At 39.0% G+C, this 72,089-nt stretch overlaps 1 long non-coding RNA gene across 1 annotated transcript; it reads right to left on the bottom strand.

Moving 5' to 3' along the window:
- Positions 1-26,196: 26,196 nt before the first annotated feature.
- Positions 26,197-48,290, bottom strand: LOC309843076. Its single transcript, XR_014299933.1, has 2 exons — positions 48,076-48,290; positions 26,197-26,813 (listed from the first exon to the last, which is right to left on the bottom strand). It is a non-coding gene; the product is annotated as an uncharacterized lncRNA (long non-coding RNA).
- Positions 48,291-72,089: the final 23,799 nt, after the last annotated feature.

Here is a 72,089-nt window from a genome sequence, read left to right as displayed (position 1 = left end):
TACTCTGAGCTTCTGTTACTTCATCTATTAAACAAGACTGATGGTCACCCCTAATTTGCAAGGTGATAGGGAAAAGTAAAAATAATGGATATGAGTACTGAGTACTGGTACCTAGTTGTAGATATTATCAGTACATGGTCATCCTTGGGGTAGAGGAAAGTAGATGGGCAAAGTGAATTGGTCACAAACACAGTGAAGTAACTTGGCCAAATGGCAGTGAGTTGCCATAGGACAATATTCCAAATAAGAGCCAGCTCAGACTGAAGAGAATTTCTTGTTTCTCTTATAAATACTATGGAAATACTTCTGTCACTGAAACTGTCAGGAAGGCTAACAGGAGGGGAACCGTTGTGTTTTCATCTTGTTCTTGAAGCCTCCTGGACCCCTGTTTATTTGCTCTTCTTTCCTCTATTAGGCCTTTACCATTCTTCTCTCTAGAGGACTGTGAAGATATTAATCCTGTCTGCAGAAATCCCTCTTTAGTCTACAGATCATAAAAAGTGTGAGATCGTCTGTGACTGGATACGCATTGAGACTATGTGTTGTAGAAGAGTATTGGGCTGGGAATTAGAGTTATTTGGATTTCTGTTAACAGCAAGCCATGTGACATTATATAGGGCCATCAGTCTCTCTTGGGCTCCATTTCTTTGTGTTGAAATGGAGAGGCAGAATCAATGATTTGTAAGGTCTCTTTAGCATATAACATTCTAAAATGGTATGATTAGTTAAGTAATCCAGATCTCTAACTTACAAAAAGTATTTCCTAGGTCATTGAACTTTCTTGTGCAGATGCTTATTCTACAATACCTGTTGGGTGGTCAAAACTGGGGTTTGGCGAGACTTGCCAGACTTTTCTCTCACTACAACTGGGACTGTCAGCTTTCGTTTCCATAGGGACAGCTTCTTTGATTTCTTTGACTTTGACTTTAGTGGCAGTCCAGGTTTTACCTTTTTCTAGATCATTATAAAACATTACAAGAAGCCTTACAGACAAATGCATCTGAATTCTGTATGTATGCCTCAACTCAATTCAAATTTTTTTTTCTTTTTTCCTCACCTATTCATTCATCTGTTCATTCACTTACTCTTTAAAAAAAAATGTATTAGATGCCTACCATATAATTATATTCAAGGTGCTGCATGAGCACTGGTCTTTCTGTCTTTGTGGGGTTTATAGACTGGTAAAGAGCAGATACGGCATTCATTTAATGATCTAAATGGATCTTGTGGGTCCCAGAAGGCAGTGTAGCCATATGATCAATAAACTAGATTTGGAGTCAAATCAAGGGTATGTGACTCTGGACAAATTACTTAACCTTTCTGAGCCTCAATGTCTTTATCTGTTAAATAGAGAGGAATCATAGTTCCTTTCCTGCTGGCTGTTGTGAGTGTTAAATGGAATAACAAAGAGTTGGCATAGTCCCTAGCACATGGTCATGTTCACTTCTTATTATAATCTAGTAATTTGTAAACATATATTTGAATTTTGTGCTGAGTAAGGTAGATGTATGTGAGCCACAGAGGGGGTGATCCCAGTAATTTCATCCCAATGAGATAATGGTTTTTTTTCTACCATTAACAAGTACATTAAATAGCTACTGTATATTACTTTGTGCTTGGATTTTTCAAAGAAATTGATTCCAAATTTAACAAGTTGATTCCAAATTTAACACAGAAGTGCAAAGGCCTTGAAGTGGACCAAACAACTCTGAAAATGAAGAATAAACTTGAGGGGCTGATACTTTCTGATTTCGAGTTATTTTAAAACTGCGATAATAAAAAAAAAGTGTGGTATTGGCATCAACAGAGACAAAAAGATCAATGAAAAATAATAAGGACTCCAGAAATAAACCCATACGTATATGGATACCTTTTTTTTTTTTTTTGGCAGTGAGTAGTTAGTTATTTTTCAAAACAAAAAAAAATGTATATTTGAAGACATTAAGAACTTTTAACCATATAGCTCAAAATAAACAATGGCATTTACACACATGTAAATATGCACACATACAAATTCCCAAGCCAGTATATTCATTCCTATAACAGCTAAATAAAGCACACCATTCACTGACTATTCACACAAACAGACACAAATAACAGATATAATTTGCTTTTCTTTAATGGTTTTCTTATAGGTATTCTTAAATGTCCAGCTCTAGGGCACTAAACTGAAAGTCTTCCTGGCTGTGCTACCCAAATATTGTATTTTCATTGCAAGTTGTCAGTAGAGGAAAAACCAAAGCTACAGAGAAAACTAATAGACATCTTTAAAATATCTGAATGCTAATTATTCTTCTTATCTCTCTAATTACACTGTAACATTATTTGGGACCACGTAGAGCTATAGAGTCAAGCTATAGAGCAGTTAGGTTCTAGTCAATTCAACTATAGTGGGATTCCTCTGTTTATAATTTCCTGTATTCCATTGTATCCAGTGAGATGCCTTTAATGTGGTATTGAACCACTTATTTTTGACAAAGTTTTATATAAAGGCAGTTCATTAGAGAAAGAGTAATATTTTTAACTGTTGATGAAGGAACAACTGGATATCCAAATGCAAAAATCCACAGCTTGCAATATATTCAACAATTAATTAAGGATGAATCACAGATTTAAGTGGAAAATCTGAAACTTGAAAGGTCTAGGAGAAAACATGAGAACATCTTTGTGATCTTGGGTTAGGCAAAGCTTTCTGAGATATAACACCAAAGACATAATCCTTAAAAGGAAAAAAACAGTGAACTTCATCAAAATTAAGTAGTTCTTTAAGAAGCATTAAGAGAATTAAAAGATAAGCAAAGACTAGCATAAAATATTTGCCCATCATGCATCTGATAAAGGAATTATACTCAGTTTATATTTATATTTACACAGAAACTTTCAAAATATAGTAATGTTTAAAATAAAATTTAATAAGACACAAAGATTTAAAGATTTTTTACCAAAAATAAATGAACATCAAATAAGCATATGAAAAGATTCTGAACATCGTTAATCATTATGGAAATTAAAACCAGAAACAAGATGGGATTGGGAGGGAGATAAACCATAAGCGACTCTTAATCTCACAGAACAAACTGAGGGTTGCTGGGGGAAAGGGGATTGAGAAAAGGGGGGTGGGTTTTGGACATTGGGGAGGGTATGTGCTATGGTAGTGCTGTGAAGTGTGTAAATCTGGCGATTCACAGACCTGTACCCCTGGGGATAAAAATATATTATATGTGTATAAAAAATAAAAAATTAGGGGGTGGGATTATGGACATTGGGGAGGGTATGTGCTTTGGTGAGTGCTGTGAAGTGTGTAAACCTGGTGATTCACAGACCTGTACCCCTGGGGATAAAAATATATGTTTATAAAAAATAAAAAATTATATAAAAAAAATAAAAAAATTAAAAATTAAAAATTAAAAAAAAAAAAAAACCAATGCTCGCTTACTAGAAAGGCTGAAATAAAAAAGACTGGAAATAACCAAGTTTTGGCAAAGATGTGGAGGAAGTGGAATTCTTACACATTGCCGGTGGGGATATAAAACAGTAAAACTACTTTAGGAAAGCAGTTTGGCAATTTTTTAAAAAGTTAAACATTACCAGCCATAGGAACTAGCCATTCTACTTATGGGTCCATACCCAAGATAAATGAAAGCATGTATTCTTACAAAGACTTGTTCACAAATGTTGATGACAGCTTTATTTATGATAGTCCACAACTGTAAATAGTGTAAAGGTCCATCAACAGATGAATGTATAAATGGATTGTAGCATACCCATACAACAAAATACTACTCAGCAATAAAAAAGAGTGGACCTTGGATACATAAAACAACATACATAAATCTCAAAATAATTAGGCTGAGTGAAAGGAGCCAGACCCTATGACTCAATTTACTTCCAAAAAATGCAAACAAAACTCTAACAACCAAGAGCAGTATAGTGATGGGCTGGGTCTGGAGTGGTTATGGGAGGGAGCTGAAAGAACAATTATAAAACTGCTCCAGGAGACTTGGGGAGGTGCTGGATGTGCTTAGCTTAACTGTGGTGATAGTTTCATAGGAATATGTACATGTCAAAACTTATCAAATCAAATACTTTTAGTATGTGCAGTATATTGTACGTCTGTTGTACCTCAGTAAAGCTGTATTCTAATTTGGTTGGTTTTCCATCACAAATGGATACTAGAAAGCTGCCAAATGCATTCTGCTACATCTTCTGAGGTGATCATATGCTTTCTCTCCTCTATTTTGTTTTTATGGTGGATGACAAAGAAATGCCCCCTCTTTTGGATTGATTCTTTTTTATTATAACATTTTACCTCATCTGTGAATAAGGTGATACATACTCTTGGTAACAGTTTCTTCAGTGGTATCCTACAGATCACAACATTTTTTTTTAGTTTATCAGTGTCTAATGTGAATTAAGACTTTCACCTCTTCCTGCAAAATGCAAGAAACTAAAAACTTTTCCTTTCCCTCTCAACTTGTATATTATGGCTTCATGTATTAAAATTCTCTATGGTTTTAAAAGCCTAGATGCATTATTCATATGTTTAGCCAATAAAAAATTGCCCACATATCTAACACTTTTTTGTTCCTTTCTTTTAGTATTTCCTTTTATCGCAAATATAATGTTGAAAATGCTCTTGGTTTTTACTTCTCTGAAAATGTTTTTATTTCCCTTTTCACTTGCTATGTAAATCTTGCTTGGCAATTATATTTTTTAGAAATTTGAAGGTTTTTTAAATTTCTGTTGAGAAGTCAGCCATTATTATTATGAGATTTTGAAAGTATTTTGTTTCTCTAGCTGCTTTTAGGAATTTGTCTTCATCTTAATTTTTGATGGTTTTTAAAATACTGTAAATAGGTATAATTTTCTTTTTACTTATTCTGTTTACTCTTGATGGTGCTTATGGCATCTATAGTTTAATATTTCTCATTAGTTTTACATAATTCCCAGCCATTATTGCTTCAAATATTATTTTGCCTGTTCTCTCTTCTCTTTTCCTTCTAGGATTTTAATTACACTTAATTAATGGTTTCTGTCTCTGTTTCCTTTATTTTGCATAATCTTTTCTATATGTCCCATCCTCTTCCTTTTCCATCATTCAGGCTGTTTTCTTCTGACTTGTGTCTGGTACATTAATTCTCTAATCAGCTGTATCAAATTTGCTATTAAACCTATCCATCAATTTTTCTAATTTCTATTTTTTTTTTATTTTAGAGTTTCCCTTTGACTATTTTTTAAAAAATTCCTCTTTCCTCTAAAAATTTGTGATATTTTATTTTTTACCTTGAAGACAATAAATAGTTAAATTCTATATATGTTATCTTCACTCTCTGGATCCCATTGGGTTGGTTTTTGTTGCCTATTGCTCTTGCTTTTCAGTCCTATTGTCTTATCTCATCATGTGTCAGGGTGTTTTGATCACCTGCCAGTAGGTGAAAAGGCATGACATTGTGTATAAATCTTTTCAAATTAAAAATATGAGAAAATGAGTAATTAAAGACCTAAAGTTATGTTATCTTCCTCCAAAGAATATTGTTTGCTTCTGCCAGACAAAAGAGATACCAGCCATTTGAGATCTCCTTACTGAAGTTTCCAGAATGAGGTGATTTGAAGTTGAAGACCTGGTGAGGCCAGGTCTATATGTGATTTACTCCTTCTTTCTGCTGCCTGACCCTTTTTATGTTACTAGTGCAAAGTCTAGTGGTTTTATCTAGCTTCTCAGAGAAGGTTCTGATTCTCAAGTGCTGTGTCCCTTGAGGGCTTCTGGGCCTTTTAGCTAATTCTTTCAGAATTGGCAGATACAGTGGTCCTAAGTGTCTGCTTTGTTTTTATCCATTTCCATCTGCTTCTTGATTGTGGCCTCATAACTCTTTATTGTTTTGTTAGCTCTTGATAGTTTCAAAGTGATGGTTTTAATGTTTTGTCCAGTTTTTTTTTTTAACTGTTATTTTCCTTGGAGTGTTGCATCTCAATTACTTAGACCATTTTACCAGAAATAGAAGTTTTTATTTCACTTTTTTTTTCTTTTTTTCTCTTAGAGTGAATCTGAATCTCAGTTTCTCAGACTTTTCCCCAGAATAAGTCTTTACTTCTTAGAAGTATTTTTTAAGAGAGAATATGGGAAATCCAAGGAGCTAAATATGGCAACTCATGGTTTTCTACCCAATGGATATCTTTCCTTCTTTATAAATAAAACCTCAATTTTGTTCTTGAAACTGTACTCACCCCAGGAGATGAGATTTTGATTAATTTAAGCAAAATAGAACTATTCTATTTCCTCTGATGACTCTATTTCCTAGATGACTCATAACATATTTGGGATGTAAGGGATATAAGTGGGATATAAGAAGTCTTCTGGTGGGGGGGGCACCTGGGTGGCTCAGTGGGTTAAAGCCTCTGCCTTCGGCTCAGGTCATGTTCCCAGGATCCTGGGATGGAGCCCCACATTGGGCTCTCGGCTCAGCAGGGAGCCTGCTTCCTCCTCTTTCTCTCTCTGCCTGCCTCTCTGCCTACTTGTGATCTCTGTCAAATAAATAAATAAAATCTTTAAAAAAAAAAAAAAAGAAGAAGTCTTCTGGGAAATTGCTATTATTCCCACTAGACGACCACCACTAACAGAGCCACGCCTTTTATGTTCCAGTCCACTTTCTTATTTTTTAGATACTGTTTTGTGAGAATAGGATGCTAGAGTTGTTTTGTCTAATTTGTGATAATGACAGGAATTGTAAACGCATGAACAGTTATGTAGAGCAGAAAATCAGCATTAAACTGAAGTTATTTTGTTAACATTGTTAAGCTGCCACACCAACTTTTGAATCCTACTAACCCTGTATTTCTTATTATTTGAGATAATGGATCCTTATTATCAGTTTCATTCAGGAATTGTTACTTGCTTCAAAATTTATCCCATTGGAAAGGTATACTTCCCTGATTTGCATCTTAATGTTTCCAAGGTATGCATATCACCTCTTGGGTTCAATCACCCATATTCTATGCAGACATTTTATGGCATAGCTCTGATGGCCTCTCTTCTCAAGGAACAAGTATACCTTTGTTCCTTCAGTACTCACTAAACTTTCTTTTCTCTTCTGTCCGTTCCATTTCTGTCTCCAGTGCTAAAACTGTCAACTTAGTTCACCCCTGGGTTGAGACCCATTATGGTTCTGTCAAATCCTGGGCAAGATCTTCTTTCTAAGTCAAGGAGCTTTTATTTTTTCCCTCCAGGTGAATATACTCTCTCTCCTCAAATATTTCAAAGAGGCATCCAATCTCTTGCCTGAAATTCAGCCTCACTTTGGTGATGAGGCTGCCTGACCTCTTCCAACATGGAGGCTGGAGAAAGGTCAGAATTTCTGTATGTAGGAACATTCTCCTCAAAGTTAGCACTGCTTCTGCTCTATGAGAAATGCTGAGGAGATGCATGAGAATGAACCACTTGGCAGGACAAGGTGAAATTAGGTGTGTGGATTCTTTTGTTCGTACATACGAAGTGGGGCTTTGCTTTTGCTTAGAAATGCTTGCCTAAAATCAAGCATGAGCCAAGCAAAGTTACATTCTACTCTGAGTTTTTGCCTAGGGGCCTATTGCCTGACTGTGAAAGTCTGGGCTGTAAAGACTCTGCTGTAATGTTGGGATGCTTTCCCTTTTAGAGCCAGCCACCCCTGCCTTCTTTTCAAAGTAAGCTTTGTGCACTGATTGTTAAGCAGTGTGAGGGGACTCCTCAGATGACCCCGTGAAGCAGCCTGGGGGAGAATTCAAGATGTGGACAGTAACTGCTGGCACTAGCCCAGATACAGAAGGGACAATTTAGTTCAATATGTTTAGGGAATGTTCCTCAAATTATCTTGTTAAAAATCTGTCATTCCCCCTTCCGGGCTGACAGTTGATAAAGAGTTTAATGAATATGCATTTTGATAGGCAGACAGCCTCTTCTTCATTTACTGGGTTTGTCCTTCATCGGATGAAGTCTGGACAAAGGACCCTTGTCATCATTCTGTGTTTATTTGGCCAGAAAAGCGATCTGAATTAATGTTCCAGCTGACCCATCTGTAGAGGCCGCCAGGCTGGACTCTGGAGAGGGGAGGGGAGGATGCTGGCTACTAAGCAACTAAGCAATTGCAGTTTCCTGATACACTGCTGGGCCGCGGGGCTGGCTTGAGGCAAGTCTCTTAAGTAGGTAGCTTGCCATCATTAACATATTACTAAGTATCTACTTAACATTCTGAAGCCTAACTCCGGATCTGCCCCCAAATCCTCATCTCTTCGAGTTCCCATTTCAGTCTGTGGCAACAATCCCTTTCTTTCTGTAGCTCAGGCCAAAAACTTTGCTGCAGCGCTTGACTCCATTGTTTCTCTCACAGACCACCTCCAAGCACCAGCAGGCCCTATTGGCTTTATTTCCAAAGCTTTTCCAGAATTTAGTGGCCATCATTCTAGTCTGAGCAATTGTCACCGCCTGGGTTACATTATAGGCACCCTGAATCATCGTCATCCTATTTCCATTCCACTTTTGCAGATTATTTCGGATTATTCCCACAGCTGCAGATTTAGCTCTAAAAATTCAAGTTGGTACAGATTATTCCTCCGTGCCCTCCTCCAGCTAAATGGCAAGCAAGCTCATCTCTTACCGTCCTCTCCCTCCTTCACTCTGTTTCGCCTCCCTTACCTCCCTCCAGCTTCTCAAACCTGCCAGGAATGCTGTCAGCCTAGCCTGTTTCCTTTGCCTGGAAGGCTCTTCTCAATATTAACACTTCCTTCAGGTCTTTTCTCTAGGTCACCTTCTCTATTGTTGAGAATTGTTTATAGTAATATGTCTAGTAATGGTTGCCTTCTCTTAATGCAGAATTTTACTTCCCTCAGTGTTGTGGATTTCCTGCCTTATTTTCCCCCATAGCACTTACTATCATTTGGCAAGCCATCTTTTACTTATTTTGTTTGCTGATGTCTTCTTCTAGTAGAGTGTATGGTGGTTATTTCATCCGTTTTATTTACGGAAGTATCACCAGTATCCAGAACAGTCTGTGACACATAAATAAGATATGTTCCATTGTTCTCAAGTAGAGGCCAGCACCTGTTTTTATGAATAAAGTTTTATTGGAATATAGTCACATCCATTTTTCTACATATTGTCTCTGGCTCCTTTTGAGGTATAATGGCCAAAACGTTGTGATCTACAAGCCTGAAACATTTATTGTATGGCACTTTAAGAAAATATTTGCCAAATCCTGTTCTCAAGGATTTTTCAGTGTAGTTGGGAAAATAGGAGTAGTAACTTTTGGAAGACAGTTCTCCATGGGTCTCTCATGTTTTTGTCTATCTTTCAGGTAGACACAGGCAATTGCCTTTTTGTCAGCTGTGTCTTTTCAAGGAAGGTTGGTTGTATAGCAAGAAGCCTTGGAAGATATAGATATTATCTTCCTCCAGAGGAAAGAACAGGTATGCTTACTGACTAATATAGAAGATTCATGTTCCTAAAGCTCAGGGTTTCTTTTCTATAATGTAACACCAGCGAGCGTTCTAGTGTCACATGACCTTCTGCATCATCCAGTAGGAACTGGGGCTCAGGGAACCAGCACTAGGAAAGTGGATATTCTGGCTGTTCCTTTTACTTTGAGTAATAACACTTTGTCTTTGACTAGGCATCTCATGTCTTCTGCCAATATAGATGAAACCATAGGACACTTAACAAGCTAGCTTGCAAGTAAGGTAAAATCTTTACAATTCTTGACATTACCTAAAAAATATACCGAGAATGCAAAGTGGTAGATGCTCAACCCCCATGGTAGACTGGAAGAGACTTGATGAAGGAGGTTTTCAAGGAGATAAAGGAATGCAGAAAACAGAGAGTTAAAAGAATATGGGGAAGGTGATGGAATGTGTTCCCAGGGGATGTGGGAGGAAAAGGCCAAGAGATGCTTGTGGAGGAATAGCTCCAGATAAAAGAGAGGGCCATCTCTTCCACCTGCTGAGGCAGGTTTGAAGGGCAAAGGAAGGGTGGACCAGATATTTCGGGTAAGATTTAAGTAAATAGGCAGGAAGGGAAAGGATATTTCAGGTAAGGGATAAGGGGACAGGGAGAATTCTAGGTTCTTGGGAACTTTGGATGGCGTGCAAAGAGTATGGGGTTTATCATCCGTGCCTTAGAGAAGAGTTGGAGACTTGCAGATAGAAGATGAAGCAAAGCGGTGTGTTGGGAAGGTTAGTTTTCCCAATGTGCAGAATACTTTGTCATGGCAAGAGTCTAGAATAGAGAAATTAGTTAGTAGATACTTAAACATATTATCTGTTTAAGTATCTGACTGACTAAAGTCGTCAAGAGTGAAAGATAAACAAAAAACAACGCTGTGTATCCATAGTCCACCTTAAGAAGTAAAAGATAAATAGAGTTGAACTCCTCTGTATACCCCTGTCTGGGTACTTTCCCTTTCTCACTCCCATTCCCTGTCCCCTGTGGATAACCATGACGATAATTTTGGTATTTATTAATTCCATGCTTTTAAAACATACTTTTACTATGGGTGCCTAGGTGGTTCAGTTGGTTAAGCATCTGACTCTTGATTTTGGATCAGATCATGATCTCAGCATCATGGGATTGGGTCATGGGTCAGGCTCTGTGCCCATCAGGAAGTCTACTTGGGTTTCTCTCTTTCTCTGCCAACCCCTAACTCTACTCTTGCTCTTTCTCTCTAGATAAATAAATAAATCTTTAAAAAAATATTTTATTAAATTATTTTACAAAACAATGATATTATTTATATGGTTTGAAATATTTATCAAAAGGATATCATGTTGAATATATATATATATATTTTTAAGATTCTATTTTTATTTATTTCTCAGAGAGAGCGAGCGCACACAGGCAGGCAGAATGGCAGGCAGAGGCAGAAGGAATAGCAGGCTCCCTGCCGAGGAAGGAGCCCGATGTGGGACTCGATCCCAGGACACTGGGATCATGACCTGAGCCGAAGGCAGCCACTTAACTGACTGAGCCACCCAGGTGTCCCTGTTGAATATATTCTTGTGATGTTGTTACTTTAACACATATTTTATTGTAAAAATCATCCATGTTAAGATACGTAGCTTTAGTTTATTTATTTCACTGTTGTATATTATTCTGCTCTATGAATATGCCAGTACTGATCAATTATCATGTTGATGGGCATGAGCATGGTTTTCCAGTGTTTTATTATTCCAATCTATACTGAAGTGAAAACTCTTTTTTTTTTTTTTAGAGATTTTATTTATTCATTTGGCAGACAGAAATCACAAGTAGGCAGAGAGGCAGGCAGAGAGAGGAGGAAGCAGGCTCCCTGCTGAGCAGAGAGCCTGATGAGGGGCTCAATCCCAGGACCCCGGGACCATGACCTGAGCCGAAGGCAGAGGCTTTAACCCACTGAGCCACCCAGGTGCCCCTGAAGTGAAAACTCTTGAAATCCTCTGTGAATGTGAGAATTCTTAAGGGCAACTTTATGAGATACAATATCAAGAAAGGTTTAGAAATTGTCTAGGTGAGAAGTTTCTGGATCAGACTAGATTTAGGTAATGAGAAAGAACAGAATATTAGTGAAAGTTATTGGGTAGCACTTGAGGACTCAGAAGATGTGGGGGAGTGAAAAATAAGTAAGATTTAAGAATGCCATTGATGTTATAAGGCACAGGATGGACCAGGAAAATAATGCTGGTTCAGACAGAAAGAGGAATGTACCAAAGAGTACCTACCTGACAGAATATGTTTAAGGCATGTCTAGGAATTTGGCCATGGGAATTGAAGTGTAAACCATATGGGTTTCCAACAGGTAATTAACAATTTTAAATTGCACCTTTAGAGAAAATAGTAATATCAGAAATGTAACCTATATGCTATTTTTATAGATGTTGTAGTTAAAGCCACATGAGAAGAGGGACCGTATTATGAAAAGGTGAGAGCCAGCTGCTTCCTCATATGCAGATCCTCATCCACTGACACATGACCTTTTGTGCCTCCTGTGGGAGTGTACATCTCAGCCTCATTGGCTTTGTGCTTTGCCTAATAGCAGGTGAACCTAATGGCAGTGAACACATGTGAAGAATGTCATGTCTAAGCCGAAGCATGAGTGTCGATCCCAGAACTGCCGCCAACCTGTAGTCTGTACAGGACATAAGAAAGAAAGAAAGATTTATTATTGTAAATGACTGGGATTTGGGGGGCTTGGTGGGAGATTATTACTTCACCCAAACTGACTAATTCAACTTAGCAGCACAGAAGCAATTGGTGAGGAGTTAAGGATTGAGTGTTTGTGAAAAACTTAACATTGATTTTGGTCTAATTTCTTGAGAATTCTGGTGGTAAAACAAAGGAGAGAAATGCTTTGGCAACATCAAATACCCATATCCAATTCTGTCTCCTCCAACCAAAATCCTTGAAGTTAGCCATGACCATGGCTAACTTGCTTCGGCAAGTAAAATGTCTGCAAAAGTGACATATACCAGTACTGAGGCAGGAGCATTTAAGGAGCCGGTGTGCAGTTCTCCATTCTTTTGTGTCCCACTGCTGCTAACCACAGAAGCTGCACATGCTACAATTACGGTATGCTGTACAGTTACAGTACGGTGGAATATTCTTTATTTGGGACACTGAGTTGTCAACGTGGAAGATAATTTGTTCTAGAGAGTCACCCTGCTTTGTAGTGCACTTATTATGAGCAATAAATAAGCCTTTGTTATTTGCTGAGATGTCAATGTTGTTTCTTCTTGCAGTATACCCAGACCAGATGACATAGTATGCTTAGGCAGCAACAAAGAAGGTATTTTTAGACTAGATGAAGCCAAAATTGTTTGAGGATAGAGATGAAAACACTTAAAGGAAGGGAAGGGATAGCAGATGGGGTAAATTGATGAAGTGAGCCAGCAGAAGAAAGGAGAGAGGATCACAAAAGAGATTAATAGGAAAGGACAAGGTCGTCTCTTGCTCAGGGTTGTGAGTGGATTCTCATAGCATAAACCAGCCTATTTATTTATTTATTTATTTATTAAATATTTTATTTATTTATTTGACAGATAGAAATCATAAGTAGGCAGAGAGGCAGGCAGAGAGAGAGAGAGGAGGAAGCAGGCTCCCTGCTGTGCAGAGAGCCCAATGCGGGACTCGATCCCAGGACCCTGGGATCATGACCTGAGCTGAAGGCAGAGGCTTTAACCCACTGAGCCACCCAGGTGCCCCGAGTCCATTTATTTTGATGGAGGTTCTGTTTCTTCTTCATGAGCTGGGGCCAGTTAATGGAAGTTTCATTACTAAGAACTTTTTTACTTAAAATTACATGATTCTCATTTAAGGTAAGGAAGAATTTATTGCTCAGGGAACACATCACAGAAAAGGGGGCATCAGCCTCAAGAACTGCCCTGTGATGCTGTCAGGATTCTCTCTATTTCAGGTCAGTTTCTCTCATAGGTAGGCCTCATCTTTTCCAAATACAGACAAGTTTTCTCCATATGGCAAAGAACATGGACACTTTCATCCCTGAACTCTCTTCCCAGAGGCTCTGTTACCACAGAGGAAAGATATGATTTCTGCTTCTTCAAACCAGAAATTTCTTGGAGCAGGTCTCTGCCTGGGTCACATGTCTATGCCAAGCCAGTCTCAGTGGCCGGACAGCTGGGCAATATTATTGATTCACCATGGTTCACGTGCCCCCTCCTGTGGTGGAGAGCACAGAATCTGTTGCCAGAAGAGATAGAGTAGGTTCTGGATAGAGAAATAAAGTGATTGTTGCAGGAGTAGCAAAGAAATCAGTGTAGTAGAGTCCTTCTCTACATTGGGGAATGCAGCTTGATTGTCCAATGATATAATGTCTTCAATTGCGCAGCAAGTCCGAAATTCTAAATTTTGAAATATTTATTGCAAATATATAATCAGAAACATAAACTTTAGGAAGAGAAACTGCAAAAACTTACTTGTTCAACAATGACAGGAAATGATAGGAATGATAAGAAAGAGTGGTCAGGGAGGGTCTTAACAGCAGAGCTGTCCTCATTTAATAACTTGAATAAGGTGTTACCTAATGTCAGAAACATTGGCAAGGACTTGGTCCAAAATTAGACCTCCAACAGAATCCTTCTGAACCTTTGTGGAATCATCCTATTGAGGAAGACACTGTATCCCCCTAAAATAGCACAAATACCCTGGAGAAGAAAGTTGGGACATAACATTTGTTGAATATCTGCTACGTGAAACATTGATGTATTGCTATTGCTGCTGAGAGATGAGAAGCAAGTATGTTCATTTCATGTGATGGGTCTGAAGACAGTGAAGTTCCCTAACTTGCCCAAGTTTAAACAAATGGAGAGTAGCTGAACCAAAACTAGAAGCCAGGTCTATATGAATATAAAGTTCTGACCAGCCTTAGCATTTTATCATGAACTAGTCTATCAGATATTTAAAAAAGATTTTACTTATTTATTTGACAGAGAGAGATTATAAGTAGGCAGAGAGGCAGGTAGAGTGGGGGGGGGGGGAGCAGGCTCACTGCTGAGCAGAGAGCCCGATGTGGGGCTGAATCCCAGGACCCTGGGATCATGACCTGAGCTGAAGGCAGAGGCTTTAATCCACAGAGCCACCCAGGTACCCGATATCCATACTTTTTTAAAGTTAGGGTACCTGGCTGGCTCAGTTGGTTAAACATCAGACTCTTGATTTCAGCTCAGGTCATGATCTCAGCATTATGTAGTCCACCCTGCCTCAGCCCCACACTCAGCAGGGAGTCTGCTTGAGATTCTCTCTGTCTCTCTCTCTCTCCCTTCCCCTGCTCTCTGCCTGTCTGTCTGTCTGTCTGTCTCTCTCTCTCTCACACACACACACTTTCTCAAATAAATAAATAAATAAATAAATATTAAAAACAAAACAAAACAAAAAAACTTTCCCAAGGTCATTTGGCTTCCTCTGGACTTTGGAGCAGCTGAGACAAAATGTAATTGTGGAATCCGAAATGGTAAATGTTGCCAGGGAAAGGCACTACTGGGAGGGTGAGTGTGTGTAGATGTAATTGGACTTTACTATGCTCATGCTTGTGCAGTTCTGAACTAAGTGGTATCCAGGTGGGCTACTGATGCTGGCTGGGCTATTGAGAAGGAACAGTGGGAGTCGGAGAGACCCTGGGGCTACCTAGAGAAAAGTGAACCTCTGAGAGGTCAATTAAGATGAGAGGACTTTGCTAGCTAGTCTCATGGAGGGGGCATTTAGTGAAAGGACTACTGGGGGAGATGTCATCATGGAGAAGGGAAACTCAGAGATGGGAGCCTGAGCTTAGTTGTGCTTTGTAGCATGCTGCATCTCAGGAAAAAGGAAAAACACGTTCAAAAATTTGGGGAGTAGATTCTGAGAAGGACCAGCTAAATAGAGGAATTTAGGAACCTGTAAATACTTTTAATCTTAAGCAGAAAAATAGATCTGGTGACTCAGAGAGGAAGGACAATTGCTTCCCTTGATTCAAAAGGGAGCTGAAGGAAACAGCTTGACTTTGAGCACAAAGGCTTTAGAAAGTATAGTGTCCTTGAGTGGGAGCTTTCTGCCTGGAAGAAAATGATATGGAATAGAGAGGCTGGTTCATGTTTAAATGAATGCCAAGATGAATTAGAAACATAAGACTATCTACCTGATATCTATAATCTCAATATAGTTAACACAGAGATTCTAACTCAATGCAGTAAACACAGTTTATGCACCTGAGCTGATTATACTGTGGAACACTGCTGGAGGGCAAAGAAGTTGTAAATCTCATGGCGTTGTCTTCAGAGGAGTAATCTACACACCATGACTTCAGTATTTCCCTTATTCCAAATGCTAATAGAACCATGCCGAGGGAGACTTCAGTTGACTTTGTTACCTAACAAATACAGGAAGGGTAGAGAGGAAAGGGAGAGATTTATCTAGATTTATTTCCATGGGAGGGAATGCAAACTTACCTGAAGCCTTACGGAGAGGGACTCCAGTCAGTCCAAGGCAACAGGAGGTTTTTGTGTTGCATGGACAGAAAGGGAGATGCAAAGAGGGAAGGAAGGTGAAAGAACATAATTTTCTTTGGAGATGGACTGGGTAAGAGGTTCCATGGAGCTAGCATAATCAGGCAGCCATTAGTACTTTCTTGGCCATGACTCTAAAATAACTCTTCAATTATTATGGTTTATGTAAGGCCAATTAGGGTAAAGACAAGACTATTAAAATGAAGGGAGAGAAGGGCAGAAGTAAGGAAGGAATGAAAAGGAAAGACCAGAGACAGCACTACCAAGGGCCTGACTAGCTTCTCAGAGCAGACAAAGAAACTTATGCAAAATTTATGATGGACAAAGATGTAGGACAGTGCATGCTTTGAAACTCCAATCTATCTAAATGATGATAAATGTCACAGCTGTCCTCCTTTATAGAGTGATTTGCCCAATGGAAGAGAAAGATCTTAAACTGTCTTTTCCAAAAAGGGGATAAAAATCACTTAAAATTGGTCATTCAGACTTTCTTCTAAGTCTCTTGAGTGACAGAAAGTTATATCCCTTTAAAAAGAACCTACAAATGAATGATCATATAAGAGTAAACTAATGTTCCATCTAGTCCTGGGTTTGGTTATGACCAAGGAGATTATTCTCTCATGATGTCAACCGCAACAAGTTTAGAAGAAAACTCTCTAACATTTTTTCAGTAACCCATCATCGAATTGTTCTTTGTTAATTTAATGAAATGGCTTGGAACCCAGTAGCCATAGCTTACTCTATTCCATAAGAGACTGACATCCACAGCTTACTTGTATAAAGAAATTTGTTGCTTCAAACTTTAAACTCTTGAGAAACAAGGTTCACACTTAGGATCTGGTAAGCTAGACATTTACCGTTATTTCCAGATTTCAATATTGTATTTTTACCATTTGAGCTTCCTCCTCTAGGTGAACTGCCATTGGTGCTATTAAATTAATTAAACAAGGAGCCCATCAGATTGAGATGGCTCTAATGTCTTGAAAGCCTAGGAAGCAAACCAAAACAAGCCTGAAATTTCTTAAGGTGTAAAAAAGCAAAACCAAGGACGGCCAATTACAAGCAGCCAAGTATGCATTCTCAAATAAGACAACCACTTCCGCTGTAGCCAATCAAATGATTTCCTTGTTTTACTTTCGTATCTTCTCTCTTAAAAAGTCTTTCTTCTAGCTCCTGTAAGTAGAGTGTTCTTTACCACTTCTTGTTCAATGCTGCCCAATTCAAATCCAAGTTTGCTTAAAAAAAATAAAAATAAAAAACCTCTTAAAATTTTTAATATGTCTCCGTTTATAACAGTGCTAAGGGAAAACATAGAGCATGTCTAACAGAGACCTCGGAAAGTATTTACCTCTGTTGCTCTGTGACTATGTGAATTACTCCCAAGCATCTGACCAGAGGATTCAGTTCTTCAGATAGCATATGCCTCATTCCAAGCAGTGAGAACAGACATAATGGTTATATGAAAAAGCAAAGAACAAAATAGTATGTGTTGTCATACTAGCATTTATACAAAACTGTATATGTGCATGTATGTATTTATAAATACACCAAATATCTCTGGAAACACACTCAAGAAACTGATAAGGGCTGTTGCCATTAGGGAGGACCACTGTTGGCCAGGGGATGGGACAGGGGTAAAAGGAGATCTGCTTTTCACCATAAGCACTTTGGTAACCTTTCAAGGTTGTGCCATGCAGATGTATGCTCATTAAAATGACAATTAACCAATTAAGCAATGAGAATATAACAAAATGGTGGGATTGACCTTTCTGGGACCTTGGTGTTTCTACAGTAAGCTAACATAGAATTTGATTACTGAAGCTTTTGAAGTATTAATGCTTCTTCCCTGCCCGTTGGTGAGTGGGTGACCTGTCATGTGTTTAGTTGCTGCTATTTGTGGGTCTTTCATATCTGAGGGCCCTTGGGGGAATGGGTGCAGATTGAAATCTTTGTGGTCATACCCAAAGTCTGTAGATAAAGAATTCTCTGTCAAACTAGAAAAGTGCCCATACCACAAAATCCCTATTTAGCATCTAGACATAAGTATGGGGTAGGGTTGATGCATGATGCACAGTGGCAGAGAATTTAATTTTTCCTCAATCAGCAGGATTTGGGATAATACCAGGGAAAGGAGGGTAAGGAAGCCTAAAGATCTGAGACAAGAGTACAGATCTGAGGGGAAAAGAAAAAGATAAAATTAAAAAACGAAAAACAAAAACAACAAAACAACTCTTGTAGTTACAGGACTATATTTTTCAGATCTGTTTAGGTCACAAGTAGCAAAACTATTTGAATTAGCCTGGGCAAAAAGAGAGTTTATTAGAAAGACACCGAGGGCATCCCTCCCCACCATCTGACAAAGATAGGGTGCAGCAAGAGGGTCCTGAAGCACAACTACAAATTTTAATAAGGCTGTCCCCCAACTTTATTTCTTTTCTCAACTTTTCACTGCATGTTGGCCCTATTCCCTCTGACCTGCCTCGTGCACATGGTAGGGCACATGGCTGGAGACAGGGAGCTCATTTTACATTTGCCTACCAGAGAAAGCACTTATTCTTCTTCCCTGAATTTTGGTTTGAAATATCCTAGGGAAGAACTCTGATTAGCCTGTCTTTAGTCACACGTCCAACCTTGAACTGATCAGCTATGGTTAGGGATTTAAGTTTACTCTCATTAGTAACTTCTACTGGAACCTTGATTTGCTGTGGGGGTAAGACCTCAAAATAAATGCTCTTCTGGAAGAAGGGATCTAAATAACAGGTAAACGTATAAAGGGGGAGCAGGTAGCAAGCAGCTAGGGTGGTATACTTTGAGGAGGTCCTCTAATGTTCATTGGACTACCTCCAGTAGTTAAGAAATCTTCAAATAAAAAAAAAATTTCTGAGAAAGCTAACTCATTGTTAAAGTCACTTCAGGTTTGGATGACTGATATGCATTTTCTTTCCTGCGATAAGAACCTTTGGTTTGGGGAGTGAGGAAGAAATAGGATGGAGGAGGCAGGCTTAGAGTTCCTGAGGGGAGTAGGAATTCTATTCCACTGCAGGCCTTTTTCAGAATCTTCCTTTCCTTCCTTCACACCAGTTTCTACTTTCAGGCTGTTAGTGTTGCGGTACCACCAGTTGGGCCCTAGATGCTTTACATGCCTCCCACTGACATTACACTGTAGAGAATTCCAGAGTGTCCTATAACGTCATTGTGAAAGGTGGCCCCTAGAGTTGTGGAATGCGGCAGTGTATATGGATATGCATACTTGTTTCTTTTCAAAAGTTTCGTGCTTTCTTACCATGTATAATATATAAATATATGGAGATCAATAATAAAAATAATTACATTAAATCATGTATAATCTATTTCCCATACTCTAGTTGACAAACAAAGCCCTGTGAACAAAATCCGGCCTGCTACCTGTTTTTGTAAATAAACTTTTACTGGAACATAGCCCCGTTCCTTTTTTTACATATTGCCTATGGCTGTTTTCACGTAGCAGAATTGAGTAGTTTATATAATAGAGTCCGTATAACCCACAGTGCCTAAAATAGTTACTGTTTGGCTCTGCATAGGAAAAGTTTGCCTGTCACTAGACTAGAATATGCACTAGAAATTGTAATGTTCTGTTCATCTGATAAACACAACCCTCCACATTTTTAGTCACTTTACTACAAATAACATTCTCTGCAAGTTAGTGAAGGATAATCAGAGTTCAATTGGGATCATGAAGAATTAGAGCTAGAAAAGAGGATTGAAGTTCATGGAGCCCAATTCCTGTGTTTATGGGAAACTAAGTCCCAAAGAAAGTAAACAAGTTGCTCAAAGTCACATTATCAACTTAATTTGAAGGCTTGAACTCTGTTCTCCCATTATATACCATTGGAAACAACTTCACGCTCCCTTCTGCCTAAACTCCTTCCTTTTTAAAACTACTCTCCTGAGGCACCTGGGTGGTTCAGTGGGTTAAAGCCTCTGCCTTTGGCTCAGGTCATGATCCCAGGGTCCTGGGATCGAGTCCCGCGTCGGGCTTTCTGCTCAGCAGGGAGCCTGCTTCCTCCTCTCTCTCTGTCTGCCTCTCTACCTATTTGTGATCTCTGTCTGTCAAATAAATAAATAAAATCTTAAAAAAAAAGTTTAAAAAAACAAACAACAACAACAAAAAAACTATTCTCCCTACATTTTCAAGTTTTTAGCTTGCCTGAGTCCTTCAATCAGTAGTATTGGTGTGTTCACCTTGATTTTAAGCACATCACTATTTTTTCTGTACTGCATAATCCACAATAAGTTAGTATTAATTATTCTCAACTTACATAATCTTTCTGTCCTTTTCCTTTTTCCTTTTAAGATTTATTTATTTGACAGAGAGAGACACAGCTAGAGAGGGAACACAGCAGGGAGCGTGGGAGAGGGAAAAGCAGGCTTCCTGCCTAGCAGGGAGCCGGAGGTAGGGCTCAATCCCAGGACCTTGGGATCATGACCTGAGCTGAAGGCAGATACTTAAGGACTGAGCTACCCAGACCCCCTCTGTCTTTTGTCTTAATAACTCATATGCACTTTCCTTATGTGATAAGTTCTTTATAAAAAGCACTTTCAGATAGGGTGCTAGATATTCCCTGTACTTTTTCATATTGAGCCATCCGCTACCAGATGTTCTCACATTCCTCTTTTATCCTGGAAAGTCACCTTGGATGATGTTGACACCAGGAAGCATGGGGTTTTGAGATACAGAGTTTAGAAGATAGTGATTCAGAAGCATCACCTAGTATGTCTCTTCTATACCATCAGCCTTAATGAAGGCACTCACTGTCTCCTCCCCAGTCTTGCCCAAAAATATAGGCTTAGTTTGTCTCAGGTACTTTTTCATATATAACATCAGAAACTCCTTATAATTTGGAGGTAGAAAGACTGTATTGTTGTGGTAGTGCAGTGTCTCCTATCCCAGGAAAAGATTCTCTAGTATGAGTGGGATATCCATTTAGCTACAAACGGAAGGTTTTTAGAGGGCTATGTTAAGTTATAGCATAAAATAATAAAAAATCACAATAAATTAGGAGTCAGGAGACTAGTTTTAAATCCTGGTCTTAAAATTAATTTCCTCTGTGACTTAAGGTGACCTGATTAGCTTCTGTGGATCTCAGTTTCTCCATCTGTAAAATAAGAAGATCAAGCAAAATAAATCAAATATACCTTCTAGCTAGTGACCATGTTTTCTGAGCCCCATATTAGGACATATGCTCAGACAGGTACAATTACCCTTATGGGGGAGATTTGAAATATGGATTATCCTAGAAGATCTGGAACATATAGCTGCTGTACTTCCAGTTATAAAATTCTTTGAGATTTAAGACCTTCTTGCTTTCACATATTTAAGAGCTTCCTAAAACTTATGGTTTGTTAATGATCATAGCCACAAATTCTGTTAATTTTTATGCCTCATAGTTTTTCAGTCTTTACATTGCCACTGTATTCCTCACACTCCAAAACAATTCCTTTATGTTCTATTCACTTATTCAAAAATATTTGGAGAGTTCTCTTACATGCTGTTATAGGGTTCTGGATACAGTTGTCCAAGTTGTGGCCTATACCAGGTGTACTGGCTATAAGGGTAGGGGAACTAAAATATAGTCCACAGTCTCCTTGTGAAGCACAGGCCACATCCACTGGGAGGAAGTTGTATTAAGGCACCATATGAACTAGTGGTTTCCCTATGTTAGGCACTGGATATATAGGGCTATAAGATAAATACAATTCCTGCCTTCTTAAAAATGATAATTGAGTGGGAAAGATATATATATTTAAAAATAATTATAGAAAATATGCATACTATCAGAGAAGGATGAACAGGTTACTAAAGGAACTTAGATGAAAGAAGGAGCAATTCATACATCCAGGGCAGTTGGGGGTATAAAGAGGGAAGAAATTTCAAGGGAAGTTTCTCTTGGTATGTTCTTGGCATATCACTTCATCCTCAGGAGAAGGAGAGCTGCTATAGATTTGTCTTGTTCAGGGATATTTGTTGGATTAGCTTTCCTATAGGATGAAGTCTTAGTGTGTCAAGTATAAAACATGAACCTCTATTAGGGTTAAAACCCTATATTGTCCTGTGAGACTGTGAGGATAAGTAAGGGCTCATGACCTTACTGCTTTAGAAAAGAGAACTCCCACCCTTCCCTTTCTCTCAGACTCTTAGAAAGGCAGCTAGAAACGAGAGTGAAATCCTACCAAAAAAGTCAGTTATGCTGTCCAAGTGAAATAATTGAGTTCAAAACAGCCTTGTTCAGGGTAGCCAACCCAGGGGGTTCCCTTAGGGTTTAGGCCAAAGCCAAGTTATAAACTGTCCTTTTGCTTGACCTTAACTTACACGGTAGTTTCCTTAAGAACCTCTCAAAGATTGGCTAAGTGAGGATGGAACTGTAGTATTCTGGAACTATCATCAATCTCTATTACTAATAGTTAGATTTAAGCTTGGTTTTATCTATTTTTTTAAAAATATTTGTTTATTTATTAATTTTTTAAAGATTTTATTTATTTATTTGATAGAGAAAAAGAGAGAGAGCAAGCACAAGCAGAGGGAGAGGAAGAAGCAGGCTCCCCACTGAACAGGGAGCCCAATGTCGGGCTCGATCCCAGGACCTTGGGATCATGGGTTGAGCTGAAGGCAGACGCTTAACTGACTGAGCCATTTAGGCACCCCTGGATTTATTTATTTATTATAGAGAGAGAGGGAGAGAGAGAGACCATGCTTGTGCATGTACATGAGTGAGTAGGGGGAGGGGTAGAGGGAGAGAATCTTCAAGCGGACTTCCCACTGAGCATGGAGCTCCATGCAGGGCTGGTTCCCAAAACCTGAGATCATGGCCTGAACAAGAACCAAGGGTTAGATGTTTAATCAATTGAGCCACTCAGGTGCCTCTTAAACTGGGTTTTAAAGGATGAGTAGGAGTTTGTATATCAAACAAGTTGTGAAAAGGTGTTACATGTGAGGGGAATACGTGCAGTGACTTGAGTTAGTAAATACTATTACGTATTTGGGAAACTGGAGCAAATGATAGACTGGAAAGCTAGGTTGGGAATATAAAGGGCCATCAAGCTCAACTAAAATGTATAGATTTTATCCTCTGGGCAATGCACAGAGCTAATGGAAGTTAGCAAGTGACAGAATGACATAATTAGATCTCCTTTGTAGTGTGAAGGGCAGACTGGAATAGAGAACAGACTGTAGCCTAGTACTTAGTTCAAAGTAACAATGATCTTGAACAGGGTAGCAGAATGGGAGTGGGACACAGGAACTAATTCAAGAGAACCCTTTAAAGGGGCCATGAGAAAGAGAGGGTGCCATGAATGTTAGGATGCTGTGAGCTGATTTCAAGAATATGGGGAGGGTCCATGGAGTACATTCGGTTGGCGAAGGCGGGGGTTGGAAGTACAGATGATGGATAATGTAAGGACTCAAGAAATTTTTCTATGGGAATTTGATTTGACTTTCTGAGGTAGAGCAGAGTGAAGATTGCTGAACGATTGTTACTTAATTTGAAAACAAAGAATGATTCTGCTCTGGCTCAGTTCACTCTCCTCATCTTCTCCTCTAATGAAACTGCATAACAATGCATTTGTAGTACAGAATTATTGCCAGGTGGACAGGGTCAGGGACTAGCAGTGTAGAGGACGTATTATCATCAGATCAACAAAGCTCTGTTACTAGACACTATTTGTTAGGATGTGCAAATAGTTCACTCATATAGAAACTTGGTGACAGAACTTGACTCAAAGCAGGGAAAGAAGTGTTAGACTAACAAATTAAAAAAATATATATATATGATAATAGCTGTCATTTACTGTTCTAGGCATTATATACACATTAATTTTAATCCTCGCAATAACACAATGAGTAAATGTAATTTTCTTTGTTTTGTAGAGAAGGAAACTGAGACTTAGTTATTAAGTAACTTGCCCAAGGAATATTACTAGTAAGTGGCAGAGTAATTAAAAAACTAGGTCCCCCTGGTTGCTTGCCTTCTTAGGCAGGAGAGGCCTCCTCTTTAGCCTACTTGAGTGAAGACAATTAGCAGCGTCATTTGCATTTAAATAATACATTTGCTAAGCACAACTGATTCTTACCTATTTGTTAATGAATTGCTGCATTCTTTAAACCCTTTGGGCCTCCTAGGGTCTTTTTTCTCTTCTTTCCCTATTTAGTTTTATCTTTCACAGCCTCTGGAACACATTGAGATGGTTTCCTTTCTGGTGGAATCAACTTGCTCAAAGTAGGTATTTGTCAATTTTTCCTGCTCGCTTTTTCAGCCATTGACGTTTTATCAACAACATCCTACTTTCTAGGGCCAATACTTCATCTCTCTGGCAAATAATAGGGGCTCAGTAAATATTTGCTGAATGAAGGTATGGATTTTCAGCTTCTGAGCATATATAATTTTGTCCCCAAAATGTGTGCAGGTGGTCTAATCCTCTTCTCTGCTTTCTTCTATTGCCTCTTTATCCACCAAAACCCCAAATTCAGTAGGAATGAAACCAAATCCATCAGCGTCTCTCCTAAAAACTCCTGCTCCTGTCCTCCCTTTCATAGTTACTGGCATCATCACCATTCCAGCCAATTTCATTTAACTTTTGATTCTTCCTCCCCTTTCTCTTGAAGAGATGCTATCATAGATACATTGCTTAAATCAAGTCCCTCTATCCACTACGATCATACTTAATAGATGGGTTCTTATTATCACTTGCTGAGTTACTGTAGCAACCTTCTGATTGGCCTCTCTTCATCTAATATTTCTCCTTTCCCATAGAATTGGCACAAATTTGGTTCTGTCCTCTTCGGCTCAAAAATCATATATGTTAAGTCTTTATACATGGCGTTTGGTGTCCTCCACGATGTGGCACCTGCCTTCCTAGTGTCACCTCCACTGCCTCCCTTCACAGTCTCTCCAACAGCCACGTTGGGTCATTCCCTTTCCCCCCTTACAGTCCGAGCCACTTTCCTACGTCTGAACCTTGCTTGTGCATTGCTGTCTCTCTAGTGCACTAAGTCACATGCAGGCACATATGACTCTACTTCCCCTGCTTGAGTCCAAAGGGAAGACTGCTAACTCATCAGAGTATAACAGCTCACGTACTATCTCAGCAAGTCTAGACTCAGACTCAGAATCCTCCCTCAACCAAGGGTTCCCGCAGTCTCACAGCGAACGAAAGTTGCCATGAAGACAAACCCGGTTTTCCATGTGGTTCTTGCATTGCTTTGATCTCTGTGCCAACTTTCAAAGGCTAAGCAGCCTTTCAAGACCCAGATACAATGGTGTCCTTGTTTGACAGGGTCCCTACCTTCCTGCTTACATGGATCTCTTTCTTCAGGAACAGCTTATTATCCTAAATCTTTAGGGTTTTGTTTGTTTGTTTGTTTGCTTTGCAGGGTCATCATTTAACTGTAAATTGATCCTCCACAGAGTCTAAGTGCTGTAAGGGCAAAGATCATATGGATTCTCTTTCCAGTTTTCCACAGCTCTGACCTCAGTGTAGGGGTTAATATTTGTCAAATGAATCAGCTTCTCACACATTCTGCCTTTATTACAGTCACATACAAGCTTGTTGTATTTTCTGTAGAGTATTTTAAACTCCCCGAGGGCAGGGGGCAAGCCTTGCTCACCTCTGAACCACCCACAGCCCTGGGAACTCAGCAAATTGTTATTGGTGGTTCTGTGAATGGCTTTCTTGATTCTTTGTCAACACTTGTATTGTATCCACTTAATATCCTTCAACCATTTGTAAAATATTCCGTTAAGGGCTTATTATTTCCGATTGACCTTCTCTCCAAATTAGGGCAAACTATCAAGGATTTACTGAACTTCATAACCTTGAAAGTAGCAACTCAGCAGAGAGGGAAGCAGTGGCATGGCAGAATTTGGAGAGACAGCCAAAGGGTGACTCTGTCCTAGAGGGAAGGGACAGAAAAAGAACAGAGTGATAGAAGGAAGGAAAGACAATGGAGAAGGACACATGCCTGCAGGAGGGACAGCCAAGGAGTGGGAGAGTGGAGAGGCAGAAATGATGGAAGAAGGGGGGAATGCAGGCAAGAAGAGGCAGCACTGGAATTTTATGACATATGCCCCTATTAAAAACAAATTAGGCTGATGAAAATAAGAGCATGTCTGAGGTTTAAAAAAAAAAAACTGATTTTTTTTTTCTTTCAAATATAAGAAGGATGAGAAGGGAGGTAAAAGCCATTTTATTGTTTTAAACGACAATAGAATATGAGCTGGAGAAAGATTCTTAAAGGCAAATGAGAATAAAAAGGTCATAAAAAGGGAGGAGAAAGAAAGTGTCAATAGCGGGAGGGTGCACAGGAGTGAATGCATATAGTGAGAAATGGTGGGAGGGAGAAGGGGAAGGTAACTGCAGGCGAGAAGAGGTAAATTAACATGTTTGTTTGAATACAGGGGCTTCTTTGTGAAGATGAGAGCTCAGATCTGCCTTTGATCAGCCACATGGCAGCCCGGGATCAGATCAGAAAGCAAATGAGATGATAAAGTGGATGAAACCCCAGTATAAGTTTAATATCCAGGAGGGAGCAAAGGAGGGAACGAACAAGGGAAGGAGGGAGGTTGCCCCACTGAAGCAGAGCCCAGGTTTCCATGCCAAAGAGGGCGGGCCTGGCGGTGGTCTTGACACCGGCTGCTGAGGTCTCCTGCAGAAGCAAAGCAGCCTTCCAGGGACTTTTGGGCTCCAGGTCCCTGTGGGCCGACCTGGCTTTGCTGACACAGCCCAGGAGCTGATGGTGGAGAAATTTGCTTAGCTCCAGGGACTTTCCGAATTGGCTTTTCTTTACCCTGAGATAGGCCAGAACAAAAGATGAAATCGTTATTTTAAAGGGATTTTTTTTTTTTCTTTTCATACCGTACCCCGACCCCCTTTAGAGCATTTTTATTGCTGAATTGCCAGAAAGGCTGCTTACTACGTAAACTTGACCATATTCTACTCATGAGTTTCATTGTGGATTTCTAGATTGTTTGTGATAAAATCTCTATAATGATAAAGTTACTGTTTGGAATACTTCTTAACTACCTTTAAGGACTTGGAGAGTGGCAAAAAGACCCATAAATTCGAGGATCCACGAATTGTAAATATCTCTGACATTTTGGGGACACCTAATATGGGTCATAAACTCACATGATCTTATTTAGATCTGAAGGAGCATCCTTATTATTCACATTTTACAGATGGGGGAACTGAGGCCCTGAGATGTTAAATAATCTGCTTCAGGGTGTAGGGCTGGGAAGTGACTAAGACAGGACTAGATCCTACCATCTGGGTCTGTGAGCATGCTTTTAATGACTAGAAGAGGGATATTTCCAAAGTAGGTGGCAGTGTTAAGTCACTTAAATCTGAGAGGACCCATAGTCCAGATCATCCTTCCTTCCAAACGGGGTCCTTGTCCTTTGAGCATCCCCATTCTTTTCACTTGTGTGCCTTGTCTGGAAGCCCAGCTCACCATTCCTCTGGATATTTAAAGTTGCCCAGACAAAGGAAGTCAGGAGAGCTCAGCATGAGAGCCACAGCCTGAGAAGTGGAGGAAAGAAGCCCCAACTGGAATCACAGATGCTGTCCCTATCCTCGATGATTATATAATTTAATGGGAGTATTTAGAGTGCACATGAATAAAAGATGTAAAAGCAAAAAGGAACCAAGATATAAAGACACTCAAATGAATATCAAAGGAAACTTCTCAGTTCTCTGCATTTCAAAGAGATTAGGTGTGGAGAGGGAGAATTCTTTCCACACTCTCCCCACACCCACACCAGGGGAGAAGGTGTGTGTGCACCTGTGCATGTAATCGTAAGTACGAATGTACATACACACGCACCATGAGGGGAGATGGAAGAAGAGACTCTGAAAACTGTAATCTAACTAAGAGAACAAAGATAAGAAAAGAGGGGAAGGGAAAAGTCCTTCGGTGCCAGTGGTCTCAGTGTGAGAGCCACAAGTTGCTCATCTGAAAGGAAGCTCTGACTTCGGTTTTAAATCGGAAAGTCACGGAGTGGCAAGAAGGTGGGGGCCAGGCATGGCAGGGGAGAAAGCCCTATAGCAGTCCATGCCTGAAGGCTCCAAAGACAACTCTGAGTATCCTGTGGGATGTCAGTGACAGAGTCTGTCACTGGAGGAGAAGCAGGGAACTGGCCATAGATAACCCCACTGGTAGCCATGGAGCTTTACTGTGACAGAAAAGAAGGAGTCTGGCCAGCCTCACCTGGTGTCTTTATGCCAGTCAAGAACCAGAAATCAAAAAGGAGCAAACCCAGTCAGAGCATCCTGTTACACAGGACACACAATTTAGGATTGCGAAAGGTAAATGAAATAAAATGAGTCATGGAACTGTCATTGGTGACAGTTCTCTGAAGGTGAATTTGGAAAGGGATTTTAAAGAGACTAGAGAAAAGGACTCGTATAAAAAGGGAAATCTAGGGGCACCTGGGTGGCTCAGGGGGTTAAAGCCTCTGCCTTCAGCTTAGGTCGTGATCTTGGGGTCCTGGGATCAAGCCCAGCATCCAGCTCTCTGCTCAGCTCTCCCTCTGCCTGCCTCTCTGCTTACTTGTGATCTCTTTCTCTCTGTCAAATAAACAAATAAATAAAAATCTTTAAGAGAAAAAAAAAAAAAAAAAAGAAAGAAAGGAAGGAAGAAAGAAAGAAAGGGGCTCCAGCCCACCATTCTTGGTTGTGTAGGAGGGCCAAAAACATAGCAGTGAAGTTCCAAACATAGATATGCAGAGTGAGGGGACGGGGAGAATTTTATGGTCCAAATGGTTATGTAGGCTTACTAAGTGATTAGGCTTGAAAATCCTTTTGTAGAATGGATTTACATATAGGGATTCCTGTTTCTCTCATTGCCTCTTTGTGTGTGTGTGTGAGTGTGTGTGTGTGTGTGTGTGTCTGAGAGAGAGAGAGAGAGAGAGAGAGAAGACTCTGTGCTTATAAAATCCAGCTTTAATACATCAGGCCTTTAAAATTGCATCACTGAAGATATATATCTTTTAAAATAAAAATGACAAATATAAGGTAAATGTATTCTCCTGATTTTAGTGAAGATCTTTCTCTCTGACTTCCAGGATGGCCCCATGGTTAGAAGTGTGAGTTCCAAAATTAGAAAGTTTGAGTCCAAACCCAGATTTACCCTCTAATTAGCTAATTATTAGCAAGTTACTTAGCTACTGTAAATCTACGTGCCTCATCTGTAACACAGGGGTAATAACTACTTACCTCCCCATGTTACTGTGATGGTTATATAAAACAATTCATTTGAAACAATTTGCTTTGGTCCATAAGAAGAGCTCTAAAATTAGTAATGAAAAGGACTTGTATCATTATTCTAACCTGGTACTAGCTTAACATGAAGATCTCTTTAATTATTTTCTTTGACTCCATATTTAGAAGTCTTATGGGAATATCTAAGAAAGCATTCTATAAATTTTGTTGTATAATAATGCATAAATATTTGTGTCCAGACTTAAAATTACTCAAACAAAAAAATTTCCCCAAACAGGTTTCTAAATGAAGGCATATACTTGGACACATGCACATTTTATAATTCAAAGATCTTGGGGCACCTGGGTGGCTCAGTGGTTTGGGCTGCTGCCTTCGGCTCGGGTCATGATCTCAGCGTCCTGGGATCAAGCCCCGCATCGGGCTCTCTGCTCCGCAGGAAGCCTGCTTCCCTCTCTCTCTCTCTCTCTCTCTCTCTCTCTGTGCCTGCCTCTCTGCCTACTTGTGATCGCTGTCTGTCAAATAAATAAATAAAATCTTAAAAAAAAAAAAAGATCTACCACAGGAAAATGTATAACAGTCTCATATTTGAACCCAGTAGAAATCAAATATTAGTGAAGACCAAACCCTCTACCTCATCTGCTTAAGCCAAGTTTCATATTTTTAAAGCTGTCTGCCTGATTTTACCTTATACACTTCAGAGTAACTTTCAGAATAATACTTGTCCTGGAACCTTAAACCCAATGCTCTCTCTCTCTCTCTCTCTTTTTTGTTAACATATAATGTATTATTTGTTTCAGGGGTGCAGGTATGTGAACCATCAGGCTTACACAATTCGCAGCACTCACCATAGCACATACCTTCCCCAACTTCCATAACCCAACCACCCTATAGCTCACCCCACGCCCCAGCAACCCTCAATTTGTTTCACGAGATTAAGAGTCTCTTATGTTTTGTCTCCCAATCCCATCTTGTTTCATTTTTTTCCTCCCTACCCTCCACAACCCCCTTCCCTGCCTCTCAAATTCCTTATATCAGGAATCATATGATAATTGTCTTTCTCTGAATGACTTATTTTGCTCAGCATAATACCCTCTAGTTCCATCCATGTCATTGCAAATCACAAGATTTTGTTTCTTTTGATGGCTGCAAGTGCTCTTTTTATAATAACCGGACTCAAAGTTAGCTGTTGGCATCTTTTCCACTCTGCGTTGCGGATCAACGTGCTAGCTGATTGATTGATCCTTTACCTTCTCTTATTTTTGATCCTTCTGTCATTATTTAAATCTGGCCAGAGTTTATCCCCAGTCCTAAATCTTTGCTTTCAGCAGCAAATTGTGCTTTCAGCACTTGGTCAGTTGTATTGTTTGTGACTGCTTTGGGACTTTTAGGGATAAAGGTTTTAATCCTCGAGCATCACATGTTTGTTCTTTCAGAGAGATTTATTTTTTGCTAAAGTTTGTGGGTTTCCTGCTGATGTCAGGTTGAGCGTTCATACATATTCAGCATTTTGTCTCTATTCAAGTTGATAGCAAGAGTTCACCTGGGACTTTCCATTTTGACGTTTGTACTTTCCATTACCATGGTCATTGTGATCAGGATCACTGACATCAGCACACTGTCCACTGTGTTTCATGGTCAGTGGTCATTCATTCAGAACAAGGTTTGTGCTCAAAACGTGGTGGGGTGATATGGGGACCCAGGTACATAGGCAGTGGTCTCTGCCTTAGAAGACTTTATAAAATGTAGGGAATAGTGCAAGATAGTACAAAAATTTGGGTGCTGGGACACCCCCACTCCCGGGTCATAAGGTAGAGCATGCGACTCTTGATCTTGGTGTCAGGAGTTCAAGGTGCATGTTGAGCGCCAAGCTTCCTTAAGAAAAAAAGAATTTTGGTGCTGAGTAGGCAAAAGCCAAGTATGTTAAAAAACTTTCCTCGGGTTCTTGGCTTATTAGTAGCATGATTGACACAAGAAGGATAGTAGTGTCAGGTAGGTCAGCTGGATAACTGAGGCAAGATGTAGGGGTTATGCTTTCTCTCCTCTGGCTGAGAAACAGGAAGTTAGTCCTTTAGTTTTGTGCATAATGCATTCTGAGACTATGTTGTTTAACTGCAGCTCATCAAACTTTTTAACAAACTTGCATGTTTTATGGCTGATTTTGCTTCTCAGAGTTACAAAACATTATAAAATTTGTCATTTGACCTTGTCCTCCAGGTATAATCTTCATGGAAGTATTTTCAGTGCATTATACATTAAAAAGAAAAAAAAAAAACTTCTTTCATTGGCTTCACTCCCAGTTGATCAATTTAACTTAATTAATGAGTAACCAGTTGAGACTATGAGCCACTGCTTTCACTGTATCTCACACTATATGTCTCTATATTACTAATTTTATGAAAGAGTCTGATCACCAAAATGTACATTTTTATATTTTTCCACTCATTTTTATAAATTACATGTTGAATTTTTCAGTCCTTTGCCAAGCACTATCTTGTCAGGAATCATAATGTATAAGGTAGATTCAGAGTGGAGGTGCTTTGACAGTGGGTCTTGGAAAGGGGTCTGGGGCTTGGCTACTAGGATGCCTTCTCCACTCTGCACCTCGTCACGCTCTGTGGTATCTCCCAAGCACTTCTTCAGCCTGTGTGGAGTGAAGTGCAATTATTAGGATATATATCCTTGCAATTGTTTTCAGACTTTGTGGTAGAGATACAAAGTGACATTGCTCAAAATAGGGATTGTTGGTGGAAACACTCATTTCCACGTTAATATCTTGAAATGCCTCAACTAATCAAGGAAAATCCAACTTTAATACATAAAAGTGGATTAAAGGTGTCAGCCTAAATAAAGAGGAGTATATCTGGCTAAAATTATTTTTTCCCATCAAAAAGCATCATTAAAATAGAAATATAAGTGTCAGTCTATTTGCATATTACATTTGGCTAAAGTAGGACATGTCAGAAAAGAACAGAAATGCCACCGTTAGGCACAGCTGGTTGTCTTTCTTCCAGTTTCAGTTGCCCTTTATTTCTGTTTTCACTCCATTCTTGGGTGTGTTCTTAAAACTCACCTTGGAACTTCCATGGTTCTCTTCATCTTGGTTCTTCTGGGACTTCGCTTATACTGAATCATGTCTTTGCTAAGTATAGAGAAGTATAAAAGCTTGCTGCTTGTATCTGTTGCAACAGCATAGGCTCACATGCCTACCAGAATTTCTCTTGCTGTTCATCACAGACAAGAAATGTTATTAGCAAACACTTTATCCTTTCATTTCTCTCACCTACATGGCAGATTCTTCTGTGGCTCTCCTCCTTTTCAGCCCAATTAGGAAAAGAAGCACCAGAAGAGAAACAGTTCAAGAATTATGAAGAATTTTTTCACTGACGTGATTTTTCCCCCTCAATGGATATTTCTTTTTTCAGTTTTTGGTTTTCATTTTGTTACGGACATGAAATTCACATAACATTAGCTTAACCATTTTAAAGTGAACAATTCAGCTGTATTTAGTAAATTCACAATGTTGTCCAACCTGTATCTAATTCTAAAAAACTGTGATCACTCCGAAGGAAATCCTGTGTCCACTAAGCTGTTGCTCCCCAAATCCTCCCTGTAGCCTCTAGCAATCACCAATCTGCTTTCTGTTTCTAATTTTCCCTTTATGACTATTTCATGTAAGTGAAGTAATACAACATGTAGTCTTCTGTGTCTGAATTTTTTCACTTGCATGATGTTTCCAAAGTCCATCCACGCAGTAGCATTTATCAGTACTTACTCTTTTTTTATGGCTCAGTAGTATTCTGTTGTGTGAATAAACTGTAATAACTGTCATTTGTGTACCTATTCATCCACTAATGGACATCTGGAGTGTCTCCACCTTGGGTGAGTGTGATTAGTGCCACTATGAACATGGGTATATGTGTATTTGCTGGAGTATCCGTTTTCAATTTTTTGAGTATATACCTAAGAGTAGAATCGTTAGGTCATATGGCAAGTCTATGTTTAACATTTTGGGGTACTGCCAAACCCTTTTCCACAGTGGCTGTACCATTTTACATTCCCATCAACCATATACGAGGCCTCCACTTTCTCCATGTCCTTGCCAACACTTGTTACTTTCTTTCTTTTTGTTAATGATAGCCATCATAGTGAAGTAGAGTGGTATGCATTTTCACATACTGCTCATTTTCTTTGGTCTTTCCCCCAGGTATTTGATATTGTTTTTAGACATAATTTTGTTACATGTGCCATGTAAATGTCATGTTTATGCCTGTGAGTGGTCAGTGTGCAGAGCAGAGCTGGTCAGGGAAGGGTCAGACATAGAAGTCCAGCTAAACAGGAATCGTTCCAATGATCCTACAATTCTAAGCAGGCAAGGAATCAAAGCAACCAAAATAGTGGAGGGTGTGACAGGCAGAATTCTGAAATCTTGCAAAATTCTCTTGTACTGTTATATGTGCCTCGTATTATCCCCTCCGCTTGAGTGTGGATCTCTTGTGTTACACTACCTTGCACATAAATACACACCTACTAGAGACAGAGATATTTCTACTAGAGATTCTCTTGCTGGCTTTAGGGAAGTAACTGGCCATGTTGTGAGAGGGTCAGATGGCTAGAACAAGAAGGTGGCCTCTGAGAGATGAGAACAACCTGTTCTCAGAACTGCCTGTCAGTCAGGCAGTCAACAAGAAAATGGGAACCACAGTCCTATATCCTGAGGAACTGAATTTTGCCAACAGCCAGTATGTGCTTGGAGGAGAAACCAGAGTTTCAGAGGAGAGCCCAGCCTTACTAACCCTTGGATTTAAACCTTATGAAACCCAAAGCAGAGAACACATTTGAGCTCACCTGAACTTCTTAACTAGAGAACGGCAGTTAGTAAATGGGCATTGTTTAAAGCTGGTAAGCTTGGGATGATTTGTTATATAGCAATAGAAAATGAATACAGGGGGCTCTGCAGAATATTTAATAATTTCTTAAGATAGCATAGGCATTGCCCATTCACAACAGATTCTGGCCATGAACAATGGTGCTGCACTGGGACTAGCTGGCTCTTATCCCTGGGCTGCATGTCACTAACGCTCCACGAGCGTTAGTGACAGAGTCACCAGAGTGGAGGGCTCTGGCTGGAGCACTCTGTATGCACTTTGTATGCACTCTTTATGCACTTTGTTTCTTACTAAGTCTGGCCTGGTTGTGGGCCTCTGTGCATGGGATGGTTTGTTTCTTTTCTGTAGAGTGAGTCAGCATCTCCAGGTGCTTTGTAAATAAATATATTTTATACTTATATATTATATGTACTGTATTATGTCATGTACATATTATAATACAATGTAATATGTATATTATAAATATATGTTTATATACATTACATATTATATATGTTACATATAACATAAATATATTTATAAAGTCACTCAGGGCTAGTGACTGAAATATAGGCAGTGCTTATCTTTGGCTGTCAGAGCCCAAGAAGGCACAGGGACAGCTTTATCTCTGCCAAATTTTGCAACATCTCTAAACACAATGGCAAAATGACTAGACTTACAACTTGTGTTTTTAAACCATGTTTTAGTTTTTGAGTCATGTGAATAAAATGTAGCAAAAGTACCAAAAATGACAGAACATGGGAAAGAACAACAAAGTGTAGATGTGGCCAACTTCACCATTTACTCCTTGAGTTATGCTACCTTACAAATTGGGTTCTCAACTGCCTTTTTTATCCACTTCTTTCACTTTTACTATTATTATTATTATTATTAATATTCAGATGTTTTCCATATAAAATATTTTTATCTTGCTCATGCTTAATATGGGAAGCCCTGTTCGTACTTTATATGTGCTCTGACAGTGTTCATCAATTTTAATAGATTCTCTTTGATGATAAAGAAAAATTTCCTCAGGCAAATAGATTTTGAAAGAAAGAAAAACAAGTTATCTATAGGCTTCAGATTTCTCTAAAACAACATTAAATGCCAAAAAAAAAAAAAAAAAAGAAAGAAAAGAGAAGAAAAAAAAAAGGAACAGAAGTGAAAGAAAGAATTTATCAAGTTCTGAGGTGGGAAAAGTGTGATCTATGCATTTTATAACCATTAAAATTATTGTTTAGGTATGAAACGAAGCAGACATCCCTAAACATGCAAGAACTCCAGGACTATATCATTTTTAAGAAGTCCTTGATGAAATACAGCCAATTGAAATATAAATTTTTAAAAAGCTCAGAATGGAAATGTTGTGGTAAATGTATTGGTGTAAATACTGAGTCCACATTAATACAGAACTAGGAGGAAGCTGGTAATACATTTCAGAACAGAAGGCAAATGATGTATAACTTGATATTATTAAAATAACATAATAAAAATCTGGAGATGGGGCAGGGCAGGTGGGTGGGTGTGCTAATTTCCCCATTTTTCAGAACAAGTAATCAATCAACATTGACTAAATTTGGCAGATTTAGTCCAGAAGACTCATAATGACTCCAACTTCTTAATATTTCTCCCTTTATTTCCATCTTGAATTTGGTTTTATCTTTTAGGGGGAAAAACCTCCTATCTTAAAAATTAGATATTTATGAAAATTCCAGCAAGTCCTTCAGTTTTACTTATGTCTTTTTCTTTACTTGTTTTTTATTACAAATTAAAAAGTGGTGTGTTTTAGTGTGACACCATTTTAATGGAATTACTTTATCTCTATCTATCCATCTCTCATCCAACTTTATGTCCACTTTTTTATCTGGGATGATGCTTGCTTAATGTTAAAAAATGATTATCATTGGATGAAATGATATGGCTAACTCTTAAGTTTTCTTATCTGTACTTTGACTTCCTTAAAAGATGTATTTGTCACTTTCTGAAAAAAAATATTAATCTGAAATAAGAAGAAGCTCTGAACGTGATATTTCAGTTGTGATACAGATATTTTCTCAGGTAAAGAGACAGCTTCAGAACAACCTGGGACGGGTTTTGCTTTTTACTACCAACTGTTATTGTTCAAGGGGCAGGAAAGCAGGTGGAGTTTCTTGAATTGGGGGGAAAAAGACTCATTTTGTCTCTGAAAGACAAACCTATAATGCAAATTTTGTCTTGGCTTTAAAATTTACCTCCTCCAGTTTCCAGGATAACATTCATAAGATGCTTTGGTGCGACAGTGCAATGGGGCTACGAAGTTTGGCTTGTGGAGAGCTCTGAGAGACTTGCGGCTGCTGTTAGCAGCCTTCACTTCAGCCCCACACTGTCTCTCTGTAGGGTGGCTCAGGAAGTGGCTTTCACCAGAGTGAGCCATGAGAGAGAAGAAGGGAGAAAAGAGTAAGCGTAGGTAGGCAAGTAAGAAAGTGCACCCAAGATGGGAAATGCAGTCTTTTAGTAACCTGATCTCAGAATTGACCTCCTACCACTTCATCCATATTCTGTTTGCTGGAGTGGAGTCCCTAGGTGTATTCCACATTCATGGAAGAAGTTTAAGAACCTGCTTTTGTGGGGAGGACTATCAAAGAAATCATGGGTGTAATGACCGAATTTGCTGAATCCTTTTCCACTGTCTACTCACTTCTTCACTCCTTGAAGTCTGGGCTCTGTCCCTTCTTCTCTGCTGAAACTTCTGGAATGGTTTCTTCTTAATGGTTCAAAAACTTTAATTTAGGATTGTAATCTTTCATCTCTCTGCAGCACTGACTGCTATCTGATCTCTTTTGAGAGAGGACAACTCCTTGAAAAAGTGAGTACTTTCTTATGCAAGTTTGTTTCTTACACAGTTTCTGGCACAAAGAAAATTCCAAATACTCTTCAACCTCAATAAATATTCTCAGTTTACCTTGAAAATATTCTCTGTTTATTCTGTTCTGCCTTAAGTCAAATTGTGTCACTTCTAAACTCAAAGCATAAATTGGTTTCCATCTCTTCTGTGCTCAAAACATGAAATGGTTTTCATCTCAAATAAAAGTCAAAAAATCGTAAATGGCCCACAAGACTCTGTATGATCTGCACCCCAACTTCACACATCTCATATTCTATCACCTCACTTACTCTTAACTCCATTCACATTGGACTCCTTGTTATTCCTGTTATTCTCCTGCCTCAGGACGTCTGCACCAATTCCTTCTGTTTGGACACTTTCCCCTTACCTAGCCACTGTCAGAGATCTTTGCTCAAATACCTTCAGTGGGACAGTCCCAGCCATAGTATTTAAAATTGGTGTTCCTATTGCATTTTGCCAAACCATCTTTCCTGCTTTATTTTTATGTACAGCACTTATCATCAAAGAATATGCTATATATATATATATATATATATATATATATATATATTTTTTAAGTTTTGCTTCTATTTAATCCCTCACTGGAATATAATCTGTTTTATTGACTTTTATATCCTACAGACCTGCAATAGTGTCTAGCCTATAGTAAGTATTCAATTAATATTTTCTGAATTCATTAATTAATACCACATACATAATCAGAGCTGCTTTTCAGTTGCTGAGGGTACTAGCACCATGTTACCAAACCCCTTTCCATCTATTCCCATTGGGGCTTTTGTGGGAAAGGGGGTGGCTCCCACTCCCAGAAAAAAGTTAGCTTCCCCATGTACACATGTTTGATAAAGAATAGAAGAGAATCACATACAATATAAAAAGAAAATAAGAGCAGAAAATCAGTACAAAAAAACCAAAGCTAGGAGCTTCAGAGAAAAGACCCTGAGAATAAGGAGGGTAATCAGAGCGATTTCTATTTCTGTTCATGCATCACCATCTCTTTGCTTATTGACAGATGCCAAGCCTTCCAGATCACCCCAATTAAACTGGAGGTTCCCTGATCTCCTCTGGAAGTGGCTCCCCATAAATTACATTAAACCCCAATCCTCTAGAGCACGATCACGCTTGAGCCTTGATGAAAATATATTGCCTTGCAGTGTCCTGCCTTAGACTAGGGAGAAGTGAACCAGCGCTGGCAGGGCTTGATTTCCTCATGAGAGAAGGGGGAAAATGATGGGGAAAAGGCCCTCAATCTCTCCTTATTTGCTGGGTAATTGTGGTAGCAATAAGCAGACTTTCAGACTTTCACCCAGGGAAGACTCCTGGGAATATAGGCTCTGGTTGAGACCAGTGAGAGGTGAAAGGGAAGGAAAATCTAGGGAGAAAATAATACATAAATATGTAGATACAATTTGTAAGTAAAACAGACTTTGGAAAATATCTCCTGGAAGCATTAGAACCTGTTTTTATTTTTTTTCTCCATGTGTCACAAAACATCCATATTTTGATATCAACAGATTTTTTTTTTCAAGTGAGACTTTAGGGAAGTAATAAATCATTCAAAGCATGGATTCTGATGTATTTATTAAAAACTATGTAAAAATTTCTAAAATTATTATAAAAGCTGACTACAAATTAGTTTAAGGGTAAGAAACTTATTTTGTTTTATTAAAAATACCTATTTGTTTACTTATTTTTGGTTTATAATGTTTAGTTTGCTTTCTGTGGCCCAAATGACACCATTTCTATCTCCTATATGACCACATTATTGCTTTTGATTTCCTTTCTCTTGACCTCTCAAGTGTGGGTCAAACCAGGAGCAATCAGCTTGCTTTTAATCCTATGCATGTATAGAGTGTAATTGTAAGACAGTGTTGAGTAAGACAAATCGCCACAATCCACAAGCTGTGTGACTTTGAGCAAGTTTCATTCCCTCACAGTTTTAATTTCTCATCTATAAAATATGGGTGATAACATTGCCTACCTCACAGTGATTTTTTTTAGCGGGAGGCAACGAGGAGTCGATGGTGAGGCTTAAATGCCATTACGTGCCTAACATGATATTTTATGGAAATGATACTGTTCTGCACATCTGAGGCAAAAAAAAACAAAAATAAAGACACAAAAAGCAGGGTCCTTAGCTCATGGTAAGTATTCAATAAACACTCTTTACCTCGATGACTGGCGTCATCACTTACTCAGTTTTAAAACCATCATACTAGTCTTTGTTGGCATGTCCTGTTCTTATAGCCTCACCCTTGTAGCTAAACCAAGTTCTGCTGAATTTCTCTTCACATTTTTCTGCGATCTGTCATTTCCTGCCTTTTTGCCAGCACAGCCATCCCTCCAGTTGGAGCTGCTGTCATCTCTCCTGCTCTCACAGCACACATTCCTGGGACTCCAACACCCACTTGGGCTCTCCTTCTGTCCTGTCTCCACATTGACGCAACACAGATCTTTTTAATGCTCAGCCTGAACACATTGTTCTCGTGAAAACTTTCCAATTGCTTCTCATTTCTCTTGGAACAGAAAACAGATTCCTTCGCATGGCCTACAAGGCCCCATGTGAACTACTGTCTCGCTCTAGCTGCTCTGCTCTTCACTCTGCACCAACCACATGGCTTCTTTTCTCGTACACCTGCAATGCTTCCCCTGCTGCAGGATTTCTTCAGGCTGGTCTGCTGCTTAGCACATCCGGGCTTTTCATTTTCTCTGGGAATTCCTATTTGTGGCCCAACTGCCACTTCTCTTGGAAAAAATCCTCTGACCTGCCAGACTCAGTCAGGGCTCCTTTTTATAGGGTTGGTACTGTTCTTCTATTACACGTAAGCCAGTTTGTAATCATATACTTATTTGTGTGGTTATTGATTGGTGTCTTACTCTTCCACTATTCTGTAAACTCCCTGAAGGTCACATAAGTCTTCATAGTTGCTATTAAAACCACAACTGCTGGAATTGGGTCTGGCCAATAGTAAATGCTTAATACACATTTGTTTAATAAATGAATATATGGGTGAGTTAGTATCTTTAATGTCTATTGTATTCCGTTTATGTGTCATATTACTTGATTTATGGATATATATATAAATGTAATTATTATTCCTTTTACTCTGATAGGATGAATATGGAATGCCGCTCTTTTGCAATGATAAAACTGAAAAGGCCAATTTCTAAGGCTTCTCTGGGTTTCATTCATTTGTAGCTGTATGGAGACTAGTTGGCAACCTTTCTTTCTCTTCTGTTCATGCATGTGGCTTGAGGTCTCAATCCTATCTTTCATCTCCTGAAGATGGTTTATCTGTTTCCTCTTTCCTCCTCTTAAATTACTGCCTGATCTGAATGACTCAGTGTAAAATGCTGATTAAGAACTCAGGATCTGGAGCTAAAAGCCTTGGGCTTAGCTGGACACTGCTTCTTCCAGTCATACTCTGTGAGGACTCAAACAGGTTATTTTTATTTTAGCTCATCAAGCCTCAGTTTCCTTTTCTAAAGTGTGAGTAATAGAATCTACCTTCAGTAATTATTGGGACAGTGACACTAGAGAAGGCATGTAAATAGCACTTGGTCTGTAACATCACAATCAACCCAAAATGATACCTATGGAATAATAATGGGACACTATTATTATTATTATTGTAACTTTTTATTTTCTTAAGGATTTTATTTATGACAGAGAGAGAGAGACAGTGAGAGAGGGGACACAAGCAGGGGGAGTGGGAGAGGGAGAAGCAGACTCCCTGAACAGGGAGTCTGAGGCGGGCTCGATCCCAGAATTCTGGGATCATGACCTGAGCTAACGGCAGATGCTTAATGACTGAGCCACCCAGGTGCCATGCCCTTATTATAACTTTTTATTTTATTTTCTTATTCTTAACTTCTCACCTCCTTCTACCCATACTTGTGCCTGGTAATCACCTCAGGGCAGCTCAACATGAAATTACATGTAGATTCCCCCGACCTATTAAATCAGTAAACTACTTCATTTTTTCCTCCCATTAAACTTTCAGTATTTCCCATTTCCTTCTTCACTGTTACATAAAGCTTCTGAGTATGTTTCTTTTTCTTTCTCTTTCCTGTCCCAGCATGTTTAGGACACTGATTGTACTGGACACAACTTCTCAAAGTTCTGTTGGAGAAGTTGTTTCCTACCAACTTTTTCTTCGGGAACCCAAAGAAGAATATCCAGATTTGGGGGAAAGCTACTGCGGTCCAGACATCCCCACAAATACTTTTATGCTTGTCGGATGATCGTGTTCTTTTTGGATAAGCAGCGCATTTTTACTAGGACTGTGGAGTCTTTTATCTTTTTCTTCCTGCTCATCCTTTTGGCCAGGACTTTAATAGCCTCCTGGAAAGCCCTTCCTGCCTTGATCTGTAATTCTTTTCATGAATTCCTCCTAGAATAATTTAAGACTGCGTAATGTTGGTCCTTCCTCTTTTGCTGAAGCTTTTAACGTGGCACACTGTTTATCACTATTACAGATGCCCACTCCTGGTTTCATAACTGAATGTCATGCTTCATCTGTTGTCTCCATGCCTCCAGAGAAGTGAGCTTGCCAGCTTCTCCTGACTCCAAGTGCTCTCTTCATGACCCCCTAACATTAGGCTGTGCTCAGTCTTGGACTTTATCTTCCCATCCACACCCACTCCTTTATTAAAGAATGTCCTCAACCATTCTTAGGAGAATTCCTGACTTGTCTCCCTAAATTAGTCATTTTAAAAACAAAAATTAGACATGTTCTGGCAAGATTAATAATAATAGCAAAGGTAAAATAAAATGAAAATTAGACATGGGAAAGGAAGTTTAAAAAGAGAAAAGCATTTTTAGAATGAGCAAATGGTTCTATATGCAGTATAAGGCTCCTTAGTCCAGGCAGGGTCCTGTAACAAAATACCGTAGACTGGGTGGCTTATCAAAAATAGAAGTTCATTTCCTGGGGTTCTGGAAGGTGGGAGTTCAAAATCGTGGGGCCAGCATCTGTGTGTTCTTGTGAAGACCCCTTTCTGGGTTGCAGACTGCCAACTTCTCCTGGCCTCACAGGGTGGAGGGGCAGGATCTCTCTCTGTAGTCATTTTTATAAAGGCACTAATCCCATCTGGGGCACCTGGCTGGCTCAGTTGGTTAAGCATCTGCCTTTGGTTCAGGTCATGATATAAGGGTCCTGGGATTGAGCCCGATGTCAGGCTCCTTAGTCCAGTCAGGGTCCTGTAACAAAATACCGTAGACTGGGTGGCTTATCAACAATAGAAGTTCATTTCCTGGGGTTCTGGAAGGTGGGAGTTCAAAATCATGGGATTTTGAACTCCCATTAGGGTTCTGCTGTCATAACCTAATCACTTCCCAAAGGCCCCACCTCTTAAAACCATCCCCGTGGGCATGAGGTTTTTCAGCATATGAATTTTGGGCTATGCATTCAAACCGTGGCACTATGCTTATAAATTTGAAAATATAAATGCAATGAACAATTTTCCAGAAACTGTTAATTATCGCAGTTGCCTAGGAAAAAGCCTGATCTCTCATTAAAAATTAAGCAAATTAAAAATTTATTATAAAAATATATTTTTAACATTTCAGCTTTCAATGTTCTTATGTATGACAGTTTTTTCAAAGTTTTAGGGACTAGAATGTAGAAAAACATATAAAGTTACTGACTTAACGTAGTAAGTTATCAAATTCAGGTAACAAATCTAATAGTAAAAGCAGAAAAAAGATATATATATATATCAGTACCACATAGTTATCTGTATTTTTAATCTTTAAATAAAAACTCATTTATATAGAGAGGTAAAACCTAAATAATCTATGAATAAATTGAATCCAAATATACCTTAAATATAATCCATAAATACACTGTGACATTTATATGTAGAATGTAATGGGGAATTAATATTAGGAGATCAATTAATTGGATCAAGAGACCAAAAGGGGATAATGATTATCTTAAGTATTAAATAGGCTTCTGATTATATTTAGCATCCATTCTATCACAATACTTTGAAAACTTTTTAAGATTTTATTTATTTTTTTAATTTCAGAGAGAGAGAGAGAAAGTGGGAGGGGCAGTGGGAGAAGCAGACTCCCTGCTGAGCAGGGAGCCTGATGTGGGGCTCCATCCCAGGACCCTGGGATCATGACCTGAGCTGAAAGCGGACACTTAACCTACTGAGCCACAAGGTGCCCCAGAAAACATTTTTTTTTTTTAATATTTTATTTATTTGAGAGAGAGAGAGAACAGGAGCAGCAGGAGGGGCGGAGGGAGAGGGAGAAGCAGACTCCTCACTGAGCAGAGAGCCTGATACAGGATTCCATCCCAGAACCTGGGGATCATGACCTGAGCCAAAGGCAGATGCTTAACTGAGCCACTCAGATGCCCCCAAAACATTTCTTAACAGGTAAATCAAGATCTAAATTTATACTTGAATTCAAGACCATAAAATAGTCCCATTTTATTTATTTATTTATTAAAGGTCTGTTCATTTATTTATTTATTTAAAAGAAAGAGAGAGTCAGAGCACAAGCAGAGGGAGGGGCAGAGGGAGAAGACAAGCAGACCCCCTGCTGAGCAGGGAGCCTGACATCGGGCTCAATCCCAGGACCCTTATATCATGACCTGAACCAAAGGCAGATGCTTAACCAACTGAGCCAGCCAGGTGCCCCAGTCCCATTTTTTAAAAAGATTTTTTATTTTTAAGCAATCTCTACACCCAATGTGGGACTCAAACTCACAACCCTGAGATCAAGAATTATGTGCTCCACTGACTGAGCCAGCAGGGCCCCCCTAAATAGTCCCATTTTAATCAAGAGCAAGAAGTTGCCTGCTCTAAAAGTTCTTTCCAGTGAAATAGGATGAAAAATCAGAAACATATTAAAATGATTGGGATGGGGTTATAATTAGTATTTTTTTGCATAGTATTTTATTGTGGGGAAATATCAGCTCTGAGTTATAATAATTGATAAGACTTTTGCAAAGTGACTGGCTTGGATACAAAATAATTTTAGGAGAACTAATAGCTCTTCTATAAACCAAGAGTAACTCCTTTGAAGATACAAGAGAAAAAGAGTTCAATTCGCCTTAACAAATAATAAAAATACAATCTCTGGGAATGAATATAATCAAATGAGTAGGGCAGTATGAAAGAAATTATGAAACATAATATATTTCTGGATGAGAGATCTTTTATTTAAAAAATTTTATTGAGTATAACTGACACTTGTTACTTTAGTTTCAGGTGTGTAGCATAGTGATTCACCTTCTTTATACATTACGTTACACTCACAACGAGTGTAGCCAGCTGTCACCACACAATGTTATTACAATATTATTGTCTATATTCCTTAAGCTGTCTGTGTCTTTTATTCTGGTGACTTATTCATGAGAAGTACATTTTAAAGAAATGAATCCTTCTCAAGTTAATACCTTGATTTAAAGCAATAACTATAAGAATATAATTCATCTCATTATTTGTGATAGTTATGATATAAAGTTGCTATGAACACTGACAGAGAATTCTGAACCATTGTTCCTAGGGGAAAATGTATGATTAGGTTCCTGAGAGCCTCTGGTCACAACTTTTTCACCAACGAAACAGAACATATCTGGTTTTGTTTAAAGACACCTTATTTAATATATATTGTTGATCCATTAATATTGAACTCTTGGCCAATAGCACTGTCATTTGTGCTTTTGAACCAAGCTTATCTAACACATTTATTTTTCTCTGTAATATACATCATGGCTTCAATGAAGTAGGCACCATTGGGGACCATTTTAAATAATGAAATTGTTTGCAAAACACAAAAATGTGAAAAACATGACAGTTAATAGGGCACAGAAAGGTACTTGATTACAGTATGAGAGCTGACACAAGAAGCAGTGTCTTCTTCAACCTTAGCTGGGAACATGTGTGTTGGGCAAGCCAAATTTTTTGTCACTCTACTCATGTCTATAAATAACCCTGAAAGTGCTTGGAGAATTGATTTTGGAGCTACAAATAAATTTTAGTCAATAAGTGAATTTGCATATATGCAATCCATCAGTAATGAGGATTTAATTCTACATATTTGTCCTTTTTGTAGCTAGTCTTGAAAATATATTTCTAACATTTACTTATAAATGGAAAATGAGGTAGAGTATTTGTCCTACTTCACATTAAAATTGATTATACAGCTTAAGAAATTTTAAACCCTTTGAGGTTAAATATTTACAGACAGGACAACAGAATTTCTAATCCTAGAATAAACTCAAATATATTTAAATACTTGATATGCAGCAAACAGTGGATCATAAAATAATGAAGAAGCTATGTGTGATTTAGGAATTATTATTTTCACTTTGTTTATGTGGAAAACTTTATTTTTTCTATCATTTGCATCAAAATAAATTTCAGATGAATTTAAAACATTAAATATAAGAAAGACAACAAAAACAGAAGAAAATATAGGTGATTATTTAATAGGTATTCTGACAAAAAAAATTGTTTCTAAGCATTAAAGCCATGGAAGAAAAACACACACACACAAAGATTAGTAGATAAATTAAGTTTTGCTTAAAGGACAGACTATGTAGCCATTTAAAATGTTTTGAAAGACGATTTAGTGACACAAGAACATTCATAGCACTCTTAAATGAATGAAGTGGATATATAATCACATATGAATTATGATCCTGAAGACTTTCTTTTTTTTTCCTAAGATTTCATTTACTTATTTGAGAGTGAGCTCTAGTCAGTGGGAGGGGCAGAGGCAGAAGGAGAAACAGGCTCCCGGTTGAGGAGGGAGGTGGTTGTGGGACTGGATCCAGGACCCTGAGTTCATGATCTGAGCCAAAGGCAGATGCTCAACCAACTGAGCCACCCAAATGCCCGGCTGAAGACTTTTCTAAAGTTGTTTCTCTACTGTTGTGTTATGACACAACATGTTGCTTCCTCAAATGCATCACAAACTGCAAGTATTTGTTGTATTGCCTCGTTCTGTGGTTAAAAGATAAACTAAGGCATATAAAAATTTTAAGAGTTTATTTGCACAAAAATCTGTTTGAATTGGGCAGCATTCAATTTAGGTGCTAGAAAGAAGCTCTGAGGAGCAGCATAAGATGGAAGCCTTTTATGGGCAGAAGGGAGAGGGAACAAGGAAGTTACACTAGGCAAGAAAGTAGGTTGGTTATTGCAGTTACTTTCTTCTAGGAGATGGCAGGTGTCTGTTAGTTAGGCAGATGACCTAACTATTGCTGACCAGGTGATTCATGATGGTATGCTCTAAGATTCTATTTCTGGGATAGCCAGAACTTGAACTAAATCAAGCCTTGGTTTGATGATGTGGGACTTAGTCTTTGCAACTGTGTTTGGGGCTGTTGTCTTATTTTTAACACTGCCGGTAGGATGTAAACTCCAGGAGGGAATTTACCACACTTGGGTTTTATAGATATTTTCATTTCATATTGAGCAAAGTGGTGCTTATTTCATAGTAAATGGTCAGTAAATAATTGTTTGAATGGATGAATTTATCAAACATTAACTAGAATCATTTTAAAAAGGTAGAAACCATTGAAATAATAACTGGGATGCTTTTTCATATTTATATGAAATTTTCAAATTTTCTCCAAGTTTGAATTACAAGGAGAAAAAGGTCATTAAGCGCACATACATGGATGTCTTTCTTTAGCATGTATCTTTCCCAATGCCAGTTGATTAAAATTTTTTTTTTTAAATTTCCCAGTGTATTTTCTGTGCATTTTGCTATGTTTCATTATTGTCCTTTTTATTTTAGGCTTCCCCTGTCATTTTGATTAGAGGAAAGTTAGACCAACCATATAAACTATTTAGTTACTGAACGCATTCCTTCTTGGTTAAATAGGAGGCACCTGTGAAGGACTGTATTTGTTTTAACTGAACAAAGGTAAACAGCTTTGTAAAAGGAGCAGCTTGCCTGATGGTGACTAAGTTCTCATCGTTCATACTGTATTTCATCAAGCTCAGCACCTAACACACCATTAGTCCTCAAAGTACAGATCATCATCAGGCTGTGACTGCTCATTTTTGCTACTTCCTCTTTTTAAAGGAACCAGTCATGCCAAGAAAAATACTTAGAGATGCTTCCCCCCACCCATTTGAACAAAAGTAAAAAGGTGGAAATTAGCATTAGCTAAATTCTGTTGTAACTGATAAATGGAGTCATGGTTTGGAAAGGTTTGTTGGGGGGGGGAGGAGCCACCCTTCCATTCACAATTGGAAACTTTTATAACAAGGCTATTTAGCCAATACATATTTTCCTCTTTAGTACATAAGGGGAAGCTGAATAAAAGGTTTGAATTACAAAGCAGCCTAATCCTGCACATTCTCTGAGTGATGACTGCTATTTGTGTCAAGAAAACAAAGAGGCTGAGGAAATGAGGGAGTGGGAATGGGAGGGAGAATGAGGGCACCTGTAAGAGTTATCCTTCGCACACGAAACAGAAAAACTCGCTTGAAATTAGATTTTTTTTTTTTTAATCATTAGAAAGTTTGTGTTTTATATCTTTGGTAAGATCGTTATTTGCAGAAAAAAAAAACATATATTTTAAGGTTTTTATAGGACTTTTTGTCCTTTCTAAACACAAAGAACAAACTCCAAGAGCCACCTTACCTGTAACCCTGTTCTCCCTGCGTCCTCCTCCTGCCTCACTTTGGCCACGTGGTATTGCTAATGTGCAGTAATGGTGTAGCTGGAAAGGCATTTATGTTCCATTTCCCCCCAATATTATTAAAACTGCTCCATCACTTTCTATAATGGGGGCCTCTGTATTTTCTCTTGCCTGTATCCCCGACATGACAGAATGCCTGCCCTCACCAGTATGCTATAACATAGAGGTAATTGAAACATAACTCACCCTAAATTACAGCCAATGTTCAAGCAGGGCCCCAGTGAGCTTCCTGAGGCTCATTACAAATATAAGCTAAATATTTCTTTAAGGTTGTGGAGGGAGATCTGGAGCTTAAAAAGAAAAGGAGGAGGACAGAAGAAGAGAGAGGGAAGGAAGGGGGGAAAGGAGACAAGTAGAAGCAGATGAGAATGAGGCAGGTTTCTAGGAAGAAAGACTCCCCCCAACTTACAGTTTCAGATGAGCCCCCATCTGGCAGAGATCAGTAGCAACCTGTTATCATTATTAGCTGAATGGCGATTTCCTGGAGTACTTGAAATTGTATGTTTCCATTCAGTTCCCTGGAAACATAGGTGCACATAATTGCATTTCCTGGCCCAGTGACTTCTGGGTTAGCTGTATTTACTCCTGGAAGAGGCCATGAAAAATGAAGTAGGGGCTGACTTCCTGAAACCAAAAGGAAGAAAGGCACATTGCGAAAGACCCTGTGTTCTCTATAATTCTTTCAGTTACCAAAATCTGACCTCCCAGCCACTGTCCTGAGATTACCTGTTTGGAGTAAGAAAGTCAAAGTTTAACACTGCCGGGTTTGAGTGGGCTGCCTCATTTTAAATGTGGTCCTCTCCAATCTCATTAGGAAAACAGGCATAATTGCACTAATCCAGTGTGAAGAGTTGAATGGTTCTCATGTGACTGAGTTCCAATTTCCCTTTCACACATGGGAGGGCCCTTATAAACTCCTTTGTTATCCCTCTTGAGTCCCTCCCAGATACCACCCCCCTCCCCCAGCACTACTTCTGTTTGGCTACCTGACTCCCCTCATTTGACTTCTCTACCTCTGAAGGCCTAGATGCTCCCATCCAGGACTACAGCCCTTTCCCAGATGCCTGGTTTCTCCCTGCCAGTCCCAGTCCCACGGGTTTTTTGAGGGGATGAGCACAACTAGCAGGTGAAGGGGCAAAGAATAGGGAACTGTTGCTCATTAGGACCCTGTGCTTCTGGAGGTGAGTCAGTTGACTCTGATCTCTGCACTTTTGTAGTAGCTTATAAAGCCATCCTGCATGCATTGTCCTAAGTACAAAGCCAGTGTATTCCTTTCCCCCCTCCCTGTACCACACAAGGTAGCCAGTATTCTGTAAGTGGCAAACACCATGCCCATACACAGAGGTAATACAATGACACCAGCTCTTACCTAAGGGCTCAAACCTGCCTTAAAGCAGCAACAACAACAAACATGATCTCAGTGTTCTTCATCAGCCTCCTGCCACCATCCTTAGTTTTTGTGACTCTCTCCCTCAAAGTGACAAGGAAACTCGTGTTCTTCATTCAGAGCTGAAGATTACGTTTCATCTTCCCCATTTCAGGGCCTAAGAAGAGTCACAGAATTATATAGTCCTCATGACACGTAGGGGTTATTTATTCTAATCCTCCCATTTTACGGGTGGATGGTCCGAGGTCTAGAGGAAAGGGCCTTTTCAAAGTACAGTTAATTAGTGGTATAAGTGTGAATAGAAAGTACATTCCTGTTTCACAGTTCTGTGTTCTTTTTAAAACATTTTTATTTATTTGAAAGAGAGAGACAGAGCATGCCTGGGGGAGGGGTAGAGGGAGAAGCAGACTCCCTGCTGAGCAGGAAGCCTGAAGTCCGGGTTTAATCCCAGGACCTCAGACCTCGAGATCATGACCTGAGCTAAAGGCAGACATTTAACCGACTGGGCTACCCAGGAGTCCCTCTGTTCTGTGTTCTTTATACCAAACACCAAACTGCCTTTACTTCTATATCCTGTTCTTAAAGGTAGGATTTTAGGTAACTGTCAAATTGAAAATGATCTGTTGTCACATCCATAATGATGTGTTAATGACTGATAACATCCCTAATGTGTTGCCATCTTTAGAGAATTTGCCATTCAACCAGTCCCTGAGCATAATAAAGAAGATTGAATTTCTGAAGACAGTATGTAAAACACTTCTGGGCAGCCAGAATTGCTATTATATCATATTGGGCAACCACCTTCTTCCTTTAGGTTTAGTACTGGATTTATTTGTGCATGCCTGTCAGTCAGTATGGATTTATATCACAGAATTTACATTAACATGGGAAGGGACCTGAGAGCTCATTTAGTCCAGAGCATTCTTTTTGTGGTGCATTATCCAAGCTTATCCAGCTTATTATTTGCACAGCCAGAACTTGTACACAAAGAGGGCTGATTTTTTTTTTTTTTTCACAGTGGTTAAATTATCTGAACCTGGTGATAAAGTGATTTGAAACAAAGACATGTATCTGAATCACCTGGATAACCCAGGGAACTCTTAAAAAAAAAAAAATATATATATATATATATATATCTTATCCCTCAGCCCTACTTCTGATTCTATAGGCCTAGAGAAGATATCCAGCAGCTCTACCTTTTTCTTTAAGATAACAATATAATTTACATACAGTAGAGGTGTGTAAATCTTGAGTATAAAGTCACAATTTTTTATGCATACACATGTAGGTAATATATAAATACATACATACACATGTAAACACTGCTAAGACTAAGATTAAATTAGGATTTCTAGATCCCAGAAAACCCATCTGTGATTCTTCTCAGTCACTAAACTCCTCCTCCTCCAAGGATAATTTATTTATTTTGCAATAGATTATTTTGCCTGTTTAAAATTTTATATAAATGGACTCATGTAATGAGTACTCTTTTGTGTCTGACCTCTTTCACTTATTACTTCATCTGTGAAGTAGAAGTTATTTAATGTATCAGTAGTTTCTTCTTTTGCATTGCTATGTAGTATTCTAGTACATGACTTTTGTTTGTCCATTTGACTGTGATGAACATTTGGATTATTTACAGTTTTAGTTATGAATACAGCTATGACGGACATTCTTGTGTATGTTTTTTGGTAGAAGTATCACTTGCATCTGTTGGGTGTGTATCTGTAAGTGGAATGATGAGTGCTGCATCATTAGGGACTCTTATCATTAGGGTATGATCATGTTTAACTTTCAAAGATACTTAAAAAGAGTTTCTTAAAGTGATTCCAGAGTTTAACACTCCTATCAGCAATGTAAGAGAGCCCCTGTTTTTCCTATGGTATTGTCAACCCTTGATGTTCGTCAGAATTTTCTATTTTGGTCATTCAAGTAGGTATGCAGTAGCTTTTTAAAATTTTATTTATTTATTTATTTATTTATTTATTTTTCTGATGATTAGGACAAGCACCTTTTCAAATGCTTATTGTCTGGATCCAACTGGATTTTTTGTGATATATATGTTGGAAATACCTCTTTCTAGTTTGTAGCCTACATTTCCACTCTCTTCCTCAAAAGAATAAAGCCCAATTTGTTATTCTTTTTTTTATTGATCAGTGTATTTTGAGTCTTGCTTATGAAATCTATGCAGTGGTAATAAGTATAGTCTTCTATGTTTTCTTTAAAAAGCTTGATTATTTTTAGCTATCACATTTAGAACTTTGATCCATCTCAAAGTACTTTTTGCATATGGTGGCACCTGTGGCACCTGTAACTGTTGAAAGTTTTCCAATTAAATTTAATGCTCAATCCAAATTTAGAATCACTGGAAGTAAAAAGATTTAGAACCAGGTTTGGGTTCAAGTCCCATTTGTGTCATTTAATAGTTGAGTGGTATTTTCCAAATCCCTTTCCTTATATTAAAAACATGGAGAACAAGGTTTTGGAGATACTAAATATGGTAACTGTTTAAAGAGATTGATACAGAGGAGAAGCTCCTTAAGTTACAGCTCTTTCCATTTATGTCCTTTAAAAGGATGGGACAAGTTAGGTCATTTATCATAAAAAGCAACTATTAAGATTATTTAGGTTTTGTTTTCTTTGCTTCAGTCTTCATTAACTGATACACACCCATAGGTCATTGATAGTGGTCAGAAGAACATCCTAAAGATTGGACTTAGGTAAGCTTTTTAGAAGTAAGATAGCTACTTTTAGGCTAATAGCTTATAGAATTTAAATAAACTATAAATTCATGGCAGAACAAAGGGTGATAAAAAAAATCCAGAGTATTTGGCTTGAAAACATATCTATCATTTCAAAATTCAAATGAGAAGAATTCAAAGTAAAGAGAAAAATATTCTGGATTCAACAGGTAATAAATCCCACTTTTCTATTTCGGGAAAAGTCTCATAAACTGCATGGATGGTTCTATGTTTGGTGTTGTTGCAGGTGCTTTGCGCTGTCCCACGGGGGCGTCTCACAGGTTGTGCTCATGCTGCTAGATATACATTCTCTCCTTTCTTGTCCAGACATTTACATGTCTTTATATACTGCACCGAGGTTAATTTTGCTGACAGGGTTGAGCAAGGAGAGAGGTTTCAGAAGATACCAAGGTGTCTCAGAGATAGTGAATTTGTGTGTGTTCCTCTACCTTGTCTGATTGTCTCAGTTTCTCATCTTTAGGCCAGAGTGCCTGGAAAATTCGATTAGAAGGGATGGGCTCCATTGATGATACAGTGTTTATAGAGGAGGTTTATGTATTTCTCAAACAAGACCCGGGTATATCTAACCTTTTCCTAACTTCCTCAAGGAATTGCTAATTTGGTCTCTTCAACCAAAGAGAGAGTTGATTGGGTTCCTTTGAAAACTGACCTTGAGACAAAGATGAGCTTTCTTAGTTTATTTAGGAGGTGATCCACAGAAGCAGATATATGAGAGGGGAAAGGTGAGACAGAAGAGGGAAGTGCTGAAAAAGTATGCATTCAATTCCTCAGGTGTTATGGGCTAAATTGTGTCCCCCATCCCCCAAATTCATATTTCTTTTTCTTTTTTTTTTTTTTTAAGATTTTATTTACTTATCTGAGAGTGAGACAGAGATAGTGACAGAGATAGTGAGAGAAAGCAGGAGCAGAGAGGAGAGGGAGAAGCAGGCTCCCTGCTGAACAGTAAGTCCAACTTGGGGCTCCATCCCAGGACTCTGGGATCATGACCTGAACTGAAGGTAGGTGCTTAACTGACTGAACTACCCATGTGCCCCCACATTCCCATTTCTAAGTCTAAACTTGTGATACCTCAGGAAGTGATTGATTGGCAAATAAAACATTTGAAGAATTAATTAAGATAAAACGAGGTCATGTGGATGAGGCCTTATCTAATATGAGTAGTGTTTTTATAAGAAGAGATTAGGGCCCAGATGTGTTCAGGCGCAGAGGAAAGACCATGTGAGGGCATAGAGAGAAGTTGGCCTTCTGTAAGCAAGGAGAGAGGCTTCAGAAGATACCAAGGTGTCTCAGACTTTCAGCCTCCAGAACTGTGAGAAAGAAAATTTCCGGTGTGTAAGTCCCCTAGTCTCTGGTATTTTGTGACTACAGCCCTAGCACACGAATAATGTGGAGACAAAAGCTCAGTGGTACTGAATTGCTGTTTAATTACTGAAAGAATGTAAACCTTGTCTCACATTTATCCCACCAGAGGATGGAAAGGTTAGACTATCCACCAGCTCACTCATCCTCTCCTGGCACAAGGTTGCTGCTTGGGGCATTAAACTTCCCTACTTTTCCAAGTTCCAATTTCAATGGACTGAGTGTATCTGATGTGGGATACTGGCTGTGGGCCTTGGCCTCCCCAGAGCTGGCTTGGAATCAGGTGAGTCGTGGGGATGTGCTGTATCATGAGTATGTGGGACACCCCTAGTTTTTATACATGGTGATGCAGCCTGCTAGTTAATGTGGAGAATTAACAGACTATGCTCAAAGCTTGGCCTCTCAGGGAAACAGCTTATCTGTTTTCCCTTTATCTGTGGCTTTTTCATTCCTGTTGTCTTGCTGCAGGGTGAGTTTTCTAGTGACATGTCATTGAGAATGGAAGAATTTGTGATTGACACTTGTAGGGAAAGAGAGGAAACTAGCCTGGGCAGAGGGAAACACTGGGTCCTGATATGGTCACAACAAAAGTCCGCATGAATCTTATATGGACCTCAGGCTGAGAGAGGGCTGCACAGTTGTCTGGAGTTGGGAAGAAGAGGTGGAACTTCATATTCCCACAAGGACTAGATGTTGGAGGCAGACTTTCCCTGGGGAGGAGTCATGATAATTGACCCAGCAGCTCTCATCAGTTAAGGGAAATTCCTGGAGAAGACTGGCAGGGAGGGTTGCCAGTTGGTAGCATTCTCAGCAGTTGACAGCGTGGTGTCAACCAAACACACACGACAAGATGTACAGAGAGCCAGAGTCTGTTCTGTTGGCTGGGCCCGTGTAGTTCATTCCTTCTGCTCTTGGCTGTCTGTCATACAATAAGTTAAAGACTGGTAAGGTTAAACAACAACAACAACAAGAGCTACCCATTTTTGCTTTGATTGTTTGTGGTTTTTTGTGTTGAGTTATATAAGTTACTTATATATTTTGAATATTACCCCTTATTGTATGTATCATTTGCAAATGTCTTCTTCTATTCAGTAGATTGCATTTTTGTTTTGTGGCTAGTTTCCTTGACTGTGCAGAAGCTTTTTATTTTGGTGTAGTCCTAATCGTTTATTTTCAATTTTTTTCTATGCCTTAGAAGACATATCTAGAAGAATGTTGCTAAGGTAAATGTCAATTAAACTATTGCCTATATTTTTATATATATATATATATTTTTTTTTTAGGAGTTTTATGGCTTCACGTCTCAACGTTTAGGTTTCTCATCCACATGTATTGTGTTAGAAAGTGGTCCAGTTTCATTCTTTTACATGTATCTGTCCAGTTTTCCCAACACCTTTTATTGAAGAGATGGTCTTGCCCCTGTTGTCTATTCTTGCCTCCTTTTTGTAGATTAATTGACCATAAAAGCAAGTGTTTATTTCTGGGCTCTCTGTTTTGTTCCATTAACCTATGTGTTTATTATTATGCTAATACCATGCTGTTATGAATACGGCAGATTTGTAGTTTATCTTGAAATCTGAAATTATGACACCTCAGGCTTTGTTCTTTCTCAAGATTGCTCTGGGTATTTGAGGTCTTTTGTGTTTCCGTACAAATTTTAGTATTATTTGTTCTATTTCTGTGAAAGATGTTGGTATTTTGATAAGGTTGCATCAAATCTGTAGATTGCTTTGGGTAGTATGGACATTTTAACAGTATTTGTTCTCCCATTCCATGAGCATGGAATATCCCTCCATTCGTTTGTGTCATTTTCCATTTCTTAATCAATATTTTATAATTTTCAGAGTACAGGTCTTTTACCTTATTGGTTAAGTTTATTTTTAGGTATTCTTTTTTTGGTGCAATTATAAAGGAAACTGTTTTAGTAGTTTCTTTTCCTTTTTTTTTTTTTTAAAGATTTTATTCATTTATTAGACAGACAGAGATCATAAGTAGGCAGAGAGACAGGCAGAGAGAGAGGAGGAAGCAGACTTCCTGCTGAGCAGAGAGCCTGATGTGGGGCTTGATCCCAGGACCCTGGGATCATGACCTGAGCTGAAGGCAGAAGCTTTAACCCACTGAGAGACCCAGGTGCCCCAGTAGTTTCTTTCTTGCTACTTCATTATTAGTGTATAGAAACACAACTGATTAAACAAATAATCCAATTAAAATATGGACAGAGGACCTGAATAGACATTTTTCCAAAGAAGATCTGTGATGGCCAACAGGTACATGAAAAGATGCTGTACAGCATTACTAATGATCAGGGAAATGCAAATCAAAATCACCTATCACCTAACATTTATCAGAATGACTAGAATCACAAAGACAAGAAATACCAAGTGCTGGCAAGGATATGGAGAGAAAGGACACCTTGTGCACTGTTGGTGGGAATGAAATTTGGTGCAGCCACTGTGGAAAACAGTATGAAAGCTCCTCAGAGAAGCAAATTGAAGAAAGCAAAGATGAAGATCATTTAATGAGGATGTCATCTAAACTCTACAATGTTGATATTTGGAATGCACAGTAGGTTTTCTTTTTATACTTGTATATGACTTAGCTCAATTATACCTCAGGTTTCATTCCTTAAAGCCACACCATTTGGGTCATGGCAGTAGGCTAGAATATTATAACCTTGGAGTCAAGGTGAGCCAGGTTTTCCTGAATATTTGAGAACTAATAGCAGAAGCAACAGGATCATATGACTTGGAAACAGAACATTCTCTTCTAGGCTTTATAACAAAACAGAAACATCCAAAGCACACAACAAAGGCCACAGAAGCACAAACAATAACTCCTACTATGCCTTTGTTGTGACGAAGGGTCACTGAGTAGCCCCTACCAGCTGAGAAAATTGAGCAGTGTTTCTGATGGTAACCTAAGGAAATAGATGACTCAGTACAAGCCCCTCAAGCAGCCTCAATCTATAGATGAGAGAAAACAAGGTGTACAGTATTATGAGTGACAAAATGTACAGATGAGATTGCAGAGGAAAGAACCATGGTGAGGACCATCATATATACACATGTTTAGCCATGAGAATAAAACCTCTCAGGGAAAAGGGCATTTGGAGTTATCTAGTCTAACCCTCTTGTTTTACAGATGAGGAGAAGGGTGAATTGTTTAGGATCAAATAGCTAGTTATTTGCAGAAATAAGATTAGAGTCAAAAGGGGCTCACCCTAGCTCAATGCATTGTTATATCAGATTCAATGATAAGGGAAGAGTTTGGATGAATGAATGTTATGCACAAAATAAAGCAATAATAAAAAGATAAACAGTAGGAAGTCTCTCCCATTGCTCGTAGAAATACAGTTTAGCTAGAGGAAAAGAAAACCAACAATAATGGAGTAGAACATAAAATTTAATGTCAATTAAAACACTTTCTAAGGGTGAACTCATTTTAAGTCTATCCTCAAGAAGAAAAATAAAGCCTATAAATCTAAAAAATAGAGAAATAATAAAGCAACTATTGACCTAAAGAATGCAAACGATCATGGAAGAAGTGGAGCATTTGCACATCATCAAGTCAAAACATTATTTATCTGCGACTACTGTAATTAGCAAATATGTATTAGCAAAGCAGCTATTTTTGAAGAATGATTGAATAAATAATACTTCAAGGTTGGAAAGAGCAATATTAAATTATGCTTGGACATAATATCTCTGGATTCAACAATCTCCATGTGTCTATTATGACATAAACAAGGTGGGGAGAGACTCAGTGATGTAGAGATATTAAAGAAAAAGGTATCTTCAGCTAAACACCAAATACGTAGTTTGGCATATATGCCTCCATAATGTAGTGTTCATCTAGGAGTCTAGCCCCATCTTCTTCCATGTCTTTTTTGCTCTGTACTCTAGCCATACCAGATTACAAATTACTTTGAGTTTCCTCAATGTGTCTGGTTCCTCATTTTCTCCTACCCCCAGCTTTTGCTCAGGATCCTCAATTATTTTTTCTTTTCATCTCCTTTCCTTTTATTCCTCATCCCATTGCTAAGCTTTGACTTGCCCTGAAGGATTCAATTCCTACTTCTTCTGTCTTTTTCCTTGCTCTGTCCCACCATTTGAGTTAATTATCCTTCCATCTGGCCACATGGTATCCAGAGCACATAAGCTTCTCTCATGCCATTTTTAATGCTGATCTATAAATTTCCTGGTAGCTTCTTGGTCTCATCTGTTGCACTCTACACTCTAAAACATGGGGACTACTTCTTACTCTTTTTGGCATCATTAGGTTTAGAGCACTTAGTTGCATTCAGTAAATGTTTGTTGAGTAGATAATCAGACATCCTCATCCCTGTGTCTGAAGAGGAGTTTGTAATGGAGCTGGTCATAAGATGGTAGTGAACAGATATAATCATTAGTCCTAGATTTCTTGACCTCACAGTAGAGAGGCTAAGTGTCTGGAATGATTTATTTCTCTGAATAAAGTAGTCTTTGTTATAATTGGGTTTAATAACAATGTGATCAAAATGGGAAAAAAAATAGACACCAGCATTCTAATTAGATGATTGAAGTGGAATATATTCTCATGTGCCCAAGGGCCCACTTTTTTAATCTTCTGAAATGTAGAGAAGCAGTTTTCTTCCCATGCCATCGAGCTTATTACTAAATCATGTGTGGAGTGATCTCTCAGGCACCTGCCTTGGGACCCGTCATAAACTCTAGAGAGCTCACTGCCGCATATAGGATTCAGACATCTCTTGATAATGTTCTATGATATGGTGCTCATTATCCTTCCAATGAAATTGATGACACAGAAAGATGAGAAAAAAACAAGATGAAGCAAAAAATAAATAAACAAATGAAGCTAAGAGAAAAGCAGAACAGAGTTCATTTTTCCAGTGAACTTTTCCCCTTGAATCAGGCCATAAACCACATCTAAAGGTATGTAGCAAAAATCTTGGGGAAAAGCCCATCCCAGTCTGTAATAGAGGAAGGGGAACACTTACCTAAAGTCATAACCTGAAAAGAAGGAGAAAAGAATAATACAGTTGGTTTCCAGCCAGAAGCATGCATAGAAGGGCTCCATAGAACAGGAACAAAGCTCAATATTTTCATATAATATTCCATATAATTTCTTAGAAACTCATAATCATCATATGCTTTAAAAGACCCTTGATTACTTTTTATTGTATATAGACGTTAATCAGCAAAAAAAAAAAAAGCATCCTACTGATTTTTAAGAGTTTGAACTATTACCCAAGTGCTTGTTATTACTCATTTGTATATCTTCTTTTATAAATCATAAATTTGCCATTTTCTTAGTATGGACTTACTGTTTTTCTTAGTGATTTGAATAAATTATTTATTTAATAAAGTTATTATTCCATGCTTAAATATTTCCATTTGTAAAACTTAAATTCGTGTCCAAAGAACATTTTAAAATAATTTATTCAAGTATCTAGCAAATATTAATTGAGCATCTATCATGTGTTGGGCAGTATTCTAGGCACTGAGATATATAGAAAATGAACTATATCAGGTATATCAGAAAATGAATCCTTACCATTACAGAGCTTATATTCGTGTGTGTGTGTGTGTGCGTGCGTGTGTTTAAGTGGGTAGCAAATAAACAGCAAACAGTATACATAGGTAAATTATATAGTATGTCAGAAGGTGATGTATATGCTATTAAAAGAAAGAAAAATAAGGGCCCCTGGGTGGCCCAGTTGTAAAGTGTCTGCCTTCGGCTCAGGTCATGATCCCAGGGTCCTGGGATTGAGCCCTGCTTGGGCTCCTGGCTCCGCAGAAAGCCTATTTCTCCCTCTCGTGCCACCCCCACTTGTGTTCCCTCTCTCACTGTGTCTCTCTCTGTCAAACAAATAAATAAAAACCTTTGAAAGAAAAATAGAGCAAGAGTTGAGTTCTAGGGGTAGGGGTTCAGATCGGGTGACTGGTGTCGCTTTTATAGATGGATGACATTTGAACAAAGGCCTGAGGAAAACAGGGGAAGTAGACATATAAGGATTTGGGTCAAGATATTCTAGGTAGAGAGAGCTACCTGTGCAAGGGATCTGTAGTGAGAGTATCCCTGGTGATCTTGAATACCAAGGAAGTCTGTGTGACTCTGGCACAAAATCAGGGAAGTGAGAATTTTAAGAGACGAGGTCAAAGAGAAAAGGAAATTGGTCATGAGAGACGTTGTAGGTCATTGTAAGGACTTTGGTTTTTCTTCTGAGTGAAATGGAAAGCAATGGAGTAACATGATGCAGATGTTAGCAAAGTCACTCTGATTGTGAGACTGAGAACAGACTGTGGAGAAGCATGGTTAAGAACAGGGCAACCTTGTAGGAGGCCAGTATTAGTTTCTTACTGTTGCATGACAATTACAACAAACATGGTGGCTTAAGACAGTGTATTTCCTTGCAGTCCTGGAGGCCAGAAATCTGAAATGAGTCTTACTGGGCTGAAATCAAGGAGTCAGCAGAACAGTGTTTCTTCTGAAGGCTCAAGGGGGAGAATCTGTTCCCTGTGTTTTACAGCTTCTAGAAGATGCCCACACTCCTTGGCTTAGAAGCTTCTTCCAGAAATTAGGCATGGTGGCCTTTGCTTTTTTCATTGTTTCTCCTTCTCTGATTCTAGCCCTCCTGCCTCCCCCTCTTATTAAGTCCACTTGTACTAAGTACAAGTGTCCAGACCCCCGTGGACACTCCAGGTAAATCTACCCATCTCAAAATCCAAAACTTAATCACATCTGCAAAGTTCCTTTTGTCATATAAGGTAACATAGCCCTAGGTTCTGGGGATCAGGACACCTTTTGGGGGGGGTTCATTACTTTGCTCATCACAACACTGGTTGGTTGGTTTGTTTTTTTTCTCGATTCTATTATTTTAAAGTTAATTTTATTTTTTTCAGTGTTCCAAGTTTCCTTGCTTATGCACCACACCCAGTGCTCCATATAATATGTGCCTTCCTTAATACCCACCACCAGGCTCACCTATCCCCCACCCAAAACCCTGAGTTTGTTTCTCAGAGTCCACAATCTCTCATGGTTTGTCTCCTCCTTGATTTCCCCTAATTCACTTTTCCTTTCCTTCTCCTAATGCCCTTTATGTTATTCCTTATGCTTTACAAGTAAGTGAAACCATATGATAATTGACTCTCTCTGCTTGACTTATTTCACTCATAATAATCTCCTCCAGTCCTATCCATGTTGATACAAAAGTTGATGAAGGTATAATATTCCATTGTATAAATAGACCATATCTTCTTTATCCATTCGTCTGTTGAAGGGCATCTTGGCTCTTTCAACAGTTTGGCAATTGTCACCATTGCTACTATGAACACTGGGGTACATACAGCCCTTCTTTTCACTACATCTGTATCTTTGGGGTAAATACCCAGTAGTGCAATTGCAGGGTCATAGGGAGGCTCTATTTTTAATTTCTTAAGGAATCTCCACACTGTTTTCCAAAGTGGCTGCACCAACTTACATTCCCACCAACAGTGTAAGAGGGTTCTCTTTTCTCCACATCCTCTCCAACACTTGTTGTTTACTGTCTTGCTAATTTTGACCATTCTAACTGGTGTAAGGTGGTATCTCAATGTGGTTTTGATTTGTTAAGGAAATGTTGAAAAAGAAAAAAATGGGGGCATCACGTTGCCTGATTTCAAGCTTTACTACAAAGCTATGATCACCAAGACAGCATGGTACTGGCACAAAACCAGACACATAGACCAGTATGTGACCAGAGCAGAGTAGAGAGCCCAGATATGGACCTGCAACTCTATGGTCAAATAATCTTCGACAAAGCAGGAAAAAATATCCAGTCAAAAAAGACTGTCTTTTCAATAAATGGTGTTGGGAAAATTGAAGAGCTCTGTGTAGAAGAATGAAACTCGACCATTCTCTTACACTGTACACAAAGATAAACTCGAAATGAATAAAAGACCTCAATATGGGGCAGGAATCTATCAAAATCCTAGAGGAGAGCATAGGCAGTAACCTCTTTGACACTGGCTATAGCAACTTCTTTTATCACAGCACTGTTAATGAAGGCAGAAGATGGTGGTGATTCCGACTAGGATGTCACAGAGAGGAGAGCAGGGAATAGCTAAATTTTAGATATTATTTTGAAATTAAAGTTATTGGTATTTCCTAGTGAATTACTTTTGAAGTGTGATGGAAGAGAGGAAGAGGGGTCGAGAATGATGCCAAGTATCCAAATCTTGATTATACAGTGCTCTGTGAGGGCAAAGGCCGTATCTGCTTTTTAACTTCTATATTTCCAAGGCCTAATTAACATACTGCCCAGCACATAGTAATGCCCAGTAAATTGGCACCAACTCCAAACCTTTTTATTGTAAAAAATAAGCATAATTAACGAAAGCTAGAAAATAGAGAAAAAATGAAGAAAAAAAATCCCCAAGTATACAAAATTATTTTAACATTTTTCATTTCAAAATTTCATTATATAAGCAGTTTCTTTTTACATTTTTGTGGTACCACTAAACCTGCCATTTCATGTCCTTAAACTTTATTTTTAAACATTTTCCCATGTTTATAGTATTCTCTGATGTATTTTGATAACTTTTAAACTATTTCTTTCTGTGGATGTTTTATAATTGAAATAATTCCCTTACTGTCAAATATTCAGATAGTTTTAGCATTTTCACTAATAAAAGACCATAATTAATAATATTCCTTGCATATTTTGTCCCTTACTTTATTCTTAGGTTAGATCCAGAAATAGGATGACTGGACTGACAGAAAGTGTGACTTTTTTTTCATAAAGTTTGATGCAGAGTGCCAACTTGTTTACAGAAGAGTTGTTCTAATTTTTATTGTCAAAACCAGTGTCTGAATATACAAGCATCTCTGGATTCTCTCCAGTAATAAGTATCATAACTGAAGAGTATTCTCCTTCAGTAGTTGAAAAGTAGCATCTCATATTTTTAAAAATGTTGATTCCTTTTCCTTTGTCAACTAGCTATAATTTCTCTTTTGTGAATTATCTTTTCATATGTCTCTTATATTACCTATCTTTTCTTATTGGTGTATCTGAACTCCTTAATTATAAAGGCTCTGTCCATAAAATATATTTTTAATAAAAGTAATTATAGGACGCCTGGGTGGCTCAGTGGGTTAAGCCTCTGCCTTTGGCTCAGGTCATGATCTCAGGATCCTGGGATCAAGCCCTGCATCAGGTTCTCTGCTCAACGGGGAGCCTGCTTCTCCCTCTCTCTCTGCCTGCCTCTCTACCCACTTGTGATCTTTCTCTCTTTCTCTGTCAAATAAATAAATGAATGAATCTTAAAAAAAAAGTAATTATAATCAGGAAAGAAGTATGCAAATATCTGGAAGACAACAAAGTTATACAATAAGAACACAGGAAATAATGGACAAAATAAGAACATAGTAAACATAGTAAAAAGACCAGACACGGGGTCAGGCCACATCCAAACAGGTTTGAGCCCCCTGGTCAGCAAGCTGCTCTCCTCCCAGAGACACTTTCTCTGCATATCTGTTTGAAACATGTATGTGGGTCAATACAAAACATCCAAGACAAAAACAAGATTTCAAAGGAATGCTTTTCTAATAAAACTTCAAAATAGATGGAAAGAAGAAAAAAATAGATGATTTTAAATGTATATATACTACGTTTTACTTCATTTTTCTTGGAAAGTAATTCAAGTGAAATTGGATAACCAAAGTCCCAAATAATAAAAGTTATTCACAAAACTGTTCCATAGATACCATGGGACAAGATACTGTCTCCGCTTATCTCTCTGAAGTCTTCAATTAATATCTGCAGGATTGAGCAGTACATTAATATATCTTGAAAGGATGTGTATTAGGCAATGTTATAAACACAGATAATGACTTAGAAACTGCTTATCTGGAACTTGAAAAGGTTACAAATATGGACTCAAATCAAAATGAGATTAAAGTGGGAGAATGTAAACTAGTACATCTGGGAAGAAATTGAACCAGATTCATAGTCCTCCTGAGAAATTTGGTAAGTGATAATGTTAGAAGATACAGAACAAGTAGGGTAGAAAATAAAAACGAAGCTATGATACAACATTGGGATAAAAAAGGTCAATGAGATTTGAATGACATACAGAAAATTTTTAAGAAGCAAAGAAGCAAAGACATGAGAAAGAATAATCAAATCTATTCTTAAAATGTGGGGGAAGCCGGTCAATGAAATGTGTTTAGATGATCAAGCCCACTATGGTAGTTAGAAAATAGAATTGTTTGAGAACAAAGGCTTTAAAAACACACCGGTTGATGAAACAACCCAAAGCACTCCACAGACACAATACAAAGTACGTTGTTCTGTGCAACCTGTCCTAGTTCGCGATTATTTATTTAAACTCTGTGACTTTCCCCCACTTCCTTTCCCAACATCATTTTCATTGCCATTGTCCTTATCAAGGCTCTCATCCTTTCTGGCTTGGTTTATCACCACTTAGCTGGTTTGCCAGTTTTTGCTCACGTTAGTTCTTTAGTCTAAAAATCTCTTGCTACTGTCTCAACCTAGAAAATCCATGCTCTTTCTTCAACCTTAGTTTAAATATCTCCCTGCTCGCCTTGATGGATTGTCGCCCCCTCCACCAAATTAGATGTAATTGCTTCTCACTTGTAGCTATACTACTTGTATTTATTGTGTTAGTTAATTAATTATATCCTTTTCTCCCAATAAATTTGGGGAGAAAAATTTAGGGAAAAAAATTCCCTTCTTTAGGGAAGGAAGCAATTTTCATTCATTTTCTTTCCTCTGTTTTCGGTAATAACTAGCCACAAAATCTTGTTACAGAAGGTGCTTAATGCATATTTATTGAATTGAATCGAATGTCAAAAACTGCATCATTATTTCGAGAAATGCGGCTCAGTCTCGCCAACAAGGGACTTGAGAGGGAGCCAGGTCATAAGACCCAGATGCCAGGCACGACCACCAGGACAAGGAGAGGAAACTTCTTAAAGTGAATGACTGTTATTTTCCAAGGCCCTAAAGCCATTCCAGTGTTGACCACTGTATCCTTACACCTACCCTGTCATGCAGACAGGGTTAACACCATTTTACAGATGAAAAAAGTTACAGATAAGAAATGTAACTAGAGGGACGCCTGGGTGGCTCAGTTGGTTAAGCAGCTGCCTTCAGCTCAGGTCATGATCCTGGCGTCCCGGGATCGAGTCCCACATCGGGCTCCTTGCTCAGCGGGAAGCCTGCTTCTCCCTCTGCCTCTGCCGGCCACTCAGTCTACTTGTGCTCGCTCTCTCTGACAAAAAAAGAAAAAAAAAAAAAGAAAATAAAAGAAATGTAACTAGAAAGTGTTAGGCCGAATTTGAAACTTGATCTGCCCAATTCTAGTATCCGTGGTTTAATTTTAGTTTATTTATCTATTTTTGTTTTGTTTTCTAATAGACAATATTGCCTCTGAAATCAAAACTTTTTTTTTTTTAAAGATTTTATTTATTTATTTGACAGAGAGAGAGATTACAAGTAGGCAGAGAGGCAGGCAGAGAGAGAGGAGGAAGCAGGCCCACCGCTGAGCAGAGAGCCCGACGCGGGGCTCGATCCCAGGACCCTGAGATCATGACCTGAGCCGAAGCCAAAGGCTTAACCCACTGAGCCACCCAGGCGCCCCTGAAATCAAAACTTTTGATACCACCACAGAGTATGAAATTACAACCTAGCATTGTAATATTTATAAACTCTGTGAAGCTTTCCTACTACTTCTTAGGTTTCTTCTATCTAGTACATAATTTCCCACAGTGTGCTTTAGTGTGTGTGTGTGTGTGTGTGTGTTGGAGGGCAGGGTCAGGAGGCAAGGGACTCATCCGCTAGTAACAAAGTAAAAACTAGCGTTTCTTTCATTAGCCATATCTATCCAAGTTTACCTGTTAGATGTAGCTCTAGTAAAACTAAAAGATTGAACTGAACTACATTCACTGATTGGTAAATTTTAAAATATGTCAAAAGTCTGTAGCAATGGGAATTGTCATCATTCTGGCCATCTTAGGGGACATATGTTATTATAGAAAACAAGGAATGTCTACAAAACCAAATGCGCTGATATATATATATATATATATGTATGTATATATATATATATATATATATATAAAGAAAAAGTTGAATTAACAGAAAAAATTAAGGCAAGAACATCCCATTGCTCCCAAAAAACACATATTTAAGATTAATGCAAGATTTTTGGTTGCCATGTTACCATGGAGGCCCAGTTCTGTTGAGATAAGCCTCTAGGAAAGTTTTGTGTTTTAACTTTCTAGGACTTTTCTTAAGAATCTCATAAGAAAGGATTCTATCTTCCACAGCTTCACATATCAACACCAGAGAAAGACAAACAGATTTTCCTTATGTCTGTTAAATGCTGGTAAAAGGCAACTCATTTATCCAACACATGTAGATAAGTACCTATTACATGTCATGTCCTGTTCCAGGAACTTAGGGATATAGTGTTAAACAAAATAGATGTAAGGACTTCCTTCATGAAATCCACATACAGGGGACGCCTGGGTGGCTCAGTTGGTTAAGCAACTGCCTTCGGCTCAGGTCATGATCCCAGGGTCCTGGGATTGAGTCCCACATTGGGCTCCTTGCTCGGCAGGGAGCCTGCTTCTCCCTCTGCCTCTGCCTGCCTCTCTGTCTGCCTGTGCTCGCTCGCTCTCTCTCCCTCTGTCTCTGACAAATAAATAAAATCTTAAAAAAAAAAAAAAGAAATCCACATACAGTCTAGAATAATAGTTTTTTTTTTTTTCATTTTTCTTTTTTTAAGAGAGTGCATATGCTGGTGCTATGGGGCGGGCCATAGGGAAAGAACCATAGCAGGCTCCACCCTGACACCCAGTGTAGAGACTGATGTGGGGTACAATCTAACAACCCTGAGACCATGACCTGAGCCAAAATCAAGAGTCCATCCCTTAACCAACTGAGCCATCCAGGTACCCCTCAGTATGGTATTTTTAAAACTGTGTGTTGGGTACTAACAATAGATTGTGAAAGTAGTTTGATGAATTTTGACCTTCCTTTAAAAGAAAATGAAATAGAATAGGTAAGAGCTTATTAGAGAGCTGTGCATATAAAAATGATGACTATTGTTTTATAAATCTTTTATTTCTGTGATATGAGTATGCATATATATTTGGGTACTGTATTTCTTTCAGTTAGTTACAGGGAAAGACAGAAAAACTATTTTTCCCCCCTGGTAATATTTATAGCTTATAAAGTTAATTATAATGATTGGCACTTAAGTGATGATTTCAGTGAGATAGACCCAATTCCTGTGTGCTATATGAAAAAAAAAGCATACTTAATTGTCACCAGAGCCCTATGAGATAGGTACTGTTATTATTAAAGCTTTAAAGTTGAGGAAACTGAGAAAGAGAAGTTTAAGTCCCAACGTCTCATAACTAAATAGTGGGAGAAATGAGATCTGAGCTGGGAACAGTCTGACTTCAGAAACTATCCCCTTAATTACTTTATTACACCCACTTGCTTATGTAATGAAATACTTGGGTACAATATTAAGAGGCAGGACCTGCCTCAAAAGAAGTCTATTTTGCATTGCAGGCTGGATGGATGAGATAATCTAACCTATTCTGGATTCATATATATGTACTTAGGAGTGTTGGGTGATGAGAATGGATGTAGGCCAGCTTGCAGACTGATAGTGGAGTAAGACAGGCATATCCCAGCTTGTACCTAAGCCATGAGCACCAGCAATATTTAAGAGAATCCAAGCAAGAGTGGGCGGATCTTATGCGCCTGAGCCTCCAGAGCTGAGCGCGGGCGGGTTCACAGCGCAGGTGCAGTGGGGCCCGACTGGCCATGCCGACTGCATGCGGAGGCGGGGATCTGCTCTTCCAAGCCCTGGGTCTGACCTCCAGTAAGCACCGGCCCCATAGTCTGGCTCTGTGCCTCTCTCTTTCGAGACTGGGCCCTCCTTCAGAAGGCTACGGGTTAATAATGTTCATGCTGCAGGCAGGATTTGGCCTTGGGTCTCCAGGTATAGACCGGGATGGCCGGCTGCCCGGAGGGAGCGGCGGGCCTGGGCTGAAATGAAGTAGCTACTCACAGCCAGGCACATGCACCCCTCCCCCCCCCTCCCCCCCCCCCCCCACACACATGCCTCTTGCAACCAGACACACACACACACGCCTGTCTCACACACACACACACACACACACACACATGCAAAACGGCATATAGAGCTTATGGGAGCTCTTGGGACTCAGGACCGAAGACTAACATACACAAGGACGAATTAATAGAAACAGGAGATTCTGGTCTCGTTTCAATGTCCTGTCATTAGAAAGGAGTAGTTGTGAGTGGAGCTTAGTTATCCGTTTACTCGGGTCAACCCTCCTGCCCAGGGCTTTGGTTCTAATCATTGTATTGCTGATAGCTTCAGGCAACACGCCTGTGTGCTGTAGTGTTATTGTTGCCACCTCCGCTGTCATTGTCATTGTCATTACTGTGACCCTCTTTAGATGTGTCTGAATGGGAGAGTCCTACAAATGAAGATGGTGAAACGACTTTATTAAAAATTCGGTGAGGTGTTGGGAGCACGCGCTCTCACACTTTCACGTGCATAAAGGATCTCTAAGAAGCTTGAGAAATGCAGAGTCTTGAGTGTAATGTCAGACACTTGCAGTGGGGCACAGGTCATACATGAACATAGTTCGTCTGAGAAAAAGCTAGTCTGGTACAGAAAATAACAGAGGTGGGGGAAAGACATTGTATTCTGGCAGGAGACTCCACTCAGCACTGTCAGAGGCCTGAGACTGCCGTCACTGTGGCGTTGGGGCCGGAAGTGGTCTGGGCCAGTGTGGCAGCTTTGTCACAGGAGAGCTGCTTTGTCAGGGTATGCTCATGGCTCCGTGTAACACCCGGAGTTTGGCGGGAATGCTCTAGGAGAAGCCCAGCAACCACTGGGAAAGACTTGGAGAGCAGCTGACATTCACAGTAGTGACCTGGAAATAGAGTGTTTGTCTTCGCCAAGACTTTATTCATTATTTGCTTTGGTTTAATCTGCAGAATAACGTGACTTGGAAAACATGTGTCATATATACCCTATGATTTGTAGCCAAGATATGTTTTATGATTACAAGGAGAAAAATTAAAAATTAACAGGTTAAAGGAGAGGGAAATGTAATTTAAGGGCAAATCTTATAACACTACCACCATTTTAGGTTCTGAAATATCTCAAACTATGTTTGACGTGATTGTGAGTTCTTAAATCTTGATCAATAATTCCCACATCAGACAGGCTATCTCCTATCTATGATTAGAATGACCACAACTACCTCAGAATAGCCTCAGATATTCATTGAGGTTTCTACCCTGCAAAGCATTCTGAATAATAGGTAGCTCTTATGTGGTCTTATAGGTTAAAGGTGGGAGAGAAGAAGAAGGGGTTGAGGGAAGGAAATAGGGAAACCAACATAGAATGTAAAGGGTGAATGCGTTAGGACAAAAAATTATTCCAACAAATAGAAATCTGGGAATATAAAATATTTATTATCCATTTGCTTCCTTTGCACTCATATATTTAGAAATGCCCATACTTTTATCTCTTAAATGCTGGCTTAGATTAGAGCAGATCATTGGTCGTTGTCATGACCTGAGCTTAGGCAAATAGGGTACTGGGTTGCTTTTCCCTCCTGAGTAGCATTAGAACAGGATGTCTCTACTTCAGCACTATTGCCATTTTGGGCCATATACTTCTTTGTTTGGGGGGCATGGTGGTAGTGCCAGATTGTAGGATGTTTAGGGGGGCTCCCTGGCCACTACTCATTACCTATAATTAGCAACCCTAGTTGTGACCATTCAGAATCTCTCCAGACATTGCCAAATGGTCCTTTGGGGGAAAGAATTGGCCTGCAGTGAAGAATCACTGCCATACAGGGTGACCAGTAATACATCCACCCCTCTCTTTTCCATGGTATGACACCAGCCCAGTTGCCTCCCATGAAACCTGCCCGCTGCTTCCTTACAAATACGGTTGACCCTTGAACAACACAGGGGTTAAGGGTATGAACCCTACTGTGCAGTGGAAAAGCCGTGATTAACTTTTGACTTCCCAGGAACATTAACTACTTACAGCCTCCTCTTGGCTGGAAGCCTTAATGATAACTCACTTAATATGTATTTTGTGTGTTATATGTATTATATACTGTTTCTTACAATAAGGTAAGCAAAAGAAAATATTCCTTAAAGGTTTTATTTACTTATGTAGAGAGAGAGTGTGAGTGAGGAGAGAGGCCCAGGGAGAGGAAGAGAGAGAATCTCAGTGCAGAGCCCGATGCAGGATTTGATCTCGTGACCCTGAGATCATGACCTGGGCTGAAATCAAGAGTTAGACGCTTAACCGACTGAGCCACCCAGGAGCCCCAAAAGAAAATACTATTAAGGAAATCATAAGGCAGAGAAATACATTTAGAGTACTACACTGTATTTATCAAAACTTTAAGTGGACTCACGCAGTTCAAACCCGTGTTATTGCGGGGTCAGCTATATTTCCGTGGCATTTCATACCTGAGGTTTACTAATCTCAGCTCCATGCTACTTGACATTATTAGTTTATCTTTGGCCACTGACAAAGTTTCTAAGCAATTCAAAAATAGCTATTGTTTCAGTGTGACTGAAGATATTGCCTCCAGATCTGAGCATTAGTCATTATCCTCCCAAGGCCCAGCACTTTCCTGATAGTTTCTCATTTCTTATATGTGCATTTAACTGATTTGGGAACGACTTTAGGGTTGATGATACTTGAAATCTAATAAAGCCAGTTAGGTCTAGAAGGTGATTCACCTGTGGAAATGCCTCTCTTCTTACCATCAGTGTGTGGCAGCTCTCCAGGTCATGACCCTCCTGCTCTTGAAGTGTGCCTTTGTTCTGGCCAGCCTGACGCTTTTATAAGTCTTGCTGCTCAGTCTCAATGAGGTACATGATTTCCTTTCTTCCTCATAAAGATTGGCTTGCATGAACTGGATGATTTCATGATTTTTTCATAGGTGTTACTTTGACCTTCCTGATTTGATTGCTGCTGAATTAGTGAAGCCTCATGACTAGACAATGATTGATTTATGTGGGTTTCATCTATAGCAGATTTATAAATGTATTCTATAGCTCACCTAGATGGAAATATACCTGGTTAAGGCAGTTCTTGGGAAGGAGTGAACTACTCTTGAGGTTTGTTTTGTGCCCTGGACGTGTTCCCAGGCTCTGGATCCCCACGTGTCTTTATTGCATTCATAATTGAGCCCAGCTCTGCTCTGAAGTCTTTTTTCCCCTTCTGCATTAGTTTCTGAATAAAATCTGTTTTTACTGTTTTAACTACTATCTAGTTCTAGTTTTCTCCAGGACCTGTCCAAGCACCAAAAACTTGATGTAATTGCCAGCTAGAGTCCCATATTTGTTTGTAACAATGCCTTGAGGAGGTCTTCTGCTCAAGTCTTTATAAAGAGTACAGAAGGGTTGAAAGAGAAGAGTAGGTTACCACGGTTTAAGCCAAATCTGTGAAAATATGTCATTTTCACTAATGTTCATGGATGACAGAAGGAAGGAAAGTCCATCCAAAGACCCTCTATGATTTAGAGACCAAGTAGTTTCAAGGGAAGAAATTGACTCTGAGGTAAAGGAAGAAAGTGGAGGCTGGCAGGCTCAGTGTGAGGCTAATGAGCCCTCACAAATGGGGAGTGAATACATTTGGAGGAACAGTGAAGGATTACTCAGTCCCTTCATTCTCCCCTGAGACATGTGCCAGGTGATATTAAAATTAAAAATGATACTTCTCTAATCTCTGTGAGACCTAAGATATCAAAGTAGGACTACTTTTTGCCTTATAAATAAATTGGAGTGAAAGAAATTGGTCGGAGCAGAGTCTGGTGCTTACACATTTGGAAGGAAATTCTTTAAGAAAAGAATACAAAAAATGGGTACAGTTGAGACAGACATGGTGCACAGGAAGGGACCTGAGCCCAAGCCTCATCAGCTTCATGATAAATAAGAACCTGGGTTGAAGGGCATGCTTTCCTTTACTCCCTCAAGTTGGCTGTTAAAGGATCTGAAATGAAAGATATGATGCAGAGAGTGAAGAGTCTCACTAGCATGGTGATTTAGTGCTAGGAGCAGAGATGAGTCATGCTGAGTGAAGGACAGAATGACCAAGGAATGACATATCCCCTCCTCCAGCAATCTGGAACCCTCCCGGCTATCACTGGGAGCAGTGGTCAAGAAGGAGTCCACGCAAGATCTAGGAAAGCTGTATTTATGAATAAGATACCCTAGTAACTGAGAATTTCCAGAGTAAAGAGGAGTGAAATTGGGCTTCCCATTCAGTAATTCAGTTGGCCAGGCTGAGCCAGAGTAGCCCCATGTCTTTACCTGTGTCATGACCTTTTTGTAGGGGTGTGGTCCAGGAAAAGATGGGTTGCACAAATAGGGCTGAAACTTCCTCAAAATATGAGGGAAGATTTAAATTTTTTACTACGAAGTTAGACTAGGAAACCCTTATGCCAAACACAATAGATGCACTCAATTATCTCCAAATTACCTGAAATTCTCAGTTCCTTTGGTGAAACATTCTGAATAATGCCTGTAGCAAGCTTGATGCTTATTGCTAGCTTGTTTTTTTTTCTAGGGTGCTCAAGCACACCTGCATCTAGCAGTTTGTGTCACATCAAGGGTCAGTTCTGTTTATTCTCAGACATGTTAATTGTTTTATTATATTTGAGTAACTTAAATAATACACAAACCAATGTAGTATAAATATGGAAAGAAAGAGACTGTTTTTCATTCTGTGGAAGAGTTAACTACCTAGGTAAGAACTGACACAGGAGAGTCACTAGGAATATGTAGATACAGGATGGGCAAGACAAAAGATAGAAGAGAAATGT

Source organism: Mustela nivalis, assembly GCF_964662115.1.
Source record: "Mustela nivalis genome assembly, chromosome: 1".
Taxonomy (NCBI): Eukaryota; Metazoa; Chordata; class Mammalia; order Carnivora; family Mustelidae; genus Mustela; species Mustela nivalis.
The sequence above is the reverse complement of the archived record's forward strand: the minus strand, read 5'-3'. Positions and strand labels throughout refer to the sequence as shown.